Source organism: Acipenser ruthenus, chromosome 2 (assembly GCF_902713425.1).
Source record: "Acipenser ruthenus chromosome 2, fAciRut3.2 maternal haplotype, whole genome shotgun sequence".
NCBI lineage: Eukaryota > Metazoa > Chordata > Actinopteri > Acipenseriformes > Acipenseridae > Acipenser > Acipenser ruthenus.
The window spans coordinates 85,173,620-85,245,708 of NC_081190.1; the positions used below are offsets into that span (position 1 = coordinate 85,173,620).

The window sequence follows — 72,089 nt, forward strand, 5'->3', positions numbered from 1 at the left end:
TCCATCCTTGGTGTTTCGTCAACTAGCCTACGACACCTTTAGAGGGCTTGACAGTGATTCTGGCATCCCATTTTTTTTTCTATTGTGCTTGAGGTCCCCAACCAGAATCTTTTCATCTCAACCAGAGCCAGTTGCTGCTCCTCTGCTACTTCACTATGCGTCACAACTCTTGACCACTGAATCCGATGTCTCTGAGAAACCGGGTTGTGGAGTGTGCCACAAATCCTCGACAACCCACCTCCACTGGGTAAACCTGGACGCTCCATCCTTGCTGTGCCGCTTCAGCAGCCAGTTGAGCGTACCAAAGTTTCTTCCTTTCATACGCCCATCCACAGCATCTTCCCATGGCACTGTTAACTCTACCAGGTGAACAAGGCATGCTGATCCAGAACACAAGACAATATCAGGTCAAAGGTTAGGGGTGGCACTCTCAGGTGGGAAAATAAGCCATTGTCCAACATCTGTCATCATTTTCCAGTCTCTAGCAGCTTCCAGTTGCCTAGACGAGTTTTGGTTTTAATACCTTTTCTTGGAGGTTGCTCCCCTGGATGGAGGAATGTTGTTCTTCGTGTGTCGTATACTGCTGGCATTGGTGGCAACCTGTTGGTCATGCTGCGCTTGTCTTCCAATGCCAAAGGCCAAACATCGCAGCACCTGGTCATGACACCAAGTAAACCATCCTTGGCTAAGACCCACCTTACATCCTGTCAATATGTGTCTTAATGTAGCTGGCGATGAACACAAAGGACACCATCGATCCTCTCCTACCCATAGATTAAGGTTCTGTGGTGATTGGAGAACATCATATGTTGACCTGATGAGGAAACTGATCCTGCTCTGTTCCATTGTCCATAGATCTCGCCTGCCGATCTTGCGTTGTTCCACACACTCCCATCTCGTACGTTCTCCCTGCTTGGCCTGGGAAACTGCCTTTATGCACCTCATCCTCTCCTCCTGCTTTTGCATCTCGTTGACTACCAGCTGCCTCCATTGAGCTGGGGCTGCTTTGTGCCATATAGGAGGAGACCAAGGCCTCCTTTTCCATGCTGTATTTGCCCCTTGATATCACAGATACAATAGAACAATGACATCTTGCAATATAAATTTAACAACCCAGAATAATTATTGAACAGCTTAACTTACCCTCTAATGGTGTGTAAAAATATAAAGGAATGCTGCTTTTGAAAAGTTGTCCAAACTGCCAAATTCTTGTTGACAAAACAAAGCCGAGCTATGGATGCTAAAATATGTTTCTCTCTCTCCTAACTGATCAACTTGTTATCAATACATCATTAATTTATCCAAAACATACCCCAAATAATACTGCTTAAAACATAAATGCTATGTAAAACGGCTAACACTGAATTGAATAAATTGAATGAGACCACAAATAAGGATATTGTTTAAAAGTGTGGTTGTTTTTAAGCTTGTTTTAGTTTCTTATCTTATAAAGTCTTTAATCAAAGTAAACTTGCATATCCATGCACATTTATTTTTCAACTGTCTGTTTTTTTATGTTTTGTTACCATTTACTGCTGCCTTCTAAGTTTCAGCTGGGAAAGTTCCATTAACGCTACCCAAGTGACCTTAATTAAACCAACGTGTTGGCTTTAACTTTGCTGACAACATTAGGAAACAATTCCAAACTTTTCACAAAAATAAAGAATGTCTTGGAACTATATAGGAATGTATCCAGTCTGACAACACCAAGGCACAGATTAAAATCAATTACATTATAAACCTTTTTTTTTACCCAGGATGTACATTTGTTATACCAATAAATGCATATGAAAAAAGCATGTTCATGCTACGACATCATTATGTATGTGTGTGTGTACATACACACGCTTGATGCCAGTCTTCTTGCCAGTTAAAACCATTCTAGGATGTTCTAGACAGGAATGTTAAAAACATGGCTTTCTGACATTGTGAGTCAGCCCTGGCTGCAGCTGTAGGAATCTGCCAGGCAGTGAATGACAGCAAAGAGGGCATGTTCATTGAAAAATACATTAAGTCTGATGAACATGGCAAATAACTGTCACTGTTTAGCAACAGATTATTTGCACACATGTCATGTATGCTTAAACATTTATAGAATATGAGGAGTTTTACCCTCAATCTTTACAAACTTTTTAGTATAGTGGGCGACTGTAAGCATATAAAGATGTTCCTCATGCTGGTGAAGCTTCCGTTAGCATTGGATTGGTAAAAACGGGAATGCAGATTAAAGCATTGCAATATGAAAGCATAAAAAATTGAGCTTGGTTGTTGACACGCATACAGTACAATAACAGCACGCTCACAAATGTAAAATTCCAGTTTTCACTGTGGCTGCCCACGTAATTACTCTGGGAATTTAAAAAACTTCAACTCTTCTAACAGTGACTTAACTCTGCTCAGTCAGGGCATTCTGCTTTTTTACTTTCCATTTTGTCTTTTGTGTGTTTGACAGTGATGTCATTTTCTCATGGAAACAAGTCTGGTTCTTATTAAAGATCCTTTTATTAGACATAAGGTCAAGGTTTAGCCCTGGAAACATGATGTGTGGGTCAAGGACTTTAGTGATCTTTAATAAGATGGGGTAAAATAGTTGGAAAATACATACATTAGATAATTCCTATATCACATGTAGACCATTGTTGACAGGTTACTGAATGTTTGGTTGTATTCAATGTAACAAAACTAGAAAATAAATGCCACGTGTCAGAGTCAAATGACTCTGGCTAGAATGGGCATTAAAATACCACCTGCTCTTACAACAAAATTAGGGAAGAACATGAATATCTCCATAGCTGGAGCTTTAGGCTAGTGCACAAAGTGAAGTTTGAAGTATTAAACACTTTAATTTATACAGAATTATAAAATAAATAAATTATTTTTGTGAAAAATAAATATATATATATATATATATATATATATATATATATATATATAAATATATATATATATATATATATATCTAAATAGATAGATAGATAGATAGATAGATAGATAGATAGATAGATGTTATCTCATGCGCATGACTTAATATCTTGCGGACTGCAGCAGACACCGGGTGTTCTTGTGGATTGGTTAGGAGACAATCACCAGATTTTCCTCATGGCCAAACAACTATGCAAAACTGGTGTGCATTTAGGCCCTGTCCACACTACATAACTGATCTCAAGAACTGTACTCGAAACCGTTCTAATTAATCCAGCTCAAAGCATCCACACTCAAGTACCGTTTTATGTTTAGTCATTCTTAATGCATACAAACGCTATTAAAATAGTTTGGTTATAGTTAGCAGTGCAATGAACAGTGGAAATTAATACAATAGTATTCCACCATGCACTGTATTTTATTTTAAAATAATGTGTTCTGCCCCATATTAATAGAGGTTCATATTGCTAAAGTAAAATAAGTATTTTGTAAAATGTAAATGCAAACACACACACACACACAAGTAGGGCTCAGAACAAGCTGTTAATTAATTATAAAACAATCTTTGTTTTTACATTCATATCTTGCCTGAGCCTAATTCTGGTCCCTTTCATTTTATTTCAAACAGAGCTGACAAATTACGTGAATTGTTCATCCCAGGTCCTACTTTTAACTTTCATTTTTGCAGACGCCTAATTTAACGTTGTGCTTTTGTTATTTTCCCCACTAGTTTAACAGAGATGTCGTGACAGATTTTTTTGAAGCATAAAAATGAATACCTAGTGTGGGTTGTACACTGATTGCAAGTCCTTCAGGCACCTGTTCTGAGTATTTCGCCAAAGATATCACAAAGCATTTTCAGATATTGGAGGATTCACAAAAAATGTAGTTTTGTATTAGAGTCCACACTTCTGATAAACCACACTACATGATGCAATCTAATTTAGAACCTGACTCGAGACTACCCCGAAGTGGTCTGGAGTCCGGTTCTCGAGTACGGTATTAAACGCTGCGTAGTGTAGATGCTAACCGTATTTAGCACTTTTAAGCCAGTTTAAAGGCAACTAATACGGTTTAAATGCATAGTGTGGACAGAGCCTAAGACATGCTATTTTAACATAAATACATTATTTATTGCATCCGATTGTATTCTCTTACTGTCTGGAACATTTCACCAGGTTACAAAAGCAAATGTGAAAGGTGTAATTTGAGTCATGATTCAGGATTTGCAAATTATTTATCTTGAGTTATCATTTAGAAAAATAAGCACATCTCTGCCCTTTACATTATACAGTAGGCTACGTCATACAACAGTTCATAGCTCCTGAAGACTAATCTGCAAGAGAAAGCTATTTTACCCCATGAAAGCCTTCATGATAAGGAGTAAACTGAGTCATGTGTGTCTCAGTAATTTTTTTGAGACCGACATACTGATGTTCGAGCCCGATCCTGCTTTTGTTTTCAGAAAGTGGGTCAACTGCATCGCAAAATGATGGCTCATCTATGAAAATGATAGCATTGCAAAGACTGAGAGCAATTACAAAAGAGAAAATCAAATGAGTCTATCACAATCTCTTACAAGTATTAAGCATCAACTCATACTGACAAGATACCTTTTTTTTAATTCACACAATGACCCTTTAAGGGTTCTGTTAATGTAATAGATTTCATACCAATTTTATTTTGTGCTTGGTCATCATTGACTGGATTTGAATCTATAAATTATAAATACCATGCATAGGCTAATATAACCCTAAGCAGTTCCTTCCTAAACAAATCTATCCATTGCAAACCCAGAACACCACATCCGGATAGGTACACAATTGTAACATACTGTTTGCATCTAGCCTCAAAAGCCAACATTACATAAGTGATACATTCCATTGCTATCCAGAAGGAATTGGTCAAATTAATTTAGTCTAGTTACACAATATAAGATGTTCTGAGAGTACAAAAGTCACTTAATTTCCTTTGGGATAAGCACCACCTGGTCACATACTTTCTACACCGTAATCCTAATTCAATGCTGTTTTAAATGTAACTAATTTATTCATACTCTTTTACTTGTTTCAGGACAGTGAGCCAGCCCAAAGGAACATTCCAGATCAATGCCTGCATTAAAAAAAAAATGTTGCAACATTACTGCAGCTCAAGGCCCTCTGTTGGTTAACTAAAGCAACTACCTTAATTGTGCCAAGTACTGCAGTGCTTAATGGCTCTTCATGCTACAAAAAGTGCTGCACTAAAAATAATGTACATCAGCTGGGATTTGAGTCTTAGACTTCTTATGCTAGTGAAAATGGGATGATTACAGAACAGGAAACCACACCACTCCATAGCCACAAATTAGTACAGCATGAGCAGCAGCTCCTGGATGTGAGCTTCCCCACATTGCCTCACAATCCTGTCCTAGGACCAGCTCTTCAGGGATGAGAAGGCACTTCAGTCACAAGACCCATTTGTTTTTTAGCCACTGTATGTGCATTACTGTAATATGTGTGAATTTTTACTACCAGTTCACCAAGACTGGACTGGGCCCACAAAAACTATTTCACATAGGTCATTTTCGGCTGGTTTTACAAAAAACGATTAACACTAATTTTGACTACCGAACCAAAGGTAACATTAAGTTGTCTAAAATGAGTGCTTATGAGGGTTTATGTATTGATAGGCATGTGTCTTTGTTCTAGTGATGCAATGTAAATCAAACAGTACTACTGTAGCACTATTAGGACTTTGCTGCATACATAACCAAAAGCAGACTGTTAAATCCCATGAAGATACTTCCCATATATGTATAAAAATACAAAACTACCAAAACGTCCATTCCTTACTAGCACCATGCAATGACACACCCTCTAGTGCTATAATGGTAAACATGACATCTTAACGGAGTATAAACTATTAAAAAAATAAACCATAATACACACACTACATGGAAAGATAACAAGAAATGCTGAGCTGAAGATGTTTTATTAAGTTTTTAACCCAAAAAATAAATTGTGTCAAAACCAGCTCATAAAAAGTATGAAATGGAGAAACAGCATGTGTATTATCCAATACCAACAGTGTGACATTATTTTCCTGTTTCACATTAGGCTCTGATATACACCAAAGCTTTATACATATAAAAAAAAAAAAAAACTTATACTTTACACAAACATTCTGCTAAATAAAAAGTAATCTCCATCATTTAAGAAATCAGAATCCTTTCATACTGGATCTGACCACAACAGCAATCAAGCACTGTAAGAGGGTTTATCTATACATTATTTACATTTAAAAAAATCACAGGAATTCACAAGGAATCAGGTCATAAACATGGACACGGTTTTGATTCTACAGAACAAACAAAAAAAAAAATAATCTGCATTTTGTTAATTACAAAAAACAAAACAATGTAACCCTTTCAATAGAAAGTAATAATCTTGAAGCTTAATCGAAACGTTTGTGCTTGCTTGCCTGTTTTGTTCTAGCCACAATTACTTTCTCAGTTTTTGCAATCAGCTTAAAAGACAAAAAAAGAAAAACAAAAATTAGCCAAAAGTGCTGTTAGTTTTCTTTATGTATTTTGTCACAAGCAAGCATTTTCTTTCACCTCTTCTGTGCCTCATTTTTTGTTCCTTGGACGATTGAGCTTTGCTTGTCTGTCCACCAAAATCTTCTGCCAGTACCTTTGTTCATTATCACCTTAATTGTTTATGTATGAAGTACAAATGATCTAAAACATTTCAGTAACTAACACATTCCTTTAAGAAAAAACAACAGAATTAACTTTAAACATAATTATTACTAGATTACGGTTCATACCCCCCCATAAAATTCAGGAGAATCTTCCATGACTTCTCAAAGGATAATATCAAAGACCCTTCAAGGGGAATGTTAGTTGGTAGTTGGCAGTGTTACACTTGTTTTGTAAAACATTGCTAATGATCGAAATATTACCAGAATATTTATGCTATACCAGGCTCATTTTTGAGGCTGCACTGTTTCCCTTATTCCAAATGCTGGTCAAGTCGTTTTTCAAGTCACACCAAAACTAAAACTGAAGTTTGTAAAACATTTTATTTAAAAAAAAAAAAAAAAAAAAAAAAAAAAAAAAAATCATCAACATGCAATAGTTATGTTTTTGTATTTAGACAACATGCATTATTTACACCACCGCTCAGCAGACAGGATGTCCAGTTTCCAGTGGTGTTTCTTCTGAATCTCAGCACGAGACTCTATCACAGTCTTGGTGTCACCTGGAGTTTTAAACCGGACATGGCCCTCTGCATCTCCCCCCAACATGTCCACATAAACCACAGCAGCCACTTCTGACAAAGCATCCTGATCACAAACAAGAACATTTGTATTTTATTAAACAATAAAACTGCAGCAAGACCAGAATAAAATACAAAATAAAATCCAGTAACTAGTAAACAAGGTACACTACCAGACAGGCAGGCAGGAAAAATGGCTGTAAAAGTATGGAAACAAAATGTAACCTCTGTGGAAATTGTACATTGGAAAAGAAAAATACTTGTTTCTGCCCTTAGTAAACAAAAAAATAACCATGATGGCGCTAGCTGGATATTCTGAAGACAAAAAACCAGTGGATATTTTGATAACGGAAATGGGTGGGTGGAAATGTCGTATTCACAAAACATTTACTACAGACGATACATTTATTTCAAAAGAAAAACAAACAGCTAATGTTATAGATCTAAGATGATCTTAAATTAACTTATTTATTTACTGTATTCCGATGTCAATTCAACATTTTGATTTTTTTTTATATAAAAAGAATTTAAAACTGTACCTATACATGCTAATATTCAAAACTCGATCTAGAGAGTGAATGAATGTGTCAGTACTGTGTGGAGTTTATAGAAAACTGTGATAAACAAGCCTTATAAATAGCCACTTTAAAACAATGTATTTGTGATTTAAATGTGATGGGAAGACCATTCAGCTTCCCTTTTGTTCTGAAGTGTTACACCTGAAGTCAATTCTACTGATGACCCTTGCACTTCCCAATGAATGAGGCAGAAACTTCAGCATGCAGGTACAAAGTCATTGTTACCTTGATGCATTTCCTGCCTGGTAGGGGATCATCGTGGGTGATTTTGACTACGGCTCCACTCACAAACTGAGGTCCTTGGGGGGCCGCCTTCTCAGGGGGCTGGGCTTTTTTGTTGTTTGCTTTGACTTTGAAAAGAACAAGTCAAGGGAATGCACATATGTATGAGAATCAATAGATTAAAAGCAAAACAGTAGAAGGGGGAAGAGAAAAAAACTATTAACACCACTTTTTTGTTGCAACTACTTCAGTAAACTACTAGTTAAAATATTTATTTACACAATTGTTTTATGACAGTCACGATAGTTGATAATCTAAATACTTTCATATTTTATGGTACCAAACACTAACTGTTATATAAAGAACATGTATTGTTCACATGGTAACAAAAAGCAAAAATGATGTTTTCACAGATATACAGATTATAAACAATGTAATGTATTTAAAAGTATTCATAGTGATATTTTTGAAAGTTTATTTTTTTACTTTTAAGACTGTTATACCTACTTGTATTATCGGTTGGTTGACATGATTCAGCCTCTATTTTCCCTTCAGTCATCTGTTTAATCTCGGACAAGGATTTCTTCAAAGAGGACATGCTACATTTCTGTAGTGTTAAGTACTCCTGCATCAAATCCAACCATTCATTCCTAGAATAAAAAGAGATGAACCATAAAAAAAAATAAAAATGGCCAAAGGGTTGCAGGGAATTGAGACAAAATGACAATAGAACATGACAGCAAATCAGCAATCCATGGGCTACTTTCACAGCCTTATTATAATGTCAAACATACCCAGGCACAGAACTGTTGCACAAACATTCACTTGCATAAAAAGGCTGTTTACATTGACGAGCTCTGAGGAATGCAGAATATAAACCTGTACCTATGCAGATTATTACATGGATAAAAATAAGGCTACTCTTGCATAGCCGTTTCAGACAGTCCAGGTGAATTGGACATACCGTATTCCTTCGAATTTAAGACGCAGCCCCAAATTGACCACCCTCAATTTGAGGAAAAAATCAAATAAATATGCATTTACAAGGATACAACCTCAATTACGCTGTTGTATCATACAAAACTTACCCGAAACAGTGTTGTTGTAGATTAATCACGGCGCGTGTTTACTGTGCTGTGTACTATAGTACTTAAGATGGCGTCTCTGTCGTACACACACCACCACTCATCACGGCATCACCCATCCCAGCAACAGCAAGCACGACACAACACTCCACGGCATCAGGCAACATGTAACCCAGCAACCACAAAAGCACTGACAACATTGCGAACGCAACAGTCAGAACAGTATGCACAATAACAACATAACATATGCATATGAAGATTATACCATTTTGGAAAACCTGCATCAGCTGCAATGCAAACCCCCTACAGGAGGCAGGTTAAAGGAATGTGTATAGCATTCAAAACTGAAAATAGCTCCATGAGCCAATCATGGTTTAAAAAAATAAATAAACACTTAACCTTGCAGTACTTTGGGATTGGTCCATTTAATCAAATACAGTACATCCATCAGTCCTACTTTTTACAGCTGATATGAAACACTGTGTACATTATTACAAGCACTGTAAATTAACATGCACATAAATAGAATTAAAACTAAAATCAATAAAAACAACTTTGAAAAAGAAAGCATAGAAAATAACCACAAATACCAGTAAGTTAAAAAAAAACAACACCCTAATAAAAACCTGTTCAAGCCTCCTTTGCTGCGACACAAACAGCAGTTAGATGAGGCACAAAGACTTGCATAATTGTTGCCCTTATCTAAAGAGCATCTTCTTCAAGCTTAATGGTTTGAGGTGATGGCTTTCAATATCTGCCGTTATCAGCTTTTTCTCTCTCATAGCCAAAATTCATCCCCAGCAGTTAAACAATTAAAAACAAAACATAGTAATTTACAAAACAATACATGATTTAAATGACCACTCTGTGGTTGCTTAAGTCCGCCACTGCTCAGGTGACAGATAAATAAGAGTCAGTGACATCTGATCAGTCACTCTCTGATGGAGAAGACTGCATTGGGACTCTGCTGGTTTGGTAAATTATATAAGACAGGCACTCAATAGGATATAAAACTACTATGCTGCAATGTTTTAATACATGAGGCGTACATGTTCTTGTATAGCTCTAGATTCTAAAAAAGTTGTTTAGTTGTTGCTGGGCATTTCATTTTAAAGTGGGTTCTGGTCACTGTGATTATTTTACAATGCATAAATGTGCTGGTGTTGGAATTTAGAAATTGGTGCACATTGATCATTTAGAATGAGGACTTGTGTATTTTAATTTTTGTTCGACTTTTATAAGGCTAAATCAAATGTATATTTGTTTTAGAGAAAGGCTTTATTGTTCTAGGTAGTATTATTTTGTCATCTATATTTTGTGTAATTATTATTTTTAAAAACAGGCACCTCTGGCCACTACCAATGCTGCTGTGCAACTCTGTTATTTTAAGATTGGAATTGCACTTTAGCAGTGGTTATGGACTGATCCACAGGAACATCTTACATACAACAATTCAGGTCTACTTTACCAAAACTGAAACAAATGCAGGTTACTTTAAATTAGATCTTAACATTGCATTGGGTATCTACAGGCCCACACATGTAACACTGTGAATCAGTAGAGTAAGTGCGTATTTGATGGATCTTTTGATGCACTGGACTGACACTGCAAGTAAACTTTCAATAGAGTCTGATTTATTAAATTTAACTTATTGCAGTCACAAACAGATCACCGAAGATTTCCAAGATTTTTGGGAGGATTTGTTTTTTTACTCAAACAGCAAGGCATTACTGTGGAGTATAATGGAGTAAGTGCTCTTCTGTTTGAGTGAAAGATAAGGTCTAAAAGCCTAATTTGTTTCCTTGCAATTTAAATTTTCTTTTAGCTATAATCATTTCAGTCCCATTTGCCTCTGCATTGCCTCTGATCTATCACAGGATTCCTCAACAGCCCCCTCCAACAAAGGCAGGAGTGACACAGCTGTGGCTTGACCCACAGCCAGCTGACTAACACATTCACACTGCATAACAGTTTAAGCCATTCTATGTTTTACCATACATTTAATAAGCCACATTTATAATTAAGTTCAAAATAAAACCGTCGGGGCTCCCGAGTGGCGCATCCGGTAAAGGCACTCTGCATGCAGTGCAGGATGCACCCTATAGCCTGGAGGTCGCTAGTTTGAGTCCAGGCTATTCCACTGCCAATAGTGGAAAGGAGATCCCAGGGGGCGGTGCACAATTGTGCTGAGCACCACCTGGGTGGGGAGGGCTTAGGTCGGCCAGGGTGTCCTCGGCTCACTGCGCACCAGTGACCCCTGTAGACTGACCGGGCGGCTGCAGTCCTGCCTGTAAGTTGCCCGGAGCTGCATGGTCCTCCGACGCTGTAGCTCTGAGGTGGTTGCATGGCGAGCCTGCACAGTGAAAAGAAGCGGACGGCTGACGGCACACGTTTCGGAGGACGTGTGTGTCTGTCTTCGTCTCTCCCAAGTCGGGGAGTGGCAGCGGTGAGTTGGGTTGAAATAAAAATAATTGGGCTTTACAAATTGGGGAGAAAATGAGAAAAAGTAATTGCCGATTCCTAATTAAAAAAATAAATAAATAAATAAATAAATAAATAAATAAATAAATAAATTAATTAATTAATTAATTAATTAAAAAAAAACATCAATGGCTAAAACTTTTGTTGAATGTTGGGTCGGATTGCAATCCCTGTGCTCGTTCAGGGGTCAGCTGCATGCATTAAACTTCTCTTCCAAATTAATTACTGTAAGAAAGGAAAACTTGCCCCATTTCTCGTTAGGATTTAAGCTAGTAGGACAGAGAGAATTGAAAAAAAATCCTCTCAAGTTATGCTCTGAATTAAATTTCTGATATTTACATTTAGAGTCACTTAGAATAGACACAAAATATTAGTTGTCTTAACTAATGTATTTCTTCCTATTCTTGTTTTCATTTAGATTAACTGTGTATTTTATGTTTCAGTCATAATACAAGAGGTCTCAAACATGCCTTATCTCTAAGCACAGATGGAACACCAGTGTAACCATCCTCCTGTCCCCCTGCAACACTACCTTAACTGGATGTAAGAAATACACCCAAGTTACAGCTTATTATGAATATAACGTGTGCCTTTGTTTTGTAAAGAGGTGGCTCTGTTCATTCTCATCAATATTACAAATTCCAGGTACTTTAACAATTACTGATCCTTTTGTATTTTTTGTACTGTGTACACAAGTATCAGTGTAAATGAAGGAACTTTTTCAAATAAAATAAAAAAAACCTGAACTGCAAGCACATACATTGTACCATACCTCCTTTCAAGACTCTTTGTCCATTTTCTGAGTCTTGTTTTAATTCGGGAACTTGTTCCACTTCAGAGACCTTCCTGACTTTGCATTGGGTTTCCTTCTGGCTATCTGTGCTGCTTCTCTTCCGTTTCCCTTGCCTGACCTCCTCTGTGGACTCTGTGCTTTGGGATCTGCACCTTTTCTTTTTGTCCTTTTTACCCAAGGTTTTTTGGGCATCAGTACTATCTGCATATGCACAGGCGTCCGATACAACTTCCTTGGCTTCCGAGGCTGCCAGGCCAGTGCTCTCCTTTCTGCTGCTGTGAGACTTATTTTCTTCTCCTTCTCCTTTGTAGGTAAACTAACATGTCAACCTCTTTGTAATGCTATTTCTGTATGAGGTAGCAACTAAAGTAAAGTGTAATCGATTTAAAGGGGATCTGTACTCAAAATAACAAGGCTCTCTAAATGCTCTGTATACATAACAAATATGTCTCGCGGTGCCAATTTTGTGTTTGGCCAGTAGTTCAATTTTTTTGTCAGCTTTCTGGGTCAGCTGGAAATGCAGGCCGCCACCATATTGGAACCTTTCTGGTGCCGCTGTTACGTCATATCGTTGACAGACACCCACACCAGTGAACGACGGCAGGGTGAATTATGTCGGAATGCAAAGTGTTCGGGTGCAAAAATAACAAAAGGAAAACAGTAACAAAAAGTATTTTTGTGTGCCTAAGCCTTGAAACCAACAAAGGGCGGCCATTACAAAACAGTGGCTACATAACAAAGGGACGAGACATACGCTCAATAGAATACTACGTGTGACTATAGAGAGAGTCAACGACAGGACGTCACACAAAGCACGACAGAAGAGAGCTCCAATACATTCAATGCTCAAGGAGGGGCTGAAAATGCGTCAAAAGCTTTAGTTAACATGTTTTCTATTGAAATTTTTATATATTCATTTGAATTAAAAACACATTTTACTGCTGTGTTTTGTAAAATAATTTGTACAAGTTTACGTTTACTTACTTATTTACTGCTTACATTCAGGCAAACATTTGTTCATAAAACACATTGTGCTACTATGAGGAACTTAAATATTTTCATTCAAAAACATTGATGTAAACCTGACACACTTACTCTACTAACTCACAATGTGAACCTGATGAAGACACATTAGGTGTCGAAACGCGTTGTTTGTTTGTTTGACCATATTTTTAACAAATATAATTTTTTGATGAATATAAAATCAGCAGGAGATAAGTATTGAATCCTTTTGAAAAAGAAAAATGTTGAGAGTGCGACTATGAATGTCCCTACGGAAGCTTTTCTTGGTAAGCCATTAAAACTGAATGTTTGGCTCAAAGATTTGTGTACTTTTGTATTGCCGTAGAGACTCTACCTTCACTTTACAATTACCTTATACTGGTCAGCACCTCTTCAATATTAAGCATTATAGTGCACAAATGACTAGTTACAATATATATATGGTTAAAGCAATGCATGGTTACAGCAATGTGGACATGTTTTACGGGACAACTATTGTTATTATTATTATTATTATTATTTGTTTATTTAGCAGACGCCTTTATCCAAGGCGACTTACAGAGACTAGGGTGAGTGAACCATGCATCAGCTGCAGAGTCACTTACAATTACGTCTCACCCGAAAGACGGAGCACAAGGAGGTTAAGTGACTTGCTCAGGGTCACACAATGAGTCAGTGGCTGAGGTGGGATTTGAACCGGGGACCTCCTGGGTACAAGCCCTTTTCTTTAACCACTGGACCACAAAGCCTCCTTCTACTTGAATCAACCTCCCAACTACTTGAATCAACCAATAGAATCGCAGAATACAGTCGTTTACCAAAAAGACTGTATTGGATATCAAAGTGTGTTGTCTCCATCATGCAGACACATTTAGTATGCAGTGTTAATATATCTTACGAAGATACTTCATAAGTCATAACTGCAGACCAGCCCTCTTCTCCAAGATTGCCTGCAGGTACTAGCGTGCCCCCCTTCCCCCAATGCCTCCCCCACATTATCAGTAAAGCAGCATGACAAACTATTTCAAATGCACATTGGGAATTTAAGGATGACTTACCTACAACACTGCACTCACTGGTGTTGAGAGCAACGGGTTTTCTCTTTACTGTCTTCGGGAAGATTCCAGGTTTTCTTCTGGCATCTTCTGGTGGATTGTTCAGAATCTTAGTAAAACACATTTAGGGAGAAACAGATGATACTAACACCTATAAGAATTTCATGGCCTGAAATGTAATAATAATAATAATAATAATAATAATAATAATAATAATAATAATAATAATAATATATATAGCCCCTTTCATAGTCAACCACCATCACAAAGTGCTTTACAGAGGTAGGCTGTGAACTGAGCATTATATGCAGAGTCACTTTCAATAGGACATTGATTTAACATGATTCAGCTAAAATATGAACACATTATAATACCATGATTAAACATGCAATTGCATCAACAACATAATGAGCGGCTCCATCTGGCAAGTTATGTGGCCTACCAATTAACCACCAAGTATGTGTGTATATATATATATATATAAAAAACAAAAAAAAACAAAGACAACCCTTACCTCCACTACCACTGAATTTGTCAGTGCTTGCTTGACATCAGAAGTCAACTTTTTCATTCTGTTGAATGTTGTTAGCACAGAAACGTCAACATCTGGAAAACATGTATTTTTTGATGATGAAGTTCTTGCCACACAATAATTGAGATTATTATATCCTGGATAATTATGTATCTGTGTCCTCTATGTACAGACTACTACTATTCAATAGGCAAATGTTTGTGTACCTGCTCGTGTAAGGATTAAAGCGACTTGCTTTTCTAACACCAGAACTCAAAGGTTAAATATCAATCTCTTCAGTCATACAAAACAAAAGACTTGTAGCAGCCAACTACTGTCTTGTAAAGCTTAAACTGTACTTACAGTTGTGCAAAACGTGCTTCTCCGTGGACTCGACTTGTCACACGCACGGTATAAGGACCTCTCCTTTGAACCATCACAAATACAACACAGTAAACAGCGATTCCCATCTATATAATTATATACTTATTTTGAAATGGAATACATTCTAATGAAAAAAAGAAAATATGAACAAGTAGCATTTTCTGTAGATATCACTGTTGTCATTTAGTTCTTTTTTTGTTAGGAGATTTCTGTAGACACCTATTTTCTGTCCCGGTTTGATGAGGTGATCTTCCGCGGGAAAACAAAAAAAATAAATAGAGATGACAGCGGCTGTGTTCAATGAGCAAGTGTCAGTAGTAAGTACCATACAATCCATTTCAATTTTTATGTGTTTTAAATATTTATGCAAGTGATGCAGTTTGGAGATGTATTTAAATAAGTTAGATTTGCTAACTACGCCATCTTCACTCCGTTATTTTACTTGTTTTACGCAAACTAGCTTCCTTAATTTTCACCTCTTGGAAATGTTCTTTGAATAATAATAATAATAATAATAATAATAATAATAACAAAACACAATGAAAGGACAGCATTTCCATGTGTCTGACAGAGAATGAAAAGGTTTTAATAAAGCTTTATGAAGTATTTTAACAAAAATATTTAATTAGGACTCCTGTGTTTTTACATGTGTATCTCAGCTGTACAAACATACTTACTATCTTGTACGAAATGTGTTAATTAAATGTTTTCTTCTAGATAAATAAGAATGTTTCCAGAGTTTATTGTAAGTATTTTTCGTTTGGTTTGTTTTACTTTTTATGCAGACACTGTTTTACTTATTTCACTGTACCTGTCTATTTAAATTATAATTTCTAAATAAAACTCACAAAATCAATGTATGAGGGGGACTATATTGTAGAAAGGGGCACCAATACTATTGATCTTACTCCTGTAGCACAACTGGCCCTAAGTCAAAGTCAAATGAAGAAGGGGCTGGGGGCGTGGGAGTTAAATAGTAGATTACGTAAGGGATATGTATAACAGATAATAACAATGTTAGTATTGATAATAATAATAATAATAATACTGTATTATTTTTATTTCCCATTTACAGTGTTATTGTTAACCTATCATTATAGCACCTCGTGTCACCTGGTGGCCCATTATTGCACAGTGTTTGAAATTACCAAGTTTACCCCATTCATGAAGAAGCCCCTACCGATAATGTTAAGTTTAAATATAATGAGATGCTGTATTGATCTTCTGTGAAATGCTTTGGTAACAGGCACTGTACACTCACCAGAAAACAAAGAAGGCAAAGACATGGCAAGATGGAGTTTTAAAGATAAGCATTGATGGAAATAAGGTACAGTATTTAAAAAAATTATAATAATTATATAAAAAGTTTGATGCATTAATTATCGAAATATTTTGCATACAACTAGTTTATTATGCAGCAAAGGTCACTTTCCAAATTCCAACTTAAAGCTTAACTCGTTCGCATCTTTCTTTCAGTATAGACATATTGGCGCAGTTTTTTCTTTTTGCATCAGTGGAATTGCACACTAGAGTAAAAAAAAAATGGGGCCAACAAGTATTTAGACCACTGGTTTGTGCAAAACTGCATATACCTCTATAAAAAAAGAAACCCAAAGATTAAGATCAGCCACTAGGGGGCACTGTCAACTAACAGCTGTTTTTTTTTAACACTGGTTCATGCTGAAGCTGACAAAGTGTTTGTCATAAGTTGTTAGTTAAAACAGCAATATGCATATGGCTTCATAATATGGTCAGGGAATGAAACAGGTACAGTTGCATATTTTTAACAGTGTTCCCCCAAAAGCCTAATCACAACTGGAATTTGTCAGACAAACAGCCTTCTAGTTTTAACTAACCATAGTATTAAAAAAGGCCTCATTGTTTGTTCTTTCTTTTAGTAAAAATAAAACAACAAAACTAAAAAAAAAACATAACATCTTTGTTGGTACGTGCCATGCAATTTAGAATTAACGTAACTGTTCGTAGTCAAACGGCATACACAGTTCACAGTGGTTATGCAAAGTCACAACTTTGTATTCTTTATTTTTCTCCCACTAATGTGTCTTTACAAACATTATTTAATATACCATATTTGTGTGTTATGTTTAGAAACCTATGGAAATTGCTTGCTTATATAAATTATGTGGCAAATTAAAAAAAGGTCAATATTCTACCTAAACTAAAATGTTTTAAATCTAGGCAACATTATTTGACGAGAAAGGACAGAAACTGGATGCTGTGTATCTCAGAGGTCAAAAGGTAAAATGACTTACTAGGTAGTAATTAAGCATTAAATATTATTTATAGGGATGTAACGATTCATTGTATATTTCTTTTTTTACAATGTAAACCGTATTGTAATAGTACAAATTGCTTGTATTGTGGTACAAAACCAAAAACACAAACCTCATTGTTGTTCACCAAATGGTCCTTGAATGAAGAATAAGTGTGTTTTATAGTTGGTATGAATACATACTGTCCATATCTCATTTAGATTTTGCCTTTTAACAAAATAGCCCATCATTTAAATGATTATTTCATCTTATGCATCATACAACTGGACCACCACATGTATCATGTTACCCCTAATTATTTAGTATATAATAAATATTCTGTGAGATTTGGCTGAAAATTAGTATCAAGGCTTTCATTGATAAAACTATTCCTATATTGCTTGATTGTTAAGGTAAAACCAGGAGATGATTTGGAAAGTGACAGATATTTGATCACGGTGGAGGAAGAGAAAATAACTGAGAACAGCTCCCCTGACCAGCATGGGCCCAAAGAGATTTCTGAACAAAACGGAAGGCTCTATCCTCCAGTAACTATGAGGCAAAATCTACCTGTGGGATTGAAAAGAAAATATACTGTAAGTACCATTTTAAACTTGACCTTTTTACTTATACTATGCTGTCACTTTACTTCAGCAAGCAGCGTGTACTTTTTTAGATGGCACGTGGGATTTGTTTTGCTATGATATTTAATGTGATACCTGTCCTGACAGTCACCATTGCAGAACACTGTTTAGGATATAACGAAGAAACATCCCATCCTATTCCAGTCATTCTGCATTGGAAGTAAATGATCATATTTGGGGTGTCAATGCACTTGTGATGTTTTGCCTAACTTTGAAAAGGGTACAATTTTCGAGTCCGAGATACTAATAAGTTAAGTAAACAAGGTCTGATTGGGGTAAATGTCCCTTCCCTAGTTGTGAAAAATGTTTCCTCTTCATGAACATTATAACGCAATCTAAAATATTTTCAGGGATACCGGGGTCCACGCCAAATTCAGAAGAAACCAGCAACTGAGGAAAATGAAGTGTCAAGTCTCAAATTTCAGCATAACCTCTCATCCAGTTTATTGTATAACACCTCACCTTTGTTTTCTATCAAAACTCCTACCACTTTGGCCACAGGTTTTCATGACAGTACCTTTAGTGCGAATGTAAAACATGAGCAATTGGAACAGAATCTCTCAGTCCCCTCCTTACCTGCACCCATAGTTGTGTCTTTACATCAAAAAACAAACAATAAACAGAGACACTATGATTATACTGAGTCTAGACACCAACCATCTAATGACTTATTATCAGACCAAGACAACACTCCAGGAGTTACCCAAATAACAGATGGAAACTATCAGCCCACCCATACAATATCTAAAGGCATAAGAAGCAAAGCACAGATTTTAGCACTACTTAGATCCAACGCATCAAATGTTACAGCTTTGAAAACTTCTAATACTGGCCAACACCAGCCTTTAAAAGATACATCTGGTTCTGCAGCGTTTTGTAATCAAAACAGTCGACTTCTAGCTCAGGATACCCACTCAACTGATTTGGACCAAGTGACACAGAAAACTACAAATACCATTGTTACAAGCAATTTGGATGACACAAGCTGCTGGAATTCCTCTTTTCTAGAAGTCTCAACTGAACAGGAACATGAAGGAAATGACCAAGAAAACACTGTGCAAGGTGAACAAAAGCCATCTTGCGATCTCACTAGTCACAATGACAATACTCTTGTTCAGGCTCCTGCCCAGTCTTTAACAGAGAATAGATTTAAACAACCAGAGGGTTATTATAATGCAATTCTACGTAGAAGTCGTTGGGAATCATTTTTGCCAGACAAGAAACAAGACAATGAGGAATGCTTATCTCCAGATCATGAACCTTTGGGAAATGACATGTCTGTTTTTCAAACCTCAGCTCCACCACCTCTTGATCATCCTAAGGAGGACTCAGAGGAACTGGCTACAATAGAACTCATTGAGAAAAACATTTGTCCTACACAAGGGCACTCATACAATAATACAACTGAGAATGTATTAACACAAGATAATAAATTAGAGAAGCCAGTCCTTTTGGAAATGTCAGAAATGCAAGGCACTGAGTCTAAAGAGTGTTTTGAAGGTGTGTCAAGTTCAGCTACATCTTGCAGTCCAGGCAAGGAAGACCTCCTTTGTCTAAACTTCAGTCTTCTGGATGACTTTGACCTGGATAATATGGAAGAAGATGAAGTGCAGGAAAGTTTGCTTTGTAGAGTGTTAGCAGATGGAGATGGAGGATCTAAATCTCAAGAATATGAAGAGAAGAGGTCAGGGGTAATAGAGGAAAAGGTTCTGTCTGATCCATATAAATGGGTTGACGATGTGTCTGTAGGAGATGAGCAGATAGCTGAGATTAAATTAGTTAGTAATGTCACTATGGGTGACTGTCATGCAAAAAATACAGTTGGTCTGAGAGATCCACTGGTTCTTCCACCTACACCTGCCACAGTTGCTAAAATCGCAAGCCATTCATTGGATTTTAGCGATTCAGAAGTGAAGTGCCATGAAAGTGAAGAAAATGAAAGACTTTCTCAACATTTTGAGAACATTGCTGTCGCCACCGATGAGTTCAGCACGTGCCTTAAAGCAGACAATCAGATGAAAAGTGGGCAAGATAGTCCATATAAAAAGGATATTCATCCATCCCAAGAAAATAATGGAGAAGAGGATATCTCTGATATAGGTATTGAAGAATGGCCTGCAAACTGGAGTGATGTGGAACAACATTACAAAAACTCAGTGGTCCAAGCAACGACTTTAGATAGGCTTTCTGCTACACCTAGCACCTTACGGACTCCTGAGAATCAAGAAAGCACAGGGGATATATATTGGAACGAAGCTGACATCAACAACTGCTCGCCTTCAGTTCAAAGTTCCAATGAAGAAAGGAGTCATTTAACTATAGTTAATAAAACTGAAAGACCTCCAGAATACATGCTGCAGAAACTGTCTTCTTGTTTACAGGAACAGTTTTCAGATCAGCCAGTTGAAATGAGGGAACCTTTAATAACCAAATCAGTTTTAATACATCCAGAATACAAGGGCAGCAGAGGGGCTGGATACAATGCTAATGCTTCACCAAAGCTCTCTGTTAATGGACATGATCATCTTTCACTTTTAAAAACTCTTTCTGAACACAGCACCGCATTGGAAAGCCTAGAAATGTTCAGATCTCCAGATAGAGAGTTCAGGATTCAAAGGCAAATCAAGGAACAGTTATGCAGCTCTGTTATGATTGATGCAGGTAAAGATAACATTTTATTCTGCGCCAAATAGATTAAAGTTACCGGTACTTTTTAATTAACTGTTTACATTTTCTTAATAATGAATTTCTTTCCTTTTAATATCCATAACATTTATCTTCTGTAAGTTTCTCTCATGTTCTCTAAGAAGGTTATTTGCCATGCTTACTAACTATTGCAAAAGAAATGCTTCTGATAGAAAAGTGAAATGCGGAAGCATACTAGCTTTGCACAGGCGTCAATGCACAGCGCTGTGCTCATATACGAGGAGTACTTTCACTAGCAATGTTTGCTGCAATATTTAGTATGGTAAGCATGGCAGAAGCAACAATAGAGGATCATACAATATTACTGGTATTAAAATAAACCATACAATAAGTAACCATACAAGTGAAGTGAAGTAAGCATGTTTCCTTTAGCTTTAATGTTTGTTTGTTTTTAAATCTCAAGTTTAAGGTTAAATCTAAGTTGATTATTACTTTACCCATTAAGATATAGATGAAATATTACAATTGAAAGATACTATAAATATAGTAATGTGAAAGTTAAGAGATATGTCAGTCACTTATTCTTTTCTCAGATGAGACACAGGAATTGATGCAAATGACACAAAAATTGTCTCCATTTCATGAAGCACCTGCAGAAAAGGTTAATGGTTTCTTATCTCTCTAATTATTTCCTTTAAAATCACATTGTAGTTTTTTTTTTTGTTTTGTTTTTTTACTCCGTAATTAATTATATTAAACTGTAATCAAAGTTTATACAACTGTGCAAATAATGAATTGTATCTGGTGTTTGAGAGATAACAGGCTAGCTTTTGTTTAAGTGGGAAGTTTGCTTAACATTTTGCTTAATTAAATAAAAACGTAATGTTTAAAACTTAGAAATAAAGAGCTATTTTTAAGATAGGGTTGATATACTGCTGTATCAGTTTTAGCAGGTTTCAAATTATGATTTTACTAGTTTATATGAAAAAAGCCATGTATGCAATATAACAAGATTTTTTTCTTCGTCCATCAGCATATGCTTGTGTTGCATGAGGAAAGCAGTATGAGTGACTGGAATAAAGCATGTAACTCAAGAATGCAAACTAAGCCCTTGCAAGTGAGTCTATATGAACACAATGTTTTGGTTTCAAAGGTTAGGTTTCCTGAAAAGTAAGAACAAATATATACCTATGTGTTGTGAGTAGCCTCTATTTATTGCACCAATGTCTAGTGTGGATGATCTTCCAAAATAAACAAGGCTGAAGTACAAATACATTTCTATTAAAGAGATAGAGGTAGTTTGTATTGTATTGTTAAATCACTGGAACAATATGTAAATGATAGGATAATGTTATTGCAATATGCTGATTGTAATGCCTGAATAAGGCCCCTTTACGAAAGTGATCTTTTAATGTATTTCTATGCAGCTAGCTGAGTTTAGAGGGCACCAGGTAATGGGATCTGCAGCTAGTGACATAGTGATCAGGATGCCACAGGATCCCTTTGAGTCTGAGGAAGAGGGCTATTGTAGAGTCTCTGATGAGGATCAGTTTATATTATCACCATTTTCATGCAGAGGTCCTTCCCCCAATGAATTTTTTAAGGTAATGACAAATTCAAAGAAAATAATCTAATCATATATAAGATATGCATAATTACCCCAAAATACCAATCACATGAAATGAAAACAAAATGCTTTGAATAATAATAATAATAATAATAATAATAATAATAATAATAATAATAATAAATTCATTTTTTTTGCACCTAGTGTTTATTTTTAAAGTTTTGTTGGCCATCTAGTTTGTGTGTATCCCCAACAGTAGTTTTAGCTGCAGGAGCCAAAAGGGCATGATTTGAATCTATTTTCCAAGAAATTGAGAATGGAGAATATAGATTTGGTAATTTGAGTTGAATTCATTTTTATTTAGTTTTGTATTAAATTGTAAGAATCCTTCTCATTCTAATATGAAAGTATATTCTTATAATATATGTCTATTTGTTATTAAGTTCACAGGTTCTCAAGAAGTGGAATTTTGGTCTGAAGAAGGCTGGGACAATAATGCGAGTATTCGTTTTGCTGGGAGTACCAGTTACCCAAGTAAGAAATAGCCAGTTTTACACATTTTGATGAATTATTTCAAGAGTGTCACCATTCTTTTCATCTTGTGTGCTTTTTTAAATTATTTTTTTTAGGAATAGAAGAGTTGATTCCACAGTCAAAAGCCCCAAGCTGGCTTTCTTGTTCCGCAGACTCTGATTTTGAATCAACACAGTGGTCATCTTGGGAACCACACAAGGTCTGCAGTGTAATTCACCTTTAATGTAAAATGGCAAATAATAAATATTCAATGATGACAGCAACACATTTATGTTCTGTTTTCATGATATGCACAATGGGTTTATAAGAGCTGTATTATGCAATGTGTTTAACAACTGTAAAGAACACCCATAAAAGACTCCCATTAAATGTGAACAAGGAATCGACACACAGGAACGTTACTGTAGTTCTGCAGCTTTGTAGGGACAGTTTGATGTCTGAAGGTTGATAGCAACAATACTTTTTATTAAATGCATGTTAGTAAAACCTGATTTTTTATATTTTGTATAGATCATGTCACCAGCACAGATGGTGCCTTCACTGAGTCCAGTACCAGGGTCTTTGTTTGGGTTACTCTGCTCTTATGAAGAGGGTCAAGGGCAAGTAACCAATGATTCTTTAATCCAAAGAGCACCGTTGAGCATTGCAGGTTCCAGCATGGGTCAGTATTTTTTTTTAAATAAATTAGTGTTAAGGTTAAAATAACCTGTTTTAAAATAATCCCTAATGTTTCTGGATTTGAAATCCATAATCCAAATTCTGCTAATGTGTTTAAAAACCTTTTAGATAGGTAACCTTTTAGAAGAATAGGTGCACACTTCCTTAGCACTGGAAGAAAAAGTAACTGTCTGCTTGTTTACAGTGGGGTTCTATTTCTGGGGCTGAGGTACACAGAGCTCAAGTGATTTGCCGTCAAGGTCATAAATTGGGTTTAGTGCTATATACAGATATTCAATGAAAATAGCTCAATTTGACAGTTTTTATACTAGTTGATAAATATCTAAAGATTAAAGCTACACAATCATGTTCAACAACACTAAATTATGATTCCTTCTGTTGGCCTCCAGTTTGTGTATATCCTCAATGTAATAGTTTTAGCTGCAGGAGCTGATAAGGCATGATAAGATTTTTTTTTTTTTTTTTTAAAGCTACATGAAGCTAAGAAATTGGGAATGGGTGATTTCCATTACACGAGAGTAGATGTTAAAACTTCATGCTGATTTGAACTCGGCTCTCGCCAAGATAAGCACCAACTAAGACGTAGCTTTACAGTAAACTAATGTGATCCATATGCGTCTCCATCCATTTACGTTTCCTTCCATATGATGATGTAGATATCCTTCTGTCTGGTGTTAATGGCTGAAGTGTAATGCTGGCTCCAGGGATCAGCTTATTTTGCCTCCCTGGCGCATCAGCACACACAACGATATACTAGATACAACATTGAAAATGAAAATGAACTTTATCATTAAAAAGGAATTGTTGCTTTTTACAGGTAGCAGTGTGTCAACAGGTTCAAGAAACAGTAGGGATGCTGGAACCAATTCTGCGTTCAGACTGAGAGCCCCGATAGTCACTGCTCCATTGGCAGCGAGTAGTGTTGAAGTACCTCCTGAGTCGGATGTCTTTTCAGATGTAAATGAGTGCAACGAGGTTGAACAGCGCTCTGCAATTTCCTCCTTGAACAGCTTCCACAAGCACTCACCTAGCCTTTCTCTTGGCAGAGTCAGGCCTGGGGACATAAAAAGCAAAAATGCCTTCTGCAAAGAGACCATTGAAGCAAGCACACAGGAACCTACATTGTCAACAATATGCAATGTGACTTCCCAGGGCAGACAAAGTAAATGGCTGAAGTATCAAAACACTTCTCAATCTGATCGAATTGCTCAAAACAGAGGTGAATGGTGTGGAACGGCACAGGATGGGAGTGGGGAGAGAAAGGAGGCTGTGATGCAGAGAAGCGCTGCTGCGGATTGTCTTAGCATCCACCAGATAAAGGAGACACTCGTTAAACAGCAGAGACCTGTTAACGGACAAGGTGTAATTGCAGGGAAACAGATCCATTCCCTAAATTCAGGCCCCACATACCCAGAGTGTAAGCAGCAGGGTGCCTCAAGAGCACAGAGGGGGCCCAGTGTTTCTCGAGATTCTCAGGTGTGTGGCTTCCCACTAACTCTTAAGCTTTCCCCCAAGTTATGCAACAACAATTTTCAGTCTAGAATTCTCAATGAAAGGCCTGCAAGTCTACCGTAAACCTTTAACAGCAAAACTAATAAAACCCAACTTCCATGAATGCATTTTGAGTTTGTAAAACCTTGCAACAAATGTAGTTTAATTTTGACGGTTAAATGAAAAGTTCTAAACTTTTAAATGTAACATCTCTAAAGTATCTATTTGCAGATTGATATCATAAGTTGTAAAGACAGACTATAAATAATCACTTACTGGTACTATAAGCATGATACCAGGTCTGTGGATTTTGTTGGGATGTAAAGCATTTAGACAACAGTAAACTGCCCTGGTACAGTAATGTTGAAGTGATTGTTTTCATTCTTGTAAAACATTAATATGTGTTGATGTTTACTTATTGTAGAACATTGCTATTGCTGAGCTATCCTTTCCCCAAGAAAATGTTGTGAAAGATGTCAGTCTTCCGAAGAGAGAGATTCATATACCAGTTGTCTTCCAGTCACATGCCCATTACAAACAAGTATTTACAGCAGCACTGACAGGTACGAATCAGTTAAAACTAAACATCAGACTGATCACGGTAAAATAATCTCATTGTTTTTGCACACTTTATCAATTCTGTTGCCTATTATTTAGCTATCTATGTTTTCCATATCCTAGTACTGTAATATCTTAGATGTAGAGCGCTGCTCTACCATTCTCAATAATCATTGATGCATTGATATTAATAATATAGTGCCCTCTTAATCACTCTAAATTTTGAAAGCAATAGTTTGTACCATACAGTATCTCAGGAAGTATTGTGTTGTATTGACAAAAAATGTGGACGGTATCAAAAGCAACCATGGGGAATTTGTTAGGTGATAATTAGAAGAGGATCCAATGAAAGGTGGCTGATCAGTGGAAACCCTTTTTTTTTTTTTTTTTTTTTTGGCATAAATGTGTACCCTCTGTATATATAAACTGTATTGTTCGGTAATTTAATCAGGGACTAATGGTTTTCATTTATTTTTAGAACACCTCAATATCCTGCTGTTTGACCTCTCTCAGAGTCTTCACAGAGCTTTGTCAAAAGTCGATATATCCTCGTATACCTCAGTGAAACCAGGCAGAGAGGACAAGCAGGACAGCTTTGTTCCTTTCTGTCAGCACCAACAGCCTTCCAAACTGGTCATGGTAAAGAAGGAGGGTAAGAACAAGGTAAACTGGAGCCTTGAACATACATTGACTATACATTTAATTAAAACAAAAGATCAGTTTTTACGTTTGGGAGTGATGTAAGCAGTGATGAAAAACCAGTACATAGAGTATCTTCATGTAAAGGCACTTCTTTGCTAAGCAGTGGCATTACTGCTCAAACTTTTTCAACACTGAACTGACTACCATTACCTCCAGTAAATGTGTATCCTTAAATAGCCAAGAACTGCTTAATGTGTCATTATCAGAAATATTGTGGAACGTATTACATTTCTACAATTTAACTTGTTTTTTAACAAATAGATTTGTTATAAATATTAGATTTATACTCATCCATTTAATCCCACATATAACAGCAACATAATCTTTTGTTATTGTGGAACTTTCTTTTGATAAGTTCAAGAGCCAACATGAAAACAGTTTTGGTCTGAGAACTTGAACATTGCTTGAAAGTTTCACATTTAACAAGTTGCTTCAACAGTTGTCAGAACAAAGCTGTCTGTGGGGTTTTCAGAATACCTCTGTTATTCAAGCTTGATATAAACATTGTGATCCTCTTGTAGGGTAGATTCTTCTACACTTGCGATGCTTCAAACAAAGATAAGTGCAGTTTTTTTAAATGGTTCAATGAGGTGAAACCAGGCAGTTCATTGAAAGTTGGAGAGTCGCAGGCTAAAATGATGCTGTCCGATGTGAACAGTATGTCAGCCTACATCAGAAGCCAGCATATACCATTGTACAGTCAGTGCCATCTTATGGTGAGGTAAGGGTTTACTTTTTTTTTTTTTTAAAGAGTTTATACAGTTGAAATATCACATTCCCATTAGAAGTGCATTCAGTTTAGATGACTAAATCATCCTTAAGATAAAGGGATTTAAATGATTCTATAGTTTAATGGAAAGGTAAAAAAAAATATGCAAATGAGTTATTTCTTATACAATAAAAAATGCAATACAAATTTAAACAACGCTTTTAGTGAACACCTCATTGTTTCACAGATTCTTGCAACAAAAAAATAGTTTTGTAACCAATATAGATTTACTATCTGTAATAAAATCAGGGAGCGTTCCACAGATATAGAGCTTGAAAACTAAAGTCGTATCTACCTACAGTTTTCAGCCAAACACATGGCAAAGTAAGTAGCCCAGCATTAGTAGTATGAAGTGTGCAAGCCAAGTACATAGGGAGCCAGATAATTCACACTCCATTTTGTTAAAAGCAAAGTCTTTACAAAATATCACTGGTAGTCCATGGAGACTGGTCAGGTAAAATGTCTTTGTTAAAGTAAAGGTATGTGCAGCTGACTTCATAACAAATTGCATTTTCTGTGTGGAAGATTTAAATTAACCTGCAAGAAGGGTATTCCAATAATCCAGCCGAGACAGTCTGCAGAGAAGTGCCTAACTGGTAATATGCTGATTTACAAGCTGCTCTAATATGCTGCTCTTTTCACATCCAGTGAAGGTAAACAGGAAACCAAGAAAAGCCGCTGAAACCATTTGATTCAAAGAATATTTCCTAAATGACTTAATTGAATGGCAAAATATTTTATGTTTGAGTAGCTCAGGGGTCCATATCTCATTTTTTTTTGTAGGAAATCCTTTGATTTTCAAAGAAAGCAGTTCTACAAAGGAAAATTTAAAAACCATAGACATGACGTTTCAGAGTTGACTGAAGTGAAACCCAGACTTTATCTCAGGCTAAGCAGGAAAGAGAACTCTTCAAGTTACAGCAAAGGTAAATGTTTAAACAGACAGAGAGGAGCTTCAATCAAAATCCATGGTGTGTAAAACGGTTACACTTCATAAACACATGAATATTCTGAAGCCGGTCTGCCAAGATATATCTTAAGTTCTGATGATTAGGTATCTTCACAAAAGCTAAAAGTTTGTATGTTTTAAATCACAAGTCTAAAAATGTTATTACAATAAGTGAAATAGAGAGAGTGCAATCATTATCTAAACAGAATTTATTTTTCATTTTGTATTACACAGTGCAGTACTGTCATGCTGAATTGAGCTGTAAGGATTACCAGACAATGAGAAAGCTCCTTTTATGTCTAGTATTCTTCCTTAGAAACCAGCTAGTGCCTTGCCACCCACCTTGCTGTACATTGCAATATGTCATCACAGCTGCATGTGTTTGTTGAAGTGGAATGTGACAGACATGCTTAATGCATGTGTTAACTATATAATAACAATGCATTTAATCATTTATTTAAACATTGATGCACCTCACACTGGGCATAGCTGGCTAGGTAATTGACTGTAACTACATCTTAAGAAAACATTTTTCTGTAGAAAGACCCTTTCTATGTTGTTGGGGTTGGATGGCACTTGGATACTTGAGACCATTAGCCAGTGTTACAGTGAGATTTTTCCATATTTTTATCATGGTGGACATTACTGCTGGGATAATGATTATGCAGGGCCACATTGGCAGTAGCTATCTGTGAGTTTACAAACAATACCTGGTTATTCATAGAATTAAATATTTAAAACTTAGTTAAAAAGTGTCTAGTTTGAACAGGCATTGTTGGTTATTAGAATGTTCGGGGCACTGCAACAGATTAATAGATTATTCCATTTTTGTTCCAGATACATTCTTATATGAAAATGATTTTAACACTGGTAGAAGATAATACAATTGACTTTCTTCTACTGTTGCAGATGATCTCTGGGTTGTATCAAAAACACTGTTGTTTGACCCCTTGGACACTTTTATTGGCTGTAGCGCTTTCTTTGGACCATCCTCAAGCAATGAATTGGAGCTTGTGCCTCTAAAAGGATACTTTACATCAAACTGGCCCTCAGACAGTAAGCATTTAGACAAAGGTTTCCATATAAAAATACATAACCCCCCAGACTTGGTATACAATTTGTTTGATTTTTTTTTTTAACAATACAGTGTGGGTTTGTAGCAGGTTGATTTAATGAAAGTATGTTTCCCTTTGATTTTTGTTTCTACAGTGGTTGTTCATGCATTACATGTTTGTAATGCCAGCACTGAACTGACATCCCTAAGAAACCTGCAAGAACACTTTAACCCAGCCTCACTACCTCTTATGCCTCGCTTATTAAAAATGTAAGTATCAATGGAAGGCTGATGTGTACCAAGCATCAAACCATTGTTTGATTTAGAGCAATGTCTGAAGGGTAGAGAGCCATGAAAAGGAATGCTTCAAAGCTCTGAAAAATGTATCCTTTCGGGGAGAAAAAGACAGGAAAGGATATCTAACAGCAGCTAGTTCTATTATTTAAATTCTACAAATGACAGGGATGCATCTCATGAATGGGCACAAGCAAGGTATGAATCAAATGGTTTGTATTGTTCTCTTATACCAGAATGAAGTTGACACACAAAAGGGTATCAGTACAGAACAAAACTGAGAAATTGTGCTAGTAAATCATGTGCTTGGTATGTTGCATGGTAGATTTTAAAAGGCACTATTTTCAACTGAATCTATACAGTAAATGTAAATCTAAAGAGTAAAACTAAAAATGATGACTCGTGGGAAAAAGCTCCTGACGAGCATTAGCATAAATACAAGTGTAGTGCTGTGATTTTAATAGGAGTTAACAGGTTCTTGCCCTGGATAGGTGCACTAGATAACCACTGTTTGAATGGGTGGGATTTAACACATGAAAGTTCAATGCCACAGTTTAAGCTAGATTCAATTATACTAACAGGAAAAATAAATCTCTGAACAAGAGAGATTATGGATTTATCATTTAAATTTGAACCTGCTTTATATCATGATTTATGCAGGCATAATTCATGATATAAAGCAGGTCATGATATAAACTGAGTTTCATGTTTGCATATGACAGCACATTATGAGTACGAGAAATGTGTGCAGTGTTTTAATACTGTACATTTAGTCGTTCTTTACATTTAAAGTAATGCATATAGTTTACTACAGGACAAATACGCTTTGTATTATTAACTGGAACGAAACAGTTTATGTCTATCTAAAAAATGCATGAATTGGCAACTGATGAGAGCTATCAATTAGGCATTGCACTTGATGTTTTCTTTTTGTGTGCATTTGTATAAGACTGACTACTTTTGGTGACGTTGGTGTTTTGTAACTTAACTGTGTCCCGTTAAGACCGCCCACACAGCATTTGACAGGCTGCACAAAATGTCAGTTTATCAGCCTAAATGACTATTGGTTGTTAGTTGCGTTGGAAATTAATTATATGCTGTGTTTACTTAGTAAAGCCAGGCCACGCAGCATTTGACAGGCTGCACAAAAAGTGACAATAAGCGGGTTTGTGAGATGATATTAAGAGAGGTAATTTCTCAAAGAACCTATGGTGCATGGCGAGTGGTTTTTGAAAAATTGTGATAATAAACGGGGTATGACAAGCGAGGTGATATAAAACGGGTTCATCTGTATTTAATTAATTTGTTATAAAACCGTTTCTCTCTCTTTTTTTTTCAGGCCAGATACCAATAACAGTGCAGATCAGCTGTGCAGACAGAGGAGAGGATTTGTGCCTCCTGCCATCACTCCTCGTCCTGCAGAGAGTTCTGGACTCCTGAGTTCAGGCAGAGCACCTGATCTGGCCGCGGAGATGATAGACAGCTACCATTTAAACACAGACCAAGCAGCCGTTCTCTCTCAGATTGCCAAGATGATGGAAGGGAATAACAATCCAGACAATTGCAGTGGGCAGGACTTGCTGCCTATAACAATTGTACATGGTAAGTATTTATGACAGGTAATCACAAGTGTTTACAGTTTCTGATCATAAAATATGTAAATATTACAAAAGGTTAACTTGTGACAGGCATGTACAATGTACTGCCAACAAGGCCTAACCATTAATGAAGTTTTTTTTTTTTAATGAAAGAGCAGTGCATACTGTAATAATGAATTAAAGCAACAAAGCCATCCTGCATGACACCAATAATGTCACATTACCCCAAAAAAACTTTCCCACACCCCAAACTAAATCTCTCACTTACATTTAAAAAAAAAAAAAAAAGCATAATGCTAATTAATTTGACTCCACCTGAATCAGTCAGTGTCCCAGATTTAGTTCACAATTGGAAAGACCTTTATATGCTTTTCACACCAAACATTTAACATGCAGTATGGAATTACTTGAAATTTCCTTGACTGTAGTACCAAAATTGTGTTTTTTATGACATTTACTAATATTTTTTTTTCTTTCCTTACCCAATGGATTTACTATAAACACAGTAGGTGACAGTATTTCTGAAATGTGCTGTTGTTGTTTGCATTAGGAGTCTTTGGATCTGGGAAGAGTTACTTGCTGGCAGTGATTGTTCTCTTCCTGGTGCGTCTTTTTGCTGAAATCAAGGCTGCTGATGGCCCAAGACGGACTTTGTGGAAACTTCTCATCTCTTCCTCTACTAACGTAGCTGTTGACAGAGTACTTCTTGGGTTTGTATTGTCATACCATCAACAAATCTTAACATTGAATTGATGCTGGAAACTACCTAAAACTTGTATAAGAAGTAAATCTCAATACCAAAGTATAATTTGGTTATCTTAGGAACGTGAGCCCACAGACATAATAATTCCCTTCTGTTTTGAAATGTGTTCCTTTGCAGTTTAAAATTGTATAATATGTCAACCAAACTACAACTATTTTCGCTCTGTCAAAGTGCACACACGATCTGCTGTCTTGCCCATTGAGAATTGGCTTGCAGCTTTTCAACATTACGTAATACATGTCAAGGGTGCCATTTGAGTTACAAATGAATCCATCATATGAGGAATAGTCCATTAACACAAAAGTCTGTCCTACGTATTGTGTTTCTAATGTCCTACATGTACTGTACATTAAACACTTACTGATATATGTTTGGTCGCTATGATAAAATTATGGCAGTGTTCCTACCATACAAAAGATTGTTGAATTGTAAATATAAGCTGCATTTTTAGCACAGTACTTAGTGTGTTTTATGCCAATTATAGTGGCTTGACCGCATCCCACTGTAGGAGACGGCAGGTCACAAGAAACCTTTAATGCCAATTTGATGTAAACATAAGGCCCTCCATTAAAACAGTTTAAATGCCATAGATGTGACACAATACAAACAATTAGTGTGAAGAACACTCAAGACTCAATTTCTGATTGAAATATCTCTAGCAGATGTGACAATGTTTGGGAGTAATTGCAAGTGACAAAAGGCAGTTTACATGTTCGAGGGCTAAGAATAAATTATAAAACCACAGAGAAAAGGGGGATTTGTCACCCTGTAGCTCTAAAGTAGTCGATCCCCTCTATAAATGTTTCAACACTTTGAAATTGAATAAGCTATATTGCAGTTAATCAGCCAACTGCTTTTGCAAAACATCAAGATCCTAACATAATCCTGATGATATTGTTTAACTATTAAGAGTTTAATTATTATTATTATTTTTTTTTGGAGAAAATCCCTGATTTATTGAAATGGGAGTTAAAATAGAAGTGGAAAAACATATACATTTTTTAGTGTATAAATCTTATTCTTCAAAAACGCTAGGTTTGAGTTAAATCATTCTGTAAATACTAGGTAATGTGGTAATAAAATTATACCTGATAACTAGATTATCCTGGTTTATAGAGCTGCAGTATACCTCTGGGGCATGTGCTCAGGTTTTCATGCATACCCATTTCTGAACTCCTTTCTTTGACTCCATCTGGACCCTGTCACATCATGTAGTTACCATAAACACTTGCCTTCATTTAACTAAACAGGTGTACCCCTCAAGGCTCTTTCTGTAGCCCAGACAAGCCCTTTGGCTAAAGTCTTTGCTGCTGGTACTTTAGTTGCAAAAAGAACCTGTGCTACAACCTCACATATGTGCTGAATCCCCACTGTACTAAACCAATTTTATATTATTTAATTTTGTTTAGATTAGACATTAATATCTGAAGAGTTGACTGTGGCGGCAGTAAAGGGTTAGTCGTTGCCAATTATTTTTATTATTTTCTCCCAATTTGGAATGGCCAATTATTTTATTATGCTCAGCTCACCGCTACCACCCCTGCGCTGACTCGGGAGGGCGAAGACGAACACGCTGTCCTCCGAAGCGTGTGCCGTCAGCCGAACGCTTTTTTTCACACTGCGGAGTCACCATGCAACCACCCAAGAGCTACAGCGTCGGAGGACAACGCAGCTTTCGGGCAGTTTACAGGCAAGCCTGCAGGCGCCCGGCCAGACTACAGGGGTCGCTGGTGCGTGGTGAGCCGAGGACACCCTGGCCGACCTAACCCTCCCTCCCCCCTGGTGGCGCGCGGCCAATTGAGCGCCGCCTCCTGGAAGCTCCCGTCCTCGGTCGGCAAAGTAATAGCCTGGACTCGAACTCGCGATGTCCAGACTATAGAGCGCATCCTGCACTCCACGTGGAGCACCTGTACTGGATGCGCCACTCGAGAGCCCAAAGCGGTACTTTTTAATGTCTACATTTTACTAATATTGCATTTCTTAATCTGCTAGTATATGTGTTCTCTATGATCCTCTATTGTTCTTTCTGCTTAGATTATTATTTACCATGCTCACAAGCTACTGCAGCAAAATTTGCTACTCAGACAACTCAAGACTGATTGGGAGGAAGTGAGGTGGGGAAGCATATTAGTAAAACCCATTGGTGAACCATGGTTCAATGAAGCCTGGGCAACATTAATATTTTTTTTCACCACACGTCCTCATAATCAGCCTTGAGTAGTCTATTCTGAAGCAATTTCTGCTGGAATATTTTTAATGATGGCAATTAATGACCTAACATAAGATAATGACGTATCTACTCAGAACCTACTGGGTAATATTGAAATGAAAAAATAATATTTCTATAGCTGAAGAGTTTAAGCTTTTGTAACGGTAAAACACATGATTTCATGATCAATATACACAGTGTCATTGCAGTCATAACTTTCCCACAGAATTGGAATTTTGTATTTATTAACAGATGCTATAAAACTAGAGTGATTTCTTTTGAATATCTTAACACTGTAATATGAACTATTTCAGTCATGTCCCTATAGTTGTTTTGAGTTGAGTTAATGAAAGAAGCTGGAACGTTCACTATGTAATGAGTTAATCTGTGTATGGGCCAGGAATCACAAATGAGATACAATAATTGTGTAACTGTACTATTGATATGTTCTCTTTTTTTTTTTTTTTTTTCTTTCTTAGTCGCGTTCTGTGACATTACTAGGGGAAAGGGAAGTCAAAGACCACATCTTTAAGTTTTATTTGTATTTGTTTGTTTATTTTATCCAGCCTTCTAGATCTTGGGTTTGATAGATTCATCAGAGTTGGAAGTGTAAGGAAAATTGCCAGACCTATCTTACCACACAGGTAACTGTGAAGTGTTTTCAGGTGTTATTGTAGCACATTGCAGTTAAATATTTGCTTTGAAACACATGCCTCTTTATATGTAATTACTGTGATGGCCACACTATTTATTTATTTATTTATTTATTTATTTACTTATTTATTTATTTTCTTACTTGAAATGTCCACTAAAAATCCAGCTTTGAAGATAATTTATTGTTTTGAAAATACCAATAATTTAGATAGTATCAGAACATTCTGATTTAATGTATAGTATTAAAAACAAAACATGACATATGTAAATAAATATTTAAATTAAAGATATACATTTTTTTTAAAGAACAATAAAATCCCTTTTTACAGGTTTGTAACCGCAATGAAACCGTGATTATCGGGCAGTACCTTGGTAGTTGACCTTGTCTGAACTGAAGGGCTCTTGCCTGTAGGTTCTACTGCTTAATATATCCCTGTGATACATACAACAAAGGATACAACAATGTCTACAGGGTGTTCTGTAATCCTAGCCCATTCATGCATTTTCCCTCATGCAAAGTACAGTCACATTAGTAGCAGGTGATTGCATGACAGTGGGTTCTAATGAGTTCACTGGTCAGCAGTTAAGTGAATGTATATTAGCGTAATGTATGCCGACTACTTTTTAATGTTACTGATGGCTCTAATTTTTCATTTACATCCGTGGTGGGGGATGAATGTCACTGACATGCTAATTTTGTATTTACTGCTGTGATGGGAGATACTGACATACACAGAATGATTTTATTTTTTAAATAAATTGTCCTTTGCTTAGTCTGCATGCAGGGAGTGACAGTGAGCAGCTGCGGGAGCTGCAGACCCTTCTGAGAGGGGACCTGAGCAACATAGAGAAGGCTTATGTGAGGAAGAGTATTGAACAGCACAAACTGGGCAGAAACAAAGGGCTGCTAAAGGAGGTAAGAAAGATACAGCGACGATGTGCTTGCCTTGCCTGTAAATATAAGGCTACATTAACTGTACATTATTAAACAGTGGAATCCTGGAGGCCTGTCCTCCCTCATTGTTGCATCAGTAACAACAAAGGGGTATTCTAAAGGGTTATTCTAAATGCATATTCCCATTGTGATTTGGTTTAATGGGTTCTACTGTATTAAGAAGCACTATAAAGGCATGCAGACTCAGTCTTTACATCAATTTGTGGCACAAACCAGCAGAAGAGAAAAAAAATGTGCCACTATATTTTTTTTCCATTATTTAAGTCCAACAAATCTTTTTTTTTTTTTTTTTTAAATTAAGGCTCAGTATTGACTCCAGTTAACTTTTGAACTCGCATACATTTTCAATGATTTATTTATAGAGGGTCCTTTTCTTCTTTGTGCTTTAGTTCAAACCGCAATCTGATTGATTTTGTAACGAATCAACTATTAACCCATTTACGCCTACTCAGCCTTGCAATGTGCAGTCACATTAGTATCAGGTGATTGTCATATAAAACAAGACAGTGGGTCCTAATGGGTTAACTAGTAACTAGTTAAGTGGATGTATGTGAACATAATGTAGGCTGTCTGTGAGTCAATTTAGACAAGTTGTAGAACCTTAAAATGTTCATCGCTCACAAGTGAGTTCATGGCAGTCTCTGCAGTAATCACTGAAATAAGCTCCTGAATAGCCCCCTAGGTGACTGTCAGTTTATTTCTGGCCAAAGCAGCAGGCGTCTGCACTGACGTCAGCTATGGGATGTTAGCATTAGGGTTGGGTTTATTCTAACAGTCTTTAAATGTAGCAAGTTTGTTGTAAAAAGCCCTTTAGAGGTCCGTCCCCTGAGGCTATGGAAGTTGTGCCAGTCCCCGGTGTACAGTTTCTGTAACCTGGGATCTCTGCCAGCTATCTGAGACCTCTCTTCCCCACCATCTACCTTTCATGTGTTACAATTGCTATTTAGATCCATAACACCACAGGGTCAAGGGCCATCTATTATCATTGTTCAGCCATGTGTTTTGTGACCTCGAAAGTGCCTGATAAAAGGGTTGAGACTAAGACACGTGTTAAACCTTGTGCAAAGCTAGGCTTTGATATTTTTGTACTTCTAGGTAGTTCAAGCACAAATGTTCTGTTATACAAAGATCAAACACAAATGGTGTCAGAGAAAAAATAGGGTATAATGTCAGTAGAACTTTCAAATATTACTGGATAAAGTAGAAAATAAAATAGGGGCATCATGAGGCAATATTCTACTGAACCCTGTTACCTGTAGTATCGTGTTTGACAGTACAGAATGCACGGCCTTGAGTGCTTGATTGTTAGTTTGTTGGCTGGGTAGAAACCAGACTTATCAGAGTTTGAAAGCGCCTTGAAGGTGGGAGCACAATTACTTGGAGCATCTGTATCCCAGACAGCAACTGCAAACAAGAAGTCAAGGGCCACTGTGTCACATGTCTTTAAAGAATGATGTGTTTCACAGTGTCTCAATGCAATCTAATTTAGTATAACACCATTAAATGAATTGATAGCTATGCTCTTCCCTAAGCTAACATGCAGTGTTTTCTAAATTACTAATTCATATGACAATAAAGTCATTGCAATCCTATACATTTACTGAATTGTTAATGCTTCATGTATACAGCCAGTAGAGAGGTTACCACCCACAGATTTATACATCCCTCTATATTGTGTACTATAAAATATGTGGTATAGAATCCAATGTTATTGTTTCTCTTGTGCATTGTTCTCATTATTCAGGTACAGGTGGTAGGAGCCACCTGTGCAGCATGCACATTTCCTTGTATGAATAACCTGACATTCCCTGTGGTCCTTTTGGATGAGTGCAGTCAAATAACAGAGCCAGCCTCTCTGCAGCCTATTGCAAGGTATGAACTAATTTCAAACTGTTTTATGTTTTGTCAAACCTGCAACAGCTGAACTTCACATTTTACATTCGAATTTAACCAAAGAGATGTATTGAACGTGTGTACTGTACCACACATGCACTTTTTCTGATTTGTGTACGTATACTGCACTGCTAACAGGATGTATGTAGTTTCCATAAGGAGCATCAAAGCAGTCAGATTACTTGCACTGGTCCACGTGTCAATCAAGAAGGATTTACCTCCCCTTGGACAGGCAGCTGCCCGCCCCAGAGAACTCATTCTAGACATGAAACTAAGCCCATTCAACCCTAGCATGAATCGTCCCACTTTTTTATATTTGGCTGGTGTTACATGACAACATTGAGCCTAACATAGCACAGTAATATGTACATTTCAAAACATACTGCTACATCATCTCTCCTGTCCTATGTCTTGTGAATTTAGTTATGTCAGATTATTTATAAGTCTTGTATCTTCAACTGTTGTATGTTGTACATTTATTTGACAACTGGCTTAGGGGAATGCATCTTACAATACAATGCAACACTTGGCCATGTGCAGAATGTTAATTCAAAATAATAAGTATTTAATGCTAATCCCCAGTTTACTGGGCAAGTGTTTGATTGTTACATGAGAAAATCTAGATTGTTTCTACTCCATATTCTGATAGGTACTCCAGCTGGGGGTTATTTGTTAAAACAAACTCGGACTACCTATTTGTAGCAGTATAAAAACATGTATTTGTATTTTGTTATATCACTGATGAATTCAATGGTTGTAACGTTTAATTGCACATGATTAGGGCTTCTGTTTTTCAGGTTTTATTAATTGTATTTTTCGGTGCTTATTTTGAGCTATTTGAGTGTTATGTAAACGTTTTTATTTCGGGGCTTTTGTTTTTTATATACTGTATGAAATTAGTGTTTTCGGGTACTTTCCAAATTGCTTGAGCTTTTTTTTGTGTCAAAATATGTATAGCAACTCGACAGTACTTGCACACTTAAGTTGTACCTTCTTTCCTTTGCTGTCTTCAACAACGAAATCCCTATGGTCACCGGCACATTCTTCTGCCGGTGACCATAGTTTTTACGGTGTTTTCCGGTGTTTATTGGCTAGCCACCGATTTTACTTTTTTTTTATCGGGTTTTATCGGTTAAAACCGAAAATCAGAAGCCCTACACATGATATAATATAAAGCATTATTAAAGTACAATATTATGGTAAAATCAAATTCAGCTGTACCTTAATGAGTCTGATTCCCTTTAAAAATATCAGGATTAAGATGCTCGCTGTGCTGATTGCTTACTTTCCCAGGTTTGGATGTGAGAAGCTGGTACTTGTTGGTGATCCAAAGCAGCTGCCTCCCACCATCCAGGGATCTGAAGGTGCTCATGAAGCTGGAATGGAACAAACTCTGTTTGACCGCCTGTGTTTGATGGTAAGATTTTTAAAGGCTCCGTAATTTATATCCTTAATTGTTATTTTATGGGTATTATTATTATTATTAGTAGTAGTAGTAGTAGTATTATTAGTATTATTATTAGTATTATTATTATCATTTATTTATGTGTTTATTATTTTTTTTTCTTAAAGGGATATAAACCTGTTCTGTTGAGGACTCAGTACAGATGCCATCCTGCAATCAGTGCAATAGCCAACAAACTTTTCTATGATGGCGCTCTCATTGATGGTATCACAGATTCAGATCGAAGCCCTCTGCTGGATTGGTTACCAACTGTATGTTTCTACAGTGTTAAAGGAACAGAGCAGGTACAACTGTTACCCCCTTTGTGTGAATCTGCATATCAATTATAGATGTTCTGCACCAACTACCATATATAGAGAAATCAATTTACCAGGCAAAGCCCAAATATACCAGTTTGTAGTTATCCTTTCAAGGCCAAAGCATATTATTAAGGCCAAAACACTAAATGTGTACTAAAATAATATCTTGTGGTAACACACATATGTTTGTGTTCTTTGCAGATACAAAACGATGGCAGTTTTCACAATATTGAAGAAGCTGTCTTTACTCTTAAGCTTATCCAGAGTTTGATTGCCAGTGGAATAGAGGGGTCGATGATTGGAGTGATTACATTATACAAGTCTCAAATGTACAAGGTTAGTAAAACATGCTAAGAACAGGCATGTTACTAAATTAAACAGACTATTACTAAGTACTGTTTGCACTATACAAGTCATGCACTGGCGTCTTTTACACAGAATTCTCTGATTAAAGCCAATTGGGCAGTAAGTGTTGTGATTTTTGTCTAGTGATGAAAAACATAAATAATTCTGATGTTGCACATTAATGGACAACATAAACTATAATGTAGAATTCAAAAGTTTGTGTATTGTACTTCGTCCCTCTTAACAAATTTCTAAGTTTGCGTGTATACCTGTTCGTTAAAGTTCCAAATGTTCCAAACCTTTTTTTACAATCAATTTGCAGCTTTCTAACTTACTGCACAGCGATACATACTGTGACCACAGTGAGGTTAAACATGTCCAGGTGTCCACAGTGGATGCTTTTCAAGGAGCAGAAAAGGAGATCATTGTTTTGTCCTGTGTCAGGACCAAACAAGTAGGGTTTATAGACTCTGAGAAGAGAATGAATGTGGCACTGACCAGAGGGAAGAGGCACCTGTTGATAGTGGGAAACCTGCACTGCCTTCGCAAGAACAAGCTTTGGGAAAGGGTGATTTGCCACTGTGAAGGTAATCCAAGCAACCAGACACTAAAGCATTAAAACGTCTGTAAATGCTTAGGAGTGCAGCACATTTATTGGGTACCTAATTCTTCGTAAATGTTATCCATGTTTGTTAATGTGACATGCGCTGCTCATTTAGGTGTTTGATGTAATGTTCAGGTTTTTTTTTTCCCCAAAAACAACAACATAAAATACAAAAATGTTTTTAAATGCATGTCAACTCAAACATAGGTAAGAAAACTCTATACAAATAAAATAAAAGCACCAAACTGCTATTTATTTTTTTTTAAACTAAGACGGACATACATGTGTTCAAAGCCAGTTGCGTCATCTATTGTTTTCATGGGCAACTTAACGCTTGCTAAAATTAGTTCTGAACATAGTTGTCTTTTCAGGTTAGAAGAGGTACTATTGGACCTTAATTGCTACAAGACAGTGTTTTTTGTTTTTTTTTCGTATTATTGATTTATCATGTAAACTTTACCACATACACTTTTGTGTGGTGCATATTTCAATTCCTAGGTAGAGACAGTGGATTACAGCATTCTTACCAACTTGAGGGGCAGCTAGACAGCATCATGAAAGCTTACCTGGACAAGAAGAATGAAGAAAGGGGGAATACTAAAGCAAAGAAGGGTCCCAAAACCAAAAAACGAAATGAGGTAAATTGTGTTGGCAAATAACACTTGATAATTATTTGCATGTTATGGAGATATTCTGAGTAATGGATGTGACACAGGGAATTGTGGGTTATGCCTATATACATGCAGGTTACTATTAGGTACTTCAGAGTGCTGGTAATTGTCAATTGAGTATAAAACATGAATAAATAATGAAGCCAAATAACAAACTGAATAATCTAAATAAAAACACTAATTGTAGGTAACATCTGGTAGCCCAGTGGATCTAACAAGAAGTTTACCAGAAACACAAGATCAAAATGAAAACAAACCCAGGTATTTTGTTTTTGTATTTCATTAACTGAATATACCAGGGGTATATTTTACTATTTCACAAGTTTTTAATATATAGGCATATTGATTTCCTAATCTAAATTACATAGCAGAAGTTTACCAGTCTGGACAGACACAATCTCTGCACTTGCAGTACTGATTGCTAATAAAAGTAAGTTGCAATTATTTGAAGATGGCACAATTATGTATTGGGGTATACCAAGATATTTAGTGAGCCAAGGGTCTAAGCCGTTCTGCATTTTTATTTCTGGCCCATTGGAAAGTAGTGTTAAAAGCCACATAACTAAGATCCTAACAAAAGTCAGTTATTTCTCTGTTAGATGGCAACATGCAATCTAACTTTTTAGAGGTGCAGTATATATATATATATATATATATATATATATATATATATATATATATATATATATAATATATATATATATATATATATATATATATATATATATATATATATATATATAATTAGTGCAGAGGTGGCTAAACCTGGTCATGAAGAGCCACAATCCTGCAAGCTTTCTGGGTATCTATAAATCATCCGTGGCTAAAGACCTGGAAAAAAATGTTAGTGTTGACCAATTAAGAAAATAATTGGTTTAATTAAGTGAGAACTCTGGTGGAAACGAAACCCTGAAGACCCTGCAGCTCTCCAGGACCCAGGTTGGTCACCTCTGTACTAGTGGCAAATATATACAGTGCCTTGCATAAGTATTCACCCCCCTTGGACTTTTCCACATTATGTAGTGTTACAACCTGGAATTAAAATGGATTTAATTGGGATTTTTGCCATTTGATTTACACAACATACTTAACACTTTGAAGGTGCAAAATATTTTTTATTGTGACACAAAAGTTAATTAAACAAAAAAAAAGACATTTGTTGGTTGCATAAGTATTCACCCCGGAGTCAATACTTGGTAGAAGCACCTTTGGCAGCAAGTACAGCTGCGAGTCTTTTTGGGTAAGTCTCTACCAGCTTTGCACATCTGGATCCTGCAATTTTTGCCCATTCTTGGCAAAATTGCTCAAGCTCTGTCAAGTTGGATGGGGACCGTTGGTGAACAGCAATTTTCAAGTCTTGCCACAGATTCTCAATCGGATTGAGGTCTGGGCTTTGACTGGGCCATTCTAAGACATTCAGGTTCTTGTTTTTAAACCACTCCAGTGTATTTTTGGCTGTGTGTTTAGTGCCATTGTCCTGCTGGAAGGTGAACCTCCGCCCCAGTCCCAGGTTTTTTGCAGACTGAAACAGGTTTTCCTCTAGAATTTCCCTGTATTTGGCTCCATCCATCTTGCCCTCAATCCTGACCAGTTTCTCAGTCCCTGCCAATGAAAAGCATCCCCATAACATGATGCTGCCACCACCATGCTTCACCGTGGGGATGGTGTTCTCAGAGTGATGAGCAGTGTTGGCTTTGCGCCACACATAGCGTTTTGCGCTAAGGCCAAAAAGTTCAATTTTGGTCTCATCAGACCAGAGAACCTTTTTCCACATGTTTGCTGTGTCTCCCACATGCCTTTTGGCAAAATCCAAACGGGATTTGATATGGGTTTTTTTCAGCAATGGCTTTCTTCTCGCCACTCTTCCGTAAAGCCCAACTTTGTGGAGCGTCCGGGTTATAGTTGTCCCATGGACGGTTTCTCCCATCTCAGCTGTGGATCTCTCCAGCTCTTCAGAGTTACCATTGGCCTCTTGGTTGCTTCTCTGACTAATGCCCTCCTTACCTGGTCACTGAGTTTTGGTGGGCGGCCTTCTCTAGGCAGAGTCGCGGTTGTGCCATATTCTTTCCATTTTTTAATAATGGATTTTTATTTGTAAATAATTTTGAAAAATATGTAGATTTTTTTTCCCCATTTCAACATTATGGACTATTTTGTGTAGATCAGTGACAAAAAATCCTAATTAAATCCATTTTAATTCCAGGTTGTAACACTACAAAATGTGGAAAAGTCCAAGGGGGGTGAATACTTATGCAAGGCACTGTAATTGTGTGTGTGTTTGTGTGTGTTTTCTTCTCGTACAGTTTTTACTTGGAGAATGAGAAGTTTTCAACACAGGATGAGAAGAAAAACAGAAAATATAAAGAGATTTTTAACACTGGGAGCTGTGTTGAATCGCTGTCAGGTCTGGACTGTGATGAGGACCTTTGGGATGAAAATGTTTTTTTAACTTGAGGGGACTGCTATATGACTACCCACATCCAAGACATGCATGTAACATTTAAGAACTGAACTGTACACAAAAGTCAGAAACCGATTTCTGCAGTGCTAGAGGAATACAAAAAAAAACAAAAAAAAACACGGAAGTTATTGATATTGGTAGGCTTTTGTTTTTGCCCCTTCTGTCTTTCTGTCTTCGTTTTATTATTATAACAACCCTGTGCCTTAATCCACCTATCCTTTATTGTGTTATAAATCCTGTATTCTTAATGTATACATTCTACTGCTTAGTGGTTTACCCATTTATGTTTGATATGATAATATACATGTAAATATTAAATAAAATGGTTCTTTATGTCGCTGTTAAATATTTTAAATTGTGTAAAATGTCTCTGAGTTTTGACTAGACTATGAAGCTGTAATACAAGGCAACATATTTAGCAATTGTGCATAAGTTACCGGTATGCATACTACCTCTTCCTGACTGCTGAGTAATGCATGACTTTAACTCACCAGCAGCGTATATTGCTTATTTATTATAGCAATGCGTACCAATGAAAGTAACCCTGAAGTCGCTTCCCTACTGGTAATGGACGGACTACCCTTCTAATATAATCATATGCATTATGTGGCCAGTAGATGGAGCAAAAGAATAGCTCAGGCCGTTCCTGCCTACAAAAACCCATGATATGGTAATGTCAATAAAATACTACAACAAAAATACCTAACGATATAGTAAATGTGTATATCAAAAATGGGAAAACACCACTTGCATAACAAAAACTAACAATAAACAAATGTTAGCTAAAAATTTTTTTTTTTTTTAATTATTTGTATTTATCTCACTGAGAGAGTTGCTGCAATACTTAAGGAAAACAACGCTCTTTTAATAAGCTTTTTGTAAACGTCAGTCACACTTCACTTAAATCCCAATCACTCAATGGACCTCAACTGCAGCAAACCTAAATCCTCATTTAAGTGTATTTACCCGATTTCTTCTTTTTGCTCTTTCAGATGCTAAATCAGTTCCACTATATGGCCCTTTCTTTCCAGCTCCTTAAAGACTAGCCACGGCCCATACACTCTTGAAAATATGAAAGATCCTAATCATATGACATATCACGTTCCAGTCTGAGCTCAGAATAAAAGCTCCAGATCGGGGATCATTGGCTGCAGACAACAGCTTCATCAGCCGGAAAGTTGGGATTTTTCTCCCGTCCTTCAGCTTTCTCAATCCCTTCTTTGTTTAGGGGGAAAACAGCCAACTCGAGCCACCCTGGCCATATGGTTCATTCTGAATTTGCCCTGTTTGTATTCCTTATTGTTTCTCCAATGATTTCATTTTGAAAAGTGCGTTACAAAATCGCAGTGTCAATGTAGGGCTACATTTCATTTAGGACAAGTTTGTAAAACAGCAAAGGTGTATAAACGCATTTTAACACATTATATTTATATATATATATATAACAAAAATAGCTCAAATAATGCTAGCAATAAGACTATCTCTTAATTTGGATGGCGTTCTGTTCGTATCCCGATATTCAGTTCTCAATTCGAAACAAAGTACTGTCTTTTTTGACAGATTAATTCCACTATTAAATTTTAGTCTTCAATATGCCGAGTATATTACAGATTTAAGGCAGCGCGGAAAACAAATTGGAACAAAATTGTTGTATCTGTATTGCTTGTTTTCTTCAAGTTATGCTGCTTGAAGGCTTTGTATCAGAAAACCTAGAGACTATCACACACACACACACTCCTTAAAAGGCTTTCAGCAAATCATTAAATTCTACTGAGGTGGCCACGCTAGAGCCGCTTTTCATGCATTAAAAAAAGAATGGCCCTTGAAGTTTAGAAGATGCCCAAGAAAAACTCTTTGAATGACATCAAAAGAATGAGTTCCCATAGCTGTTGAAGCACGAGAGCTGTGTCTTAGCACAAAAAGAGATTGGGGCACTGGCACTGTCCTGTAGCTCTATCCCGGCACAATTGGGTCACAAAAATAAGGAATTAATTACCATTGGAGAGTAAGGAGCCCATTCATTCCAGGCAGAGTTTTATTAAACGCCAATATAAATAACAAAACAACTCTTGTGGCTGCACTATCCCTACACGCCAAAGGAAGGATTACGTTGAGGATTAACATCTTAAAGTCTATGAGACTTTCTGACTCAAGACTCTGAGCTAGTAATCGTATTTGTCTCTTGGTTCACCGAGCGAAAGCTCCATCTTTCACTTTCACGTATGTTCATTGTTCAAAAGTACAGCATAGATTCTAACAGCACTGTTCGTATCAAAAAACGTTATTGTTTTACGCCAGCTCGTGTTTTCGTGATTTTTTTTTTTATTATTGACTGCGATAAGACCAAAGCTGGCTGGTATTGTTCTTAGCGATGTGATTTTCACTGCCTTTGGTAATTTAGTTCATATTAAGTATTCTTTAAGGAAAGTTGACATTGGTCCAGCACCTGCCATGCAAATGCGAATTAAAAGTCCACCGACCTTGCATACTCACATGCTCATTAGAAAGCCATATGCTGGAAATCCAACTCTAATCCATTTCTTCAGCCAAATCTTTATATTCACAAACCTTTTGCCATTCACAAATTAAAATACTGCAGCGTGAGTTGTATGTGTAAAAGCATTATGTTGGGATTTCAAGAATATGTGTATGACCACTTGCCAGTACACATCTAAAGTAACTGCAACTTTTGTTAGAAGGCCAGTCAGATGCATTATTCCATCGTGCATTTCAAGCAAAGCATATTTTTAATGGCGTGTATATAAAAAACAAAACAAAAAAAACCAAAACACCTGCAGGTGATTCTTCTGAGGGGACACAGCCTGAATTCTGTTACATGGATTGTTGTATTTTGTTCAGATGTTGACTGATCAAGGAAGAGCAAGAGCAGCCTGCTTTTGAAAAGGTTATCCCAGCTATTAACTAGAAAATACACCTGAAAATAAGCTACTCCTGATTGCAAAATGTATTTTTTTTGTGCTACTGTAAGTGACTCTGCATATAATGCAGGGTTCACAGCCTGCCTCTGTAAAGCGCTTTGTGATGGTGGTCCACTGTGAAAGGCGCTATATTAAATAAAGATATTATTATTATTATTATTATTATTATTATTATTATTATTATTATTATTATTATTATTATTATTACTACTACTTAGGGAACGTCCACTCTTCAAATTATTTTAAATAATTTTGGCTTTTTTTTCTTCACAAAATAGCTTTTATCGTACACTCTCAACTTGTGAGGTCGAGATGTGTCTATAATCGGACATTGGGTCTCAAGGCAATATATCTACCCTAGTGTTTTAGGGCTTTGGGGGGGGGGGGGGGGGGGGGGGGTGTCACTTCAGAGTTCAAGCTACTTATAATTAACAAAGCCTTTCTAAACGCCTGTTTCTAGGGGGGAATCGCTCACGTTTGGTGATTAGATCAGGGCTTTGTACTTCAGTCTTTTAACACTAGCCGATCTCCAAAATGTAAAGTAGAATTTAGGGCAGTAGTTGAACAGTTTGACCCTTGAGGACAGTTCATGCCGTGGACAGTGCCTGCAATTCTCCAAACCCTGTTGCTGAGCAACATTCTTTTGCATAACAGTTAAGCTTGGGTAAATCTCATAAACCTTCAGACCACACAAGTGCCTCTTGATTTTGTTTTTGGTTAAAAGACTGGTTAGCTTGTGTGTGCGTGTGCGTGCGCACGCGCGCGCGATCGCTCGCTCGCTCGCTCGCAGTGTCGGGTCACTAGTGCACATGCCTCTTTGCCAGCAGGCATACTTACAGCTTACAACTTCAAAGATAACGACTTGCAATTCGTCTCCCTGGTAAACCATGGCTAAACAATATGCAGGTGCCCATATTGGTGATGGGTGTCTGTAAATAGAATACGCATTTCACACAACCTATAAAATCTGCTACATGTTACAAAATCTTATGAATGATGATCTATTCATGTATGTTTTCATGCTTCATTACATGCCCTAAATTCAATTAAATTGAAAGTTGCAAAAAACAACATCCTGGTACTGTGCGTGGTCCCTAATCTTTCTGCATTTCATATTCCAACCAAAAATATATTTTTGCTGGAAAGTTGACTGTTTCAGAAAACACTAGAACCCCTAACAGCTGCTTTAATACTAATAAAATACCATAATAAAGCGCACTCTTCGTTTTAGTAATCTCGTTACCTTTGTGTGACCAATTCAACTCCCAGTGTCACTCTTGCCTGAGTTTTGAAAAACTCTTCAATGTATTTAACAGTGGAAATCTATTGAATCGTTAAAAAATGGCGGTTAGTTTTTATCCAAGTATTTTTGCATAAGAAAACAGTGCATTAGTTCGTTTTTTAATTTTTTTAAATTTTATTTAGCACAGCCTGCACCTGTAACAAGAGAAAGGATCGAATTCAGAATATACATACACTTACAGCTGGTCTTTACTTTCTTTCTCCTAAATTAATTATTCGCCACATTTTGTCTTCTACAACCTTCAAAACTGATGCAGCACTTCATTGTAAATGTATTAATAGTTCAAATAATGGAAACTTTACACTTCACACATTTAATAAACAAATATTCATTTTGTTGGAAAGGTATACGTAAAATGATCTTATAACGAGAATTAAAAAACCGTGCCTATAGTTGTTTTGTTAAGTGTTGTATGCATGCAGTTGATAGCATAACAATATGTAGGCCTACTTTATTTGTATTTATACGTGGTTTAATTATTGGGGTTTGGGTTTTGTTTATAAAGAACAATTTATGAAAACAAATATTTGCGCTAAAAGAACATTTGTTACTCTATTAAAATGGGGATATACATATGAGTTTTAACTTTTTAAACATCGGAACCAATGGACCAAATCGACAACATAGATCATGCAATACCTGTTATGTACACAGTAAAAAATATGTTTAATAATTAAACACAAATCTGGAGCAAATTATAAACACATTTTAGTGTGTTTCAGACTGTAGGCAGATGCATGTTATTAACTAAGGCCCTGTCCACACTACATAACCGATCTCGAGAACCGTACTCAAAACCGCTGTAATTAATCCAGCTCAAAGCGTCCACACTGAAGTACCGTTTCATGTTTAGTCAGGCTTAATGCGTCCACACACCATTAGAACAGTTCAGTTACAATTCCCAGCAGCGCAATGAACCGTGGAAATTAATACGATAGTATCCCACCATGCACTGTATTTTATTTTAAAATAATGTGTTATACCCCATATTAACAGAGGTCCATATTGCATAAATGAAATATAACAAGTATTGCGGAAAAAGTAAATCCGAACACACACACACACAAGTAGGGCTTGAAGTTTTCAGGTTTTATTTTTAATCAGGTGAAGTCCCTTTAAACAAATTGAGCTGATTCTGTTTTAAAATTAAACTCAGAAAAATCTGTTAATTACAAAACAATCTTTGTTTTTACCTTCATATTTTACCTGATCTTAATTCTGGTCCTCTTAATTTTTATCTCAAACAGAGCTGACAGATTACGTAATTTGTTCATCCCCGATCCTACTTTTAACTCGCATTTCATTTTTGCAGTCGCCTAATTTAATCTTGTGTTTTTGTTATTTTCCCCACTAGTTTAACAGAGATGTCCTGACAGATTTTTTGAAGCATAAAAATGAATACCTAGTGCGGAGTGTACACTGATGGCAAGTCCTTCAGGTGCCTGCTCTGAGTACTTCGCCAAACATACCACAAAGCATTTTGGGATATTGGAGGATACACAAAAAATGTAGTTTGGTGTTACAGCGTCCACACTAATGACAAACCGCACTACCTGATGCGATCTAATTAGAACCGGACTCGAGACTACTTCCTGAGGTGGTCTCGAGTCCGGTTCCCGAGAACGATATTAAATGCTGCGTAGTGTGGACGCAAACCGTATTTAGCACTTTGCCGGCTTAAATGCAACTAATACGGTTTAAAGGCATAGTGTGGACAGGAACTAAATCAATCAGCCATAGAAAGTAGACCCAGAAGTCAGCTGAATTTGTTTTTGCCACTTAAAGAAAATATGACAGGCTATCTGACTTTCCAAAAAAATACAACTTCAACAGCTTAACATTTTCGACTGACCTCAATATGACAATAACATTACAAAATAATGCATATAAAGTATTATGAAGTATTTAAAATAGACAAAAGGGAGCACAATGGTCAGAGCCCGTGGAGTGTAGTGCACCACTACTGTAGAAAAAAAAGGAAACTTGATTCACAAGGAAATACAAAATGATATTCTATTATAGGAGAAAAGGTGTTTGTATTTTCTTTACAAGTTGCCTGAATATATTATGATGATGATGATGATGATGATGATGATTTATTTATTTAATTACCTGATGTCTTTATCCAAGGTGACTTACAACTATCACAGCTATCACAATAGAAAACAAATAAGTAGGTTTTTTCTTTGGACAATCTGGAGTGAGTCAGCCAACCATGTCACGTGCGGTTCACCAAGTGACAGAATCTTTGGTGAGAAGGGCAGGCAACTACATCTCCTTCCCCACAACACAGCAATGCCAGCAAAAAAAAACAAAGCAAGATTTGTTTTATGTGTTTTTAATTTGTTTTTAATTTTCATTGTCCCCTCAAAACTCAACATCCAGCTTCACCTAAAATAATAAGTGCAAGCATCGTTTAAAATAATTTATTATATTTTTTTAAATACATAAAATATTTCAAATGTGTCCTTTTTGTGTGAGTTGAGTTGATAATCTAAATTATTAAAAGAAGACAAGCATAGAATTGACAACAGAATTGACTGGCAGAAGGCACAGGTGTCATTGTCCATCAAATCAACAGTATGAAGGTCACTCTTGAAATCAGGACTTACAGGATGTGTTGCAGTAAGAATACCTCTGTTAAGAAAGGGGAACAAGACTAAAAGGCTAAAATATGCACAATAACATGGAAATTGGACCATGGAACTATGGTCAAAGGTGTTTTTGACTGTTGATGGATGGACAATGACACCTTTGCCTTCTGCCACTTATGTTGTGAATTCAATGCTTGTCTTCTTTCTATTCTTTAAGGATATTATCTTCAAGTATTGCTTATCCTTGTTAGATGGCTTTTTGGGTCTTCCAGTCCTGGGTTTGTCAATTACAGATGATGTTTCTCTGTACTTGTTGATTATGCTTTTGATACCACACCTTGAAAATCAAGTGATGCCAGTTATTTCACTCAATGTTTTTCCTTCTTTATGCAAGTCAAGGTTGTTGTAATAGTAGAAAACACTAGTGGAGGCTTTGAGTAAATTGTTGATGCTCATAATGCTTCACAGTAGAAAAATGCAATATGTACAGCAGTGTGTGTGTGTGTGTGTGTGTGTGTGTGTGTGTGTGTGTGTATATATATATCTCGTGTATAATAATCCGTATAGGCGGCGGTTTAATGCTTTAATGATCTATTTACATATAAACAAAAACAGAAAGACATCTAGTGTGGCTGGGTGGCTGGATACATAATAATAATAATAATAATAATAATAATAATAATAATAATAATAATAATAATAATAATAATAATATAAAGTAAACACTTACAATAAATAAAAGCAATGAAACAACAGTGAATCCTTCATGTGTTGTCATGGTAATCATCAGCATTATAATAAATTGAATCTTGTTTACAGCAGCAAACTTTACCTGGCTTGATATTTGTTGCTCTTTATTCGTTGCTTGTTTTTCCCCATATCATCGACAATAAGTGATCGACTTGCCTCCCTTTCTTTAGATTAGACTGTCCTGAAGAGGCGGGCCACGGGAAACGTTTCCTTTAATGTATTCATTAAAAAGGTGGAAAGATCGACAGAAAAGGCTTTCCGAATTTCAGGTTTTCAAAATAAAACGTTGACGAATCACTCCCCATTTAATCATCATGGCAAACAAGTTAATAAAAGGACTTTGAGTTGCTGGTAGTTAATATGTGTGCTACGAGGATTTTTTAAAAAATGTATTTTTATTTTTAATATTTCACAAAAAAAGGTAAGGGCCAAATGTAGGGGCCTGGAACAACTGCAAGGTTGGGTTGAGTTTGACTGTATCGGAATACAAGCCAGTGCTCTTAGTTGAAGTGTGTGGGTCTACTGTGTTATCAAGGCTTCTGTTTTTTCTCTGGTTCTCTTTCTAACAGATACACACGTTTTTTTCCTTTTTCTCGCTCAAGTTGTCCCTTCCTCAACTCTCACTTAATGAAGCATAAAGCAAGCAAGCTCCCGTGCGCGTGGCTAGTGGGGATCGTAGCGCACCGGTCACTCTCATTGGCTGGCGGCGCCTCGCGACCCCATTCATTAATAAATTAGCGGCACGCTCCAACCGAGCGCGAGCTACCAATCACAAAACAGAACGGGCTTGGGCTTCAAAACGTTTTATGCTGATAACATAGAGGGAGCTTGGGGTGGTGGTTGAGGGGGGTGTCAGAAAAAAGTAAAAGAAAAGAAATGAGTGATGATAATGAAATGAAAAGAATAGCCACGGGGACAAGCCTCTGGGGTAGATTTGATTGTTTTAAGGAGGGTATATAAGGGGAGTTAAGAGAGTCGTGTGCCAGACACACAGCCACTGAGCTGCAAGCAGTGCAAACAGCTCGCTTCACAGGAGTACTGGGGCGCGTGCCAATAGTACTGCAAAAAAATAAATAAGTACATAAATATAGCTTTCTGACAACAACTGAATGTCATTTGGACTACAAGAGCTCGGGACAACGTTTTCTTTGGTTTCTTTCTGCTACTTGAAGCAAGTTTATCGAATCACGTCTTTACTTACTGCAAAAGCTAACCAAGCTCAAGTGCAAAGTAAGTTTAGCTCTTTCAGCATTTTAGCAAGGTCTTAACTAACAGTTCTATTCCAAACGTGGAATGTTTTACATGTTATACATATAAAATATGATTGTACTCTAAAACAAACCCTTAACAATAGAAATCTAACGAGTTTATTCTCTCTTTTTTTCCATAGTATGTTTTCTAAAGCCGACAGCTTCGAGTATGAGGAGCAGGGTATGATGCTCGAATCTCCGCCCCCATCATCTCCGGATAGAGACTCCCTCGGTCAATCTGAAGAGGACATGGAGATGTCTCCGACGCAAAAGCCAAGCAGCGCTGACTGCAAACGCAGATCCAGGGGCAGAAGCACCAAGACCATCAAAAACCCAGAGGTCTTGCAGAAGGTTAAGAAAGGCCGAAGGCAAAAGGCGAACAACAGAGAGAAGAACAGGATGCACAACCTCAACTCAGCACTGGACACCCTGCGACAGATCCTGCCTTGCTTCCCCGATGATGCCAAGCTTACCAAAATTGAAACCCTGCGTGTCGCCCACAACTACATCTGGGCCCTCACAGAGACCCTCCGGCTGGGCGACTCGTTCAGCGGGGTGGCTGACTGCATCTTCATGGGGAAGGGCTTTCAAGACCCCGGTCTGATGACCCCCAGCTCAGGGACAGCTGATACCCCATCCCCGTGGAGCTGCAGCAGCTCACCTTCCTCCTCGTACACCTGCGCTTCATCCCCTGCCAGCTCAGACATTGACAGCTGCAGTTGGAGGTCCGAAAACCAGAGCTACGCTGGAACCCCAGCACAAAACGATTTTAGTTAAAATAAGACACTTTATACATAAGAAGTACACTTTTTTTTAAATATATTTTTTTTAGATAATATATCGTGCAAGTGCATTTAATGTGTCAGCTTGTTATGTGAAATTGACGAACGTGATATATTTGACCGAAATACTGTTATTGTTTTTATGATTCTCTATGATGAACTTGGTAACTTTAATATCTTTAAATGACACTGATTGACGTTTAGTTCTCTAAAAAAACAACAACAAAAAACGTATTGTTTTATGTCTGGCTTGGGAAAGGTTACTATAAAATGTATTTTTTATTTTGAATGTTGTAACTATACTTGAAATGCGTGGCATCTGCCGTCTTTCCCACGTGTTAGCTTCAGCAGTAGGCTGTGGGAATTTTAACTGGTCAAATCAAACTCTTTTTTTTTTAGTGATGTGCACTTTGTTCGGTTTCCCAGCTTCCCACAATGCCCTTTATTCGCTCACTTTCACTTGCTGTTTTGCATTTCACCATCTGTCTTACATGATTTATAAGAAAAAGGTATTCTGCTAGATATCCAGGTTAGAAGTCATTGCATAATTTGTAGACTTTGTGAAGACTGAATACAAGCGTGGAAATGTAGTCTGAACGCTCTATCAAAGGCAAAACGCTGAAGGAAAATAGAAAAAATCGGGAAGGAGGATTGCTTCATGAATCATGCATTATTTATTTCGACCTCCGGGGGATGTGAAATTGCTATTCTTTAACGGGACTAAAAATAAATCAAACATATAACATTAAAGCGACCAGCAGCACCCGAGTTCACTTTTATTTATTAGAATGGAAATGTTTCGTCGACAAAATGTATATTTTGTATATTTCAGAGTTTTATTCTAGTATGTAATTTACCTTTTTGAAAAGAAAACGAAAACTGTCCTTGAAAGGCTTTTTCAAATGTATTAATAAAAAATATATACTTTTCATAAAATGTTCTTGTGACGTTTTCTTAAAAGAACACAATTACTTGTGTGTTCTCTGACACTTTCCACTCACGCTTTAATTCCAAACGCACATATGTAAAATATCAACACTGTCCAACATTTTAAAACGTGCTGCATTTTCAGAATGTTTGAACACTAGCCTACTGAAAGTACCGACCCCCCCCCCCCCCCCCCCCCCCCCCCCCCCCCCCCATGTGAAAAACGCTTCTGCAATATTTGTGACATGCACGTAGGTTTAGGCAGTGCATTATAAATATCTGGTATTTGTTAATATGTGTGTGATTGAGACCAACAATCCCCCAAAACTGGCAACGAACAAGTTGCATAATACTTGCTACTATATAGATTTAGGGCAACTTTGTTTGTAGGCTACTGTTTAAGTTTTCCTCACTTTAAATTCAAGATTTCACATATGAATATAAACTTTTGTAGCTTTCTTAAACTGTAAAAAAGTAGGGTGCATAATAAACACTATATTTGCGTGCTAATATATCATTAAATTAGGAGATCTCTTGTCCACCTGAGTGCGAGTTTGAGTGAGTGAGCGTGAAAGAGAGGGGAGAGATTAGCATTACATCTGCCAGTCACGAGACCTATCTGATATTAAGTGCAAAACTTTCTGAGCATGACAAATCACGAGACATAATCAGTGTAAAACCCCGCGAATAGTCTATAGATAGACCAGCTACGTAAAACATGACAATACTATAAACCTTATTAATTTGTATCACTTTCTATAATGATTTGAAACATAAAACTTAAAAAAAAACAACATTATGAACAGTTGCTACAAATTAATTATAATTACATATGTTTGGTAATTTATTTTTGCATTTAAAATGGTCGATTATTTGTTATTTGACCATAAGCTTTTGAAAATGTTAAAGGCACAGGAGTGATTTTTTTTTTTCATCCACATGCTCACAACAGCTCCTCTAAGCGTTATAATGTATTCTTTGTTATCGGTATAGAAATACTTTCTCCGGGAACCCCCTTTCTTGAACTGCATTAAGCAATAACCCCCCCCCCCCCCCCCCCCCAAGAAGAATTGGATTTGGAAGTTTACTTTAAATAATTAAATCAACCCTTAGGACCATGCATCTCCCAAATAGGATCTGATCCACGGAGCGTGAAAGCAAACTCCAAATCCTTGGTAATAAAATAAAATGTGTGAAAATGGAATTAGTGAAATTAGGTTAGCCCAATAAAATGTACAGGGATTCCAGCCTTGGGCAAGTTCTGCTTGCTAGCGCGAGCTATTGTTTTGCGACCAAGCAGGGGGTTTATTATGTGCTAAATAATTCTTTTAAAAAAATAGGTATTTGCATAATCACTTCTTTGATGTGTCCAACAATCTAATGCTGTGTCAAAAATCAGCCATTGGCTAGAAAAATACAATTTTTTTTTTAAAGTGCGGAATCTTTTACAGACTTGACAGTATGCCATTAAAGTGTTGTAACCCATGGCTTTCCGATACTTTTCTTAATGATGAGAATAACAAAGGACTTTCATTTCTAACTCATTGTGATGGATCAGATTGCGATTCTTTTTAACCTGACACTTCTGAAACTCACGTGTGCACATTCATATAAAAATAATCTACCCAAAGGCACCAACTAATAAATCTTAATTATCAGTCAGTGACAGATTCAGGGATTCTTACACAAGCTCCCATTTTATTGTTACAGAAGGAGCTCAGGTTCATGCTGGTCACTATACCATTGTTAAAACCGGGCTTTATATCCTACTGTACATGGCACTTTTGGTGTAATTTGGTCTATTCCTTCTTCATATATAAAGGACCATGTTCAAAACATGATATCCTATAGGTAAGTGAATCTCCTTTTGGTATAGGATGCTGTTCAAGTCCCCATAGATTACCAGATCCACGTTTGGCAGTATTTGTTTTAATACTGGCCACGGCTCTTGTAATTTAGTTATAGGCATATGCTTTGTCTTAAGAAACTGCTATAATAGATTGGTTTTGCCTGCAGGGCTTATTATTAAGTTCAAGCAAGCAAGAATTATTTGCACTGACTTAACTAATACAATCATCTGACAAATATAAGGGGCAAAATATTATAATTATGATACTTGCATATACACATTTAATTGTTTTAATGACTTGGAAGCACCAAGAGGGTACTTGAGTGAAATAGCCTGTATTGTGCACATGTAGTGAAAAAACAGGTTGAATCCATCACAATAAGCAAAGCGGTTCTCTAGGTATGTTAGCATGTGTTATCATACATGTACGGTAACAGACAGACAGTTGGAAGGACATAAATATTGCCTTATGATACACTCAGTAATAGGTGGTTAGAAAGTTTCATCCCAATTGGACAGACGATTCTCTAGATCTATTTGAAACTCTAAGGCGTGGTGTTCACTGCCTGGCCACTGAAGACATGTGTGCCCCATGTGATTTGGTATCGTCCTGGTGGCAGGCCTACACCATGGTCGCTTGATTACTCTCGAAGGTCGAACATCATGTAGGATAGTTAAGCATCGTTGCAACTCGTCCACCCAACAATTTTTCACTTGTACCCTGATGGCGATGGCTACTTTCAAAACAATATGTACCCATTCACAGTGCCAAAATTGTGCGCAAATGGATTGAGGACTACTGTACACAATCCCCGGATCTCAAAATAATTGAGCACCAATTGCCTGAAATAATAATACGTAAATGAATTAACTATGGGGTCAATTGTAACATTGCACACCTTACATTTCAAGCGCTCTTGCTGTATGTATATCAGCTCTTAAAACAGGATAACTATGGGGATTGATAGAGGACAGATTTAAGTTGTTTGTATCAAAGTCTGATCAAACTTGCTAAAATTTTCTGTGGGTAATGGAGAGAAAGGTAAAAATTGTTACATCTGTCCCCGGTTTCCCCTACCCTAATACTGTTTCCCATAGTAAAAGCATAGCAGAGTGAAAGTATAGTAAACTGTAGGTAAGCATTGTAAAGCACAGCTACATATGGTAAAGCATATGCATGGCAAAGCAGGGTAAATGCATAGCATGAACATGGAAAACAACTTGGGAAAAGTACACAAATTCCGTAGTTCATAAAGGTATTGACAACACACTAAAAAACAAATAACAACATACTACATATTAAAAAATATAAGCAAAATATAAGCCTATTCGTGAAATTGTGTTTATAATGATAAATACCGGACACGCAAATTTAAATTTCCAACACTAAATAATAATAATAATAATAATAATAATAATAATAATAATAATAATAATAATGATAATAATAATAATAATAATAATAATAAAATAAAGTAACTAACGGCAAGGACAAAACTAGTGCAAACACAGAATCAATGGCAAGAAACAGGATTAAGTTAAATTTAATAATCCAGTTTCCATAGCAACATTTGCAATACAATCTAGATTCTTTGTGGCAAAGCGGCAATTTCTCCTTTTTAACGTATTTATGGTCTCTCTGTGCATTGTATTCTGATATATAACGCCCCATTTACCATTAAAAAAGCTAGGGCTCTCTGGGTTTTGACTGCAAGAATAGATCTTCATCACAAACAATTGGACTCAAACCAGTAACGAACACGGCATTTTCTTTGTCATTCCTAAATGAAAACATAGACATACTACACGATACCCATAGTCCTTATTAAAAAGTACCGAAATGCTAATGCTTTATGAATACAACCGTGTCCAAAATACACTATACTGTACAATAATGCATAATATTGGTTTATTTTTTTTGCTTCAGTTTCTTTAAGAACTGGCAGTGCAACATAAACCAATATTATGCATTATTGCACAGGAAGAAGTGTATTTTGGACACAGTTGGTATATTTAAGAACGGGCAGTGTTATAATATTTCTCAATAAAACGAGGGTTCCTGTACTCTGGTAAAGACATGGGCCAAGACAGCTAGTTGCATAAAATGTAATTTTCGGTAATCCAAACAAGTTGTTATTGTGAAACTGCGCTGATTTTCTGTTTAGAAATGTCTAATCAAATGTAAATATTCACCAATTGTTTAATGTGCATGGGCAATATTATTGCTGCTTTGATATCTATTTTAGATGTATGATAACATGTTTTATACAGATTATGATTACTTTCTAGTCATGCAAGTAAAACAAATAAAATCAACACATTTTTTTTTAATTGGCTGACTTGCTCCCACTTGTAACACAACATGATCAAAACGGACATTTTTTTCTGATTGAGATATTTTAATAAACCGAGAGAGAGAGAGAGAGAGAGAGAGAGAGAGAGAGAGAGAGAGAGATTATTAATTAATAAACGTATTTCGTTTCACTTCCCGTGACTTATTTCAAACATTACAATGTACATGTTCAATTTAGTTCAATGCATAGTTTTTACATATCAAACTATTTGACTGTCAATTGAAACTACTTAATACTTTCATGCTACGCGTTCCAAACCGTGTTCTGTTTTGGGTTGCGTGGAGGAAATCAAAACAATGGCATATTTACCTCCTTGAACAAATTACAAAAAAGTTAATTATTGCTTGCAGTAAGTAACCATGGATATATTGGGCTCCCTTTTTAATAGTCCCCTGCATGCTGCAAGCGCCTTCATTAATTTTACTCGCTGAATTTGCTGCTAATAGCCAGCGAGCTCAAAGCGGCATCTGTGCTATTGAGGAAGCAAGACAAGAGCCAGAAAAGGAGGACGCTGTTTACAAGTCAAAACTAATTAAAATGATGGCTTAGCCCTACAACATATATCTTTATGTTTACTGTGTTGGAATACAAATCTCTACATTATTAATATTTATTAAAATGCATACTTCAAATATATATTCAATGTTTGGTTGGTACCCCCCCTTTTTTTTTGTTAAGTTTTAATTTCCCTCTGGGTTCATCATAGTAAAGACAGTGTATGTTTTAAAAATATTTTCAAACAAAGCCCAGTTTATGGAAGAACCCAAAATACGTTTAAAAATACTTTTTATTCAGCCCACACTTCAAACAATGCAATCTGTCTTCTTTAAAATTTAAACTGTGCTTACACGTCGGACGGTGTATGAAAACTGTACTTTGCAGTATGAAGAATCTAATGTGTATATGTGTGCTAATAGGTATTGTTCCAGGTCACTTTGAGATATAGCTGAATAAAGCTGCAGTGACAGCTGAAAGTTTGTATTGGTGTCTAAACTTGGCCTTTGCTCGCCTTGCAGATGGACTCGGGGATGCAGCGCAGGATTTTATTGAACAATATCCGTTTGAGCTGGCGTCTCACTCATCAGTCTTAACAATGCACCCGCACCAGAAGGAGATTTAAAAAAAAAATCATAATCCGCCTTTGCTTACTCTTTAGGCAACAAAACAATACTATGTTCTTTTGTTATCCGGACGGATACTTAACTGCTCGCGCTTTGCCCCATTATGATTATTGATTTTATTTGGCATGCGCTTCATATTTCTATTTCCTACCGTTTAGACATGCAGGTCTAAATTGGTAATATTTTTTATCTTTGTATTTTTGCTAATGTTTGTTGTCAAAAGACGTGTTCCTTTCAGTAACAGAGGTGTAGAAAAACATAGTACATTAGAAAAGTTGTGAATAATACACAGTATGCTATATAACCACACACACACAAACTTACCGCTGCTCAAATCAAATACGTGTCACTCATAAGAAGAAGAAGAAGAAGAAAAGGGAGGGGCCTCGGGTAAAATCATACTAATAATTATTTATTTAGGCTGTTTTACACGTTTCATGCCTCGTTATATTCATACATTAAAATTCTCGCTAATATCAATAGCCTCTGTGCCGTTCAAAATCTTTGCAGACTACAGCGACACCATAGGGGGTTTTATCAATGCTTATACACATCTTCAAGTGCTCGGTTCAGTAAAATGTAACGTAGTCTCCGGCTAAGAGAACGCCTCTCGGGAAGCAAGCAAAGTGTTCTCTTAGCCGAAGTGTTCTTTATGACGGAGTTGACCACCAGACACAATGTGAGTCAATACATAAATAAATATTTATTATTTGTCATGACATACGTGCATCAACATATTGTAGCGAACCGTGGTTCCCGCAGGCAGGCTCATCACACAGGGCGAGGCAATTCACACACAGGCGGAGGGCGGGCGTGAACCAGAGACCTCTCCAATAAAGCATAGCGCCGATACCGCCGTACAAAAGAACCGGGGCACTATGCTTTAGTGGAGAGGTCCCGGGTTCGCACCCGCCCTCCGCCTGTGTGTGGATTGCCTTGACGTCTGTGATGCGCCTGCCTCCGTTAACTGAGATCGCTAAATTGGTGTCAGAAGTGGACAGAAGTACCCCGGCACGCACTCGTCGGACTGTAGCTGGGTGAGCAAGTCCGGGGCGGATTTGAGGCTGGTAGGGGAGAGTGAGCCGGCACTTTTGTACAGCGGTATTGGCGCTATGCTTTAGTGCAAGATCCCGGGTTCACGCCCGCCCTCCGCCTGTATGTGGATTGCCTAGTCCTGTGTGATGCGCCTGCGTACGTTAACCGAGATCACTACAAGATGAAATGTGTAGAATAAGAGAAAAGCAATAGGCAAATGTAGGCCTACGTTAATAAACTATAATAAAAAAGTAACAGACCCAATTAACGTTAATAAACCGTCAAACTAAATTAACAAAACACCCTACACACATTAACAAAAATGCAGCAACAGCTCGAGATTAATTATGAATACCTGTACTGGAGTAAAATTTAAGACATGCACAAAATTATTTAACAGAATGGTGAAACAACTCACCAGAATAGAAAACACCAAATTGCTTGGCGACTTGTGTCTGATTCAGGTTTTTTTCAGGAGCTCGAACAATTTCCAACTTTTTGTAACAGAAACAGTGGCGCATTTTGCAGTTTGTTTACATGCCATTTTGTTGAGATGAGGTGCACTCGTGGAAATCAGAAAACAAAATTATATGACAGCGGTTCAGGAAAGATTGAACAGCCCAATCAGTGTGCCTCAAGACACTCTCTTGATGACAAGGCACATTAGAAAAGATTGAATACACTATTTAATTTAGGTTTGATATCAGGTTACAAAACAGTACTGTATCAGTTGTGAACGAATCGCTAGCGTTGGCAAAAGGTTCTATTTTAAGCAAAGTTCCTGTTCCTTTAGGCGGAGCATTTGCAATGGGAAAAATCCCTTAGAGGACAAGGGTGTTGTTCTCTTAGGCGAAGTGTTAGACTACTGTATAACAAAGTGTTCTTATTTCAAATGAAAAGTGTGTTTCATACAAACCACTACAATTTTCCACTTATGGATTCTCAGTTTTGGTGTAATTTCTCTCGTCGCTATTCATTATGGATTTAGTCTATTTTTTCAATATTAATCGGGAAGTTAAACAAGGTGGCCAAGGTGGTGGCAAGGTCTACTTAAATCGCAGATAATTTCCATATTTTTTTCCTGGGTTATGGAATAAAATGAAGATTTCGCAGCCTTGTTTAAACATTAATTCACTGGGCGTGAGCTGGGGGGGGAAGGATAAGGCAGAAGAAGTAGCAAGGAGCAGTTAGTAGGACAGAATGTGGTCACCGACTGGGGCCGACGCTGTCGACATCCCAGGGGCGGAGGACCCGGCAACCGGAACAGGATAGAAAAGAGGTCGTCGACTGGGGCCGATGCTGTCGACATCCCAGGGGCGGACCCGGCAACCGGAAACAGGATAGAAAAGAGGTCACCGACTGGGGCCGACGCTGTCGACATCCCAGGGGCGGAGGACCCGGCAACCTGAAAACACATATGAGGGTTATGACTTGGAAAGCCGCCCCTCGGGAGGAGATGAGAGAGGTACCCAGCATCTGAGGCTTCTGTAAGGGGCGCTCGTAAAACCCCTGATTGGCCGAGACATCACGCTGCCAGGGACCTGAAAATAAGGACGAAGCATTTAGGTTAGTATAGGACTCGGCACGAGTGACCACGTCCTGAAGAGAGGCAGAATAGAAGAGAGCCTCGAGTGAGATGAGCACAGGAGCTGCGACAGAACAGAATTTGGCCGGGGGTCCGCTCTGACTCACGCGGTGAGAACCCCTGAAGGTAAGGGAGGCGGCTGCCTAGCCCTGAGGTCGGGGAAGTGAGCCTCACTTGCCCCCCAGAGATGACCGATGTGAAGGCATGTAGAAGGTGGAGGAGGGGAGGAGGAGGAAAAACGAAACACTAGACAGAAAAGGTGCAGGTGATCAGGTCTTAAATAGTAAATAGAAACTAAATTAACAGGAGATTAGAAAATTGAAAGATTAGAAGATTAGCGGCCCCCCCAGCTCCACGCCCCCCCGAACCTCGCAAGCTAACATATAAACCTAAGTAGATAATATTTCAGAGGACTATAAATGCTTAAAAATAGCGGTGCTTACTTACTACTAAAATGGAGTGCTATCATTTGTAAGTGGTCCTGGATAAGGGCGTCTGCTAAGAAAGAAAGAAAGAAAGAAAGAAAGAAAGAAAGAAAGAAAGAAAGAAAGAAAGAAAATTAAATTGTTAAAGGCAAACATGCAACATCCCCCAGCAGTTGCTGCCGACATTGTCTGTGATGTAAAGACTTGCCCATACGTTGAGATTGCATGTTCTGCATCCACTGAATTGGCTGGAAATGTAAGAGTTTATCAAGTTATAAAGATGTGGAAATCGATTACAATCAGTCCCAAAACTCGGTTATAAAAAAGGCATCTGGCATTCTTTAATAAAGGTCATATATGCAGCATGATCGTTGTCATGTTGTTTGTCCCAAAGTCACATTACAACATTACACGAGATAGCAAGTTGTGAGCACGAGAGTGCAAGTCGTGAGCACGAGATAGCAAGTCGTGAGCACGAGATAGCAAGTTGTGAGCACGAGAGTGCAAGTCGTGAGCACGAGAGTGCAAGTCGTGAGCACGAGATAGCAAGTCGTGAGCACGAGATAGCAAGTCGTGAGCAAGAGATAGCAAGTCGTGAGCACGAGAGTGCAAGTTGTGAGCACGAGAGTGCAAGTCGTGAGCACGAGAGTGCAAGTCGTGAGCACGAGATAGCAAGTTGTGAGCACGAGAGTGCAAGTCGTGAGCACGAGATAGCAAGTCGTGAGCACGAGATAGCAAGTCGTGAGCACGAGATAGCAAGTTGTGAGCACGAGAGTGCAAGTCGTGAGCACAAGAGTGAAAGTCGTGAGCACGAGATAGCAAGTCGTGAGCACGAGATAGCAAGTCGTGAGCACGAGAGTGCAAGTCGTGAGCACAAGAGTGAAAGTCGTGAGCACGAGATAGCAAGTCGTGAGCACGAGATAGCAAGTCGTGAGCACGAGAGTGCAAGTCGTGAGCACGAGATAGCAAGTCGTGAGCAAGTCTGTGATGTCCTCTCCCTGGCTCTGTGGGTATGCATTGGCCCCTAAGGAGGTGAATTTTGCAGTGACCTCTCAATTTTCTTAATTAGGTAGACCCTAATCATAAATGCCTAACTGGGCATAACCATGAAACTTATAACTTTTAGACTGACAAACGTTCAAAACTGTTAATGCGGTAGCCACCAGGGGATTCATCTTTTTCTCCACCCACTAAAGCAACGCATTTCCTTGAGAGCAACCATGACACATGGAACATTGCATGAACAGCAAAATACACTATGCATCTTGCATAATGTGGTAAAAAATCAAAGCCATTTCCAAATATATTAGTTAAATATCATGTGGCCAGTGGCTAAGTTCAAAACAGACTTCACAGCTTGCGGACAACATGTTTTCAAACGAGATGAAGACTTGACGTAGCTTACTATTGTACAGAGACCTCTTTAGGATGCCAATTACAATCATCATACACTAGTCTGTGGACAAGTGTACGATAATCAGTTAAAAATTAGGGACATGGTCAATAACTACATGCTTTATAATCACAATTTGGAAAAGAGGACAGTATAGGAGAAGCATGTGTTATTTGTTTTCTTTTAATAGTGTGTTTATTAAAAGGAAAAGCTCACAAAATGTCATCAATTACTTCAATTGAAGATAATATACTTCGATTCTGGGAAAGCATGCAGATGACCATTTTCTGTGAAGTTGTATTTTGTAATGTGGATCAGTATGTCTCAATACAGCAGCCAAATATTGTACCTGCTTTTTAAGACAAAGAACAATTTGGGTGAGTGTGTCTGTGTATTATACACCTGTAGCCTTGCTTTGTAGTTTTTATTCACTCTAGTATTGCTCTGTCCTAAAAGGATCTGTTTAGTTTTAAGTGGACTTACACTGACCTCCAACCATATAACAAACAGCCATACCAATCTGTCAGTTTATATAAGCTCATTAACCTTAAGTATACTACCTTGAATACAACCCTTTCGAAATGTGGGCTCCAGTCTCCTGTGGCTCTCTGAAACCTAAGGCCTTTCAGGAAAGATATTTATGACACTGCAATATAATTAAGTAGAAATATTTCAAAACACTGAAAAAAAGGTGAAAAGGAAGGAATTGTTGTCTTCATCAATGCAATTTAAATGACTAGCTCGACAAATAATACATCTTTTTTTCTTTACAAATTCAGTTTGTGACTGAGATAAAGGATGCTTTGAAGATCTCAAATGTATTGAAAGAAGTAACACACACACACATACACACTTATATATATATATATATATATATATATATATATATATATATATATATATATATATATATATATATATATATATATATACACACACACACATACACACACACACACACCCACACACATAATACATAGGTCACAACAATTTAGGGTCTTGGATGTGTAATGCACGCATGGCCCAAAACCAACTTGAGACATATATTATTGTGTAATAATATATTCTGACCCATATATATGAGTTATCTTTCCTAAACTACTGGAGTAGTCCTGAGTTTTGAATGCAGATATATGTTCAAGGTCTGTATGGTTAAAAGAGTTAACCAAATATTAAAGTATGGTAGATTATAAAAAGAACAGTCCAAGACAGATAGCAAAGGACACTCAACTCATATTGCTAGTTACATAAAAGAAGGCTGGGAGTTTGCTTACAAAGAGTTGCGTTTGGGTGTGCCTCAGTCCCAACTGGCAGTGACAGGCCTATGAATGATCTGACTACTGACAACCTCCCCCTGCAGGGTCACTGACAGTGAACAACCACCAAGAGGGGTTCATGGGAAAATGGGACCAGCTGACAGAAGTGACTATAGTCAGCTACTAGAGACTATTCTCAGCTGGGGCTACTGTGACGTCAACCTCTCCCTGTAGGAGAGGCTGCAGGCAACAACACACAGCATCTAACAGGGGCTGTAAAGCAAGTCAGCAAAACAAAACCTTCAAATATACAAAAAAAAATCTTGTAGTGTAGATCACTTCCAGAACACTATGACAACAGACATTCTAGAAAAGGAGATTCGCTTGACATTTGACACAAACAAATACATTTTAACATATGATTTTGCTAAAAGATTTGTGAGGAAATTGTACTTAGTATTTTTTTTGTGTGTGAATTGAATAGTCTGTCACACCATTCATGACTCAAGTTTCAAAGGTGAGTAAAGGCCAATACAATGAAGTACATATCAGCAAGAAAACAAAAGGTAGTATAACCTAATGCAAGCAGCTCATTGTAGCTTGAAAGATTACACTATAAAATTATTGTTTTGTATGCAGTTGAACCTTGATATACCATTTTGTATAAAGCTACCATAACCACAATATATACAGTATATATATATATATATATATATATATATATATATATATATATATATATATATGTAGTGTGGTTGTATTTTATATAAGGTGCCTTGTTGAAATATATAATGTGCCGTTTCCTAAGTTACAAAGAATTTATTTTACCAACATATTATTTAGCGCAGCCACGGTTTCTATTGGAAGTAGCTGTGTAAATGATGGCATTAAGTGCTTACAGCCAATATTACGTACTTTTCTTTAAGGGACAAATAGAAATGGTCACATCTGAACAGAGCACAAAGACATGTCACCAGACTGTCTTATTGTTCGCAGAAGAGCTGCCCATGAAACCATGTTAGCAACAATGAGAGAAAGGATTTTCACTGCTATTTGAAAGCGAAAACCGAGGTAGTGTCACGTGCGCGCTTCACTAGGGTGCAAATTGTTAAGATTGTAAATATACCCTGGGATGATAGACAGAGTGTGCAATGGGATTGAGCCTGAAACTGATGGTTCATTTCAGTTCACCTGGCAGAAATGGAACAGTCAAGTCGCTGCAAGCAACTCTCTGGAATGGATTATTCACACTAGTCATAGACATTTGAATACATCTCATTCCATGCAGCTGCAAAGTATAGTATTGCTAGTTATACACTTCATGAGGAGCAATGGGGTTGTTTTAGTGGCTGTGCTTAAGGGCTACTTTATTGTCCTGTCTTAAAAAGTATGGAGTCTGGACCTTCTGAACAATTCATAATAAGAATAATCACACAAAGAGTTTAAAATCCCTATGACCATTAAATCCTTTAATTCCAAAAAAGTATTCTGTATGACATTTTGGATTTTTGGATTTGAAGGTAAGAGCTAGGCTTTTGGTATGAATGGTAACCAAGACAGCTTTTCTGAGGTAAGGATATTAACTCAAGCCCATTGTGGTTAAAATACAAAATACATATGGTAAGAATTTGACAATTGTGGCTACTTATGAAAATAATTCTGCAAAAGAGAATCCATATTCATTGATAAGCACAGAAATAAGTTGAGAAGGATTCATATGGCAGCTTTTTTGTTTTCACAAAAACTCATCCTTTAAAAAATTTTTACACCCTGTGAAATAAAAATGTTATTAATTTAAAAAATATTTATTTCATTTTAGTTATAGTCTGCAATTTCTCCAAAAAAATAAATTTAACAGAAATAAAGAAAATACAAGTAAATACAAATCGTCCAAGCGAGTCATCCTATGATAATAATATTCACTAATTTAGTATTGCTTAAATTAAATAGCAAAGTATATGAAATAGCATAACAAAGCACAAGTAAATATTCACCAGGGTTAATCCTTGCACTTAAAAACAACAGCCATCAATAATTTTGAAGTAAATTCATACAGAAGGAATCTTACAAGTGCCCAAGACCATCATAGTAATCTGCATATGGCCTATTCTGTTTAAAATATTATACATGTTTCAGTGCTAAATAAATAAATGTAACTTTAGAAATAACACCAGTATAGAAATCCAGTTCAATTATGATTATATTTTTGATCCGCCATTGTTTAGATCAGTTGAATAGACTTGGATCTTGGAGTTGGATTCTACTACAATAGAAGACATCATCTGTAATTAGTGTAAAACAACTTGATTTATTCCTCAGTAAGGAACCAGTTCTTAAAACAGCCCAAACAAAGATTGTATTACCCCCTTCCTGTAACTAAGTGCTCCTATAATAGCCTGATTCTGACCGTTTGCCTGCTTTAACAGTTTAAACTGCTTTTCACCCTGGAAGCCTTGCAAATGAGAGCTTTGAAGGTGATTTCAGTTGACTGGGGGAATGGGGAATGAATCTGAGGGTCTGTGAGATAGATGTCCTTTCCCATTTCCAGTTATCCAGTCTAGGAAGAAAACAAACAAGTTATATACTATCAATACATAGAATTTTACATGTGCAGAAACCAACTACACTATTGATGAACTAATGTCCTACCTACCTCTTTGTGACCGGAGTGACTCATAAGTAAAATCCCCAACGGCCACCCCATACTGTTGCTTTGTAGTCTCTCACCACTGATTGTTTTTGTTGTTCGTTAGTTTCACAAACTCTCCAAGCACATACGATTCCACGCTTATACAACCCTTAATGATACAATCTTCCATAATCTAGGGAAAAGCTGAAAGTTATGGGGGTCATCAATTACCATTTTGTAAAATTTTGAATGAAAATGACCCAATGTCTGTGGTGAAACTACTACCTCCAGTTCAGTTTCCTTTGTTTGGCATATTACTCTTTCTCTAACATATGCATTACGTAAAATAATGAATCTCTGTATCTGTTAGAAAAAACACTGCAAATGTTTTTTTTTTTTTTTTTTTTTGTAACAGCGGTCTTCAGTACGGCTCTAGAAATAAATGTTAACATTTAAAGTTTGTTGTTTTTCTGATGTGCTTCTGAATTCCCACCAATTGTCACTTTTTTGACAGTTACGTGTCAAGGAGATTAGATGACAGTTTAAGTAAGATAGTGGATAGTTTTTTTTTGTGAGACCAATTAAGCAACAACGAATGATCTATTGTTCTTTAACTTTACATGGAGTACTGGTCCGCAATTGAGTAACAAGCTGCACGCCCAAATTAACGGTACAAAACATTAGGGGGTATAGCCTACTCATGCTTATTAATTTCAGTGCAGTGGTCAGTGGACCAGTAAACTGATAAGACTATCAGCATGGTGAATAGATATGCCTCAGTTGAAGGAATGACAGACATTGCACTTTGAAGAGCATGTCTGGCCAAGGCTGGATTAACATTTTACAAAAACAGCATGCGTACAGATGCTTCCTTTCCGTTATTTTAGTTATTTTATGACGGCTCAGTATTTCTTTCTCGATTACAGCGCATATAGTCTCTGAGTCTCTCACACAAGCAGCTTCCTGCTAATACACAATACCAAATGCCCCACGCCCTCTACCTCCTGGGAGAGATCCGTACCTAGTCCTACTATGTCAGGCATCAGTCTGCAGGATAAAATGTAGGAATCATGTTCGATTTACGAATTCATTTATTTCAGTTTTTGGGGCCAATTTAAAAACGTGTCATGTCTCAAATGTGCACAGTATGCATCTTTAAATTTTAATATATTTCCTTGTTCATTTGGGGGTTGGAATTTTAGAAAAAAAAAAGCGGGTAAAGGTAAACGTGGATGTCTGCAGCTGGCAAGAACGGTTTAAGTCATAGTGTTTGTTTCTCTTGCTACAAAAAGGACAGAAAAAAAGTTATTCTCTTTTTTTGTTAAACTACATTGTTTTGTTCTATTGCATGCAATGCTACTACTGGCCCGTAGGAGGAATCTACGAACAGGTTTGGGGGGAAAAAAGTTTTTTATTTTGCTATATAATCCTGCTGCTATTGTATATATTAGCTCCTGGACTTTCTGGTAAACTAACAAAACCACGGACCCATTAACCCCAGTGGATGTTATATTATGCACCTGCTAATGCATACTTTACTGCCTGGGACTGAAGCTTTTTTTAAATTTTTTTATGTCTGATCCATATTGCATCATTTTGTGTTCTATGTTCCCACGGATGTTTGAATGTTAATTAAAATGATCATTAACAACAGTGAGATTTAACTATTATCATTTGCATGTGACTTCTGTCGTATGGTACAAGGCAATAAAGGCATACACAGTTTAACAAGCCTCATACCCAGCTATGATCAGCAAAGAAAAAAGCCTACATAAAGTGATCAGATAAGTTATCTAATTCAAGTTCAAAGCCTCTTTCTCATTATTATTGATTGGTGGTGAAAAATGCGTAAATTGAAAATAAAGTAAAAGTTAGGAAATATCATCGTTCAATGAACATGGTTTTTAACAGGTTCCTATGTCGTGTACGGTGCACTCAACTTTGCATATGATTTGTATCAAATGAACTTTATACTGGGCTTGTTTGTACATGTATTTAAGAAAAAGAAAGCCGTGCTCAGTTCTTCAGTGCTGTAAAACAGCGGCCTGGAAATGTCCCATTGTAAATGCTCCAGCTAAAGGAACAGGAACTTCGTTTAAAAGAACACCTTTTGGGCGCCGTTAGCGATTCGTTCACAAGTGATACAGTACTGTTTTGTAACCTGATAACTCACCATCATCAAACTTAAATTCAAATAGTTTATTCAATCTTGTGTCATTGCGAGAGTGTTTTGAGGGACACTGATTGGTTTATTCAATCTTTCCAGAAGCGCCGTCGTATCATTGCCTTGTTTTGTATTCTGATTTCTACGAGTGCACCTCATCGCTACAAAATGGCATGTAAACAAACGTCGAAATGCGCCGCTGTTTCTCTTGTTACAAAAAGTTAGAAATTGTTCGAGCGTGTGTAGGGGTGCTGTGTTAATTTAGTTTGACAGGTACTTTATTATTATAGTTTATTAACATACACTTGCCTATTACTTTTCTCTTACTACTCAATTCATTTAATATGTTGATGCACATGCGTCATGACAAGTAATAAGTATCTATTTATTTATTGTTCATATTCTGTCTGGTGGCTAACTCCGTCTTAAAGAACACATCGCTTGATTCCCGATGTGTGTTCTCTTTGACGGAGACTACTGTATACAGAATTCCTGCCATGTATCAGATTGCCGTTACCTATGGTTTTTATTTTGTTAAAATCCTGCAAACAGATAATAGCATTGTATGACAAAATCCTTCTATGAGTCTAAATACTGTATATTAACTACTAAGGTTTGTCTGACTCTGGACAGAGTTTATTTCTAGACAGGTGCCTATGTCCTGCTGGGCAATTTTGTGCATAATTACTGAATGCACCGAGCACTATATGTAAAATTCATATCTGTGTATGTAAAGGGGCGATTGTCCGAGTTTACCCCTACCCTCAATCACATTATTCTCTCAGGAACACAGAGGTTTTTAGACCGCAGGAAACAGCAACTTGCTAGTGTTCACAGGTATAAATATTTAGTTTTGCACTGGAAAAATACTTTACACAAATGACAACTGGTACTCACAGACTAAAAGGTTGTATACAAAATGACTGACGTTCAAAAAGACAAAATCACGACTGACCAAATAATGCCCTCTCCTAAGGAAAGACAGGGCCTTAGATAATCCCCAGCCCTGCCTACTCCTAACAGGATTAATTATTCAATAAACAGTTACACCTGAAAAAAGCAGAAAAAAACTACAAAAAACAAACAAAGTGCATAACAATAATGCCATCTCTCCAAAAAAAAAAAAAAAACCAGAAAAGAATGTAGAAAGCCTTGCACAATCTGCAAAACAAATGGCAAAATATTTACAAGTGGTTTTCTTTCAAGTTTATTTACTGTAAATAACTTGAACATGTTTCAATTGCTGTTATCCCCTAATTTTAATGTCTTTATTTTTACCAAAACAAAATCAAAACGGTAGGAAATACTATTCTACATTGTATTACAGTGTATATTATTATTACTGGGCCATCTTATTATACATTTTCATACAGAATATTAGAGAGAGCACCATGACATGTGACCATGATCATTCACAGCATGTTGACTAACTTCTTGGAACAAAAAACTAAGGGTATATTTATATTTTTACACTGCCGTAAAACTCATCAACCTGCTATATCTTTAACTTCTTATTACTATTTTAGCATTAAGTGATGTTAATAAGGGGTTCAATAAATCACCCCTAGTAGAAAACACCAGCAGGATCACTGTTTATATCATTAAGGTAGTCCATATTCTTAATAAGCTTAATCAATGTTATTGAAGTTTAATGTTATGCAACATGTTCAAAACATGTCCAATTGCTGTATTGTATAAATACAGACTATTTTTACATGGATTAATATACAGTAGACATATCTGAAATGTTTAGGCTAAAAAACTCCAGTGTTCTTCAGTTGCTCAAGCAGCCAGCTCTGGTTTACTCCAGGCAAGAGTTTTTCTTCTGCCTTTAAAATACGTTTTTCAATAATTTCCATCTGAGTCCAGCTGGGAACAAAACACAAAGGAGTCCCCAGTGGAATTAAGAAAGGAAGGACTAACACCTTCTGGTAATCTGAGTGATGCCCGGAACCAGGATCTCATTGAAGAATATGAGCTGTAACCGCTGTTAAGGATCTAGGCGAGAGGATCTACTTCACCCTCCTCCGTGTCTTCATCAAAAAAGCCCTGTTCAGCATTATTTCCACTTTCTTCTCTCTCCGCCTTGGGCTTATCTACAACTTCCGTCGACCCACTTTCATGCAATGGACTGTCTTCATGGAATTCTTGGGAATGCTAGAAAGCTTATTTGGATAGGAATGTTGTGACTTTTCCTGAGCAAGACTGACATCTGCATCTACATCAATTTCTGTCTCCAGAAATTCAAAAGAGTTGCTTTCATCTATTGAAAGTGATGTTTCTAATTGAACTTGTGTACTACTGTGCCCAGTCCTAGCTTTTAATGAATTAAGATATTTAGAATCAGTACCTTGAAAATCAC

At 37.0% G+C, this 72,089-nt stretch overlaps 2 protein-coding genes and 1 long non-coding RNA gene across 6 annotated transcripts; 2 read left to right on the forward strand and 1 right to left on the reverse strand.

The window, feature by feature from the left end:
• Window positions 1-5,879: 5,879 nt before the first annotated feature.
• LOC117972134 (uncharacterized) lies at window positions 5,880-15,327 on the reverse strand. Its single transcript, XR_009309189.1, has 6 exons — window positions 15,275-15,327; window positions 14,915-15,006; window positions 14,404-14,509; window positions 8,492-8,634; window positions 7,988-8,112; window positions 5,880-7,251 (listed from the first exon to the last, which is right to left on the reverse strand). It is a non-coding gene; the product is annotated as an uncharacterized LOC117972134 (long non-coding RNA).
• Window positions 15,328-15,421: 94 nt separating this feature from the next.
• On the forward strand, window positions 15,422-44,093 carry LOC117968158 (protein ZGRF1-like). 4 transcript variants are annotated; one of them, XM_059003010.1, is made up of 31 exons: window positions 15,422-15,612; window positions 16,013-16,040; window positions 16,542-16,622; window positions 17,495-17,554; window positions 17,982-18,164; window positions 18,563-20,873; window positions 21,452-21,519; window positions 21,892-21,975; window positions 22,286-22,462; window positions 22,869-22,959; window positions 23,055-23,158; window positions 23,470-23,620; window positions 24,455-25,113; window positions 25,553-25,691; window positions 26,165-26,349; window positions 26,910-27,109; window positions 27,941-28,083; window positions 29,016-29,162; window positions 29,316-29,430; window positions 30,794-31,056; window positions 31,603-31,762; window positions 34,591-34,668; window positions 35,453-35,594; window positions 37,378-37,505; window positions 38,820-38,943; window positions 39,099-39,275; window positions 39,492-39,626; window positions 39,958-40,222; window positions 40,738-40,877; window positions 41,098-41,171; window positions 43,214-44,092. In XM_059003010.1, the coding sequence occupies exons 2-31, from the start codon at window positions 16,023-16,025 to the stop codon at window positions 43,362-43,364; spliced, it is 6,753 nt and encodes a 2,250-aa protein (XP_058858993.1). In that variant the 5' UTR covers window positions 15,422-15,612; window positions 16,013-16,022; the 3' UTR covers window positions 43,365-44,092. The 4 variants fall into 4 exon arrangements, with proteins under 4 accessions (XP_058858993.1, XP_058859000.1, XP_058859011.1 ...); XM_059003017.1 differs by lacking the exon at window positions 17,495-17,554 and having other exon boundaries at window positions 43,214-44,093; XM_059003028.1 differs by lacking the exon at window positions 22,286-22,462 and having other exon boundaries at window positions 43,214-44,091.
• A 7,768-nt stretch (window positions 44,094-51,861) lies between these two features.
• LOC131701958 (neurogenin-2-like) lies at window positions 51,862-53,897 on the forward strand. Its single transcript, XM_059003043.1, has 2 exons — window positions 51,862-52,187; window positions 52,348-53,897. Exon 2 carries the CDS (start codon window positions 52,349-52,351, stop codon window positions 52,982-52,984), a length of 636 nt encoding a protein of 211 aa, XP_058859026.1. The 5' UTR covers window positions 51,862-52,187; window position 52,348; the 3' UTR covers window positions 52,985-53,897.
• The last annotated feature ends 18,192 nt before the right edge of the window (window positions 53,898-72,089 follow it).

What these genes read in the sequence shown, in the direction of transcription:
- LOC117968158 (XM_059003010.1), top strand. An exon ending in TCTCTGCAGCCTATTGCAAG is followed by an intron (nt 37,506 to 38,819) that starts GTATGAACTAAT and finishes TTACTTTCCCAG; the next exon opens with GTTTGGATGTGAGAAGCTGG. An exon ending in AAACCAAAAAACGAAATGAG is followed by an intron (nt 40,878 to 41,097) that starts GTAAATTGTGTT and finishes CACTAATTGTAG; the next exon opens with GTAACATCTGGTAGCCCAGT.
- LOC131701958 (XM_059003043.1), top strand. Translation starts at nt 52,349, where the DNA reads ATGTTTTCTAAAGCCGACAGCTTCGAGTATGAGGAGCAGGGTATGATG.